Below are 51,370 nucleotides of genomic sequence, written 5' to 3' on the forward strand. Positions count from 1 at the left end.
AGGCTGAGAAAGCTCCTGATGCCAAGCCCCCAGTTGACTCGACCTCGAGCTGATCCTTCTCATTTCCCCTCCTTTTGTAATGACAATTTGTAATCAAACATTAGAAAAAACTAATCTTTTGAATGTGTGTGTTTACCTTTATCTTGTTGTTAGTAGAATGCTAGTAGAATTTGTTGAATGACGAGCCGACCTCTTCTTTAAGGGGTCAGTTCATCGAAGGGTTCCATTTCTTCACTTGAGAAATGACCCCCCGCGACACGATTGTATACCGTTTTCGAATGATGAGCCGACCCCTTCTTTAAGGGATCGGTTCGTCGAAGGAGTTCATATCTGCACATAAGAGATGACCCTTCGTAGTGTAGTGAAGTGACCACATAATAAATTAAGTAGAATAGTAGAAGCGCAGGCAATCTCTCATTAAGAGCCGAAGCGGCTAGCAGATTCGATCTGTACATGATACAAAGCTATCTCCCTTAGGGGTAGTAGATCTTTAAATGCTCAGCATTACAGGGGTGAGGCAACGGATGTCCTTCCAAGTCCTCTAGACGGTAGGACCCTAGTTTAGCCGAGCTGACCACTCGATAGGGTCCATCCCAGTTCAGCCCGAGGGTCCTTGTGCCAGGCTCCACACTGTTTTGAAAGATGCAGCGAAGGACTAGATTTCCTCATTGAAATCGACTCATCCTAACCCTGGAGTTGTAGAACCGAGCCATTTTTTGGTGCCAAGCTGCGACTCGGAGCTTGACAATGTCTCGCAATTCTTCAAGTAGATCTAGGCTTATCGCGATCTGGTCGGCATTCTGCTCTCCTTGATACCTCCTTACTCACACAGTAGGGAGTCCTATCTCAATTGGGATGATGGCCTTTGAGCCGTAAGACAATGAAAAGGGGGTTTCCCTTGTGGATGACTGAGCTGTGGTCCTATAAGCCCAGAGAACGAACGGGAGCTCATCAGCCTAGTTGCCCTTAGCTTTCTCCAACTTCGTCTTAAGATGATGCTTAATGACCTTGTTCACAGCCTCCACTTGTCCATTGGAATGCAAGTGATGAGGCGAAGAGTAAGCGTTGGTAATGTCGGGCACCCGACACATGCCTCGGAACCTATCGTTATCGAACTGTCTCCCATTGTTGGAGATAAGGTGCACATTCCGAACTGACAGATGATGTTCTTCTACATGAAGTCTGTTACCTTTTGATCGATAATTTTCACCACTGGTTTGGCCTTGGCCCACTTGGTAAAGTAGTCGACTACCACAATTGCGAACTTGGTCTGCCCTTTTCTAGGAGGTAGAGGTCGGATAATGCCAATTCCCCACTAGGCGAACGGCCACGGCCTATTCATGGGGGTTAGTTCTTCTGCGGCCTACCTCGACACGGCAATAATTTTTTAACAATTGTCGCGCCTCTAGACAAAGTTCTTAGAATCTTCTCAGATCATCGGCTAAAAGTATCCTTGACGAAGTATCTTATGAGCCAAGGCGCGACTACCGGAATGATTTCCACAAATCCCTTCGTGGACTTCTCGGATCACATAATCCACGGAGACATCTAAGGTATGGCTAAGAGTATCCTTTCTTGTACAACGTATCGTACAGAATCACATACCGCGCTACTCTAACCTTCAGACGCCGAGCCTTTAACCTATCTTGAGGGACTTCACTGGTGGTGAGGTACTTGATGATCGGATCCATCCAGTTTGGAGTTACTTACACTGGATTGACCATCTCCTGGTCAGCTCAGTCAGCTAGGTCGATGCTCAGGCTATCCAAAAATTTCACGGGGACAATCTTTGGGATCTTTCCCTCAGTAGTTGAGGCCAACTTTGCGAGCGTGTAGGTCCAAGAGTTTTCGGTTCTTGGGATCTGGTTGATGACGCAGTCTCTGAACTTCCCCGTCAACTTCCAGGCCTCGACCAAATAAGCTGTCATCCTTGCTTCCTTGGCCTTGTACTCTATTGATATGTGGTTTATGATGAGCTGAGAGTCGCACCATACATCGAGGAGCTAAACTCTCAGGCTAGTAGCTAGTCTGAGTCTAGCCAGTAGAGCTTCGTACTTTACTTCATTATTGGAGGCCTTGAAGCCGAGCCTGATTGTGTACTAGATAGTGGTTGAGTCGGGTGCGACCAGGATGATCCCTGCCCTGGCTCGTTTCGAGTTGGATGACCCGTCCATGAAAAGGGTCCATCTACTATCTCCCCCTTCTAACTCTGCGCCCTTGAGAAGAGGAAGAGCTGGAGGAACCACAGGGGCGGTATCCAAACTTATGTCCTCGATCTCGCCACTCAGAGTGGTAAATTTAGCTATGAAGTCGGCCACGACTTGACCCTTGATCGCAGTCCTCGTTCAATAATGAATGTCGAACTCTCCGAGTTCTATTGCCTACTTGGTCAGACACTCGGATACCTCTGGCCTTTAGAGTACTTGTCGGAGGGGTGAATCCGTGACGACGATTATGGAATGGGCCTGGAAGTATGGGCGCAGCCTTCGAGTAGAGACGACTAGGCTCAGAGCTAGTTTCTTCACGCTCAGGTACCTGGTCTTGGCTGGGGACCATAGCTTTGCTGGTGTAGTAAACAGGGCATTGCTTGCCCTCCACCTCCCGAATGAGTACCGAGCTAACAGCCGAGGTGGAAACCGCCAAGTAGAGAAACAAGGGCTCGCCCTCCTCAGTCTTAGATAGCAAAGGTGGTGATCCTAGGTACTACTTCAACTACTGAAAAGCTTACTCACAGTTTGAGGTCCATTCTACTTTCTTGTGACCCTTCAATTGCTGGAAGAAGGGGAGACACTTATTAGTGGCTCTGGATATGAACTGTCTGAGCGTCGCGACTTGTCTAGTGAGGCACTGGATCTCTTTCATCATTTGAGGTGAGCTCATGTCGAGTAGAGCCTTGATGATCTTGTTGGGGTTTGCCTCAATACCCCTCTGACTGACCTAAAATCCAAAGAACTTGCCTAAGCCCACACCAAAAGCACACTTGGTCGAGTTCAGCTTCATACGGTACTCTCGTAATATTGAGAAGGTTTCTCCGAGGTCTGCAATGTGGTCAGATGCTTTGATGTTCTTGATGAGCATGTTATCCACATAGACCTCCATGGTGTAACTGATTTGCTGAGCAAACATGTGGTTCACCGGCCTTTGGTATATAGCCCCAGCATTCTTCAGGCCAAAGGGCATGACCTAGTAACAGTAGAGTCCTTTGTCCGTGACGAAGGGTGTCTTCTACCTGTCTGGGGGGGGGGGGGGGGTACAGCGCAATTTGATTGTACTCGGAGTATGCGTCCAGGAAGGTGAGCAGCTTATGCCCAGTCGTGCTGTCGACCAGCTAGTCAATCCGAGGCAGGGGGAAGCTGTCTTTGGCGTAAGCTTTGTTCAGATTCGAGTAAACCACACAAAATCGCCACTTCTCGGGCATTTTTTTACAAAGACCACATTAGTGATCCAATCTGAGTAGTGAATTTCTTCAATGAAGCCGGCACTGAGAAGTTTTGACACCTTGTTGGCTATTGCTGCATACCTCTCGGGCTCGAACGCTCTCCTCTTCTGCTTCACTGGCCTGTGGTCTGGGTCCACATTAAGCTTGTGAACCATGATCTTTGGAGAGATGCCCGGCATATCTTCGTGTGACCATGTGAAGGCGTCCTTGTGCTCTTGTAAGAAGATCAGCATCTGAGCTCGTTGCTCGGAATTCAGCGATGACTTGAGCTGAACCGTTCTGCTTAGCTCGGCATCCTCAAGTGGGACAATCACTAGTTCTTCAGTGAGGGAGTCCTCTGCAGGATCCCTGGGGTCGAGCACGTTTATGGTGAGGGCCTGCTTTGCCGAGCCCTTTCTCACCACTATTGAATAGCACCTGCGCACCTCGCGATGGTCTCCTCGGACATATCCAACCCTCTGTTAGTAGGGAACTTCATCATCAGGTGATACGTAGACATGACCACCCTCATTGTATTAAGAGCCGGCCGCCCCAAGATGACATTATGCACTGATGGTACATTCACCACCAGGAAGTCCACTAGCAAGAGTTACTCAATTCTGCCCTTCTCCCACTGTAACTGGGAGGGAAATAGCGCCCTCGGAGATAACCTTATCTCCGGTAAATTCATGTAGCAGAGTCTTCATAGGTCAGAGTCACGACCTGTCTATCACCATCTTATCGAACGCTTCAGAGTAAAGTATATCGGCCGATCTTCCAGTGTCGACCAGAATATGGTAGACCTTACGATTGGCTATTGTCATTGCAATCACCAAGGCATCGTCATGGGGATGCTAAATGCCTCGCGCGTCGTCCTCTGTAAATGTAAGGCTGCAAGGGCTTACTCGAAGCTCTTTCCTCGGCCTTTCGGCTAAATGGATGTAATGCTCGGGGTCGGTGCTCCTACAGTGGGCTTTATGAGCCCTGTTTGAATCTCTGCCACTGGACGGGCCACCATAGATTGTTCGGATCTACGTGGCCTCATCCTTGGCTTTGCGTGGCTAGTCATCCTTCCGGATCCGCCTCTCTTCTTTCACATACTGGCGCAGATGACCTTTGCAGATGAGAGTCTCGATCTCCTCTTTTAAGTCGACGCAGTCGCTAGTGTTGTGGCCGTCGTCACGATGGAAGTGGCAGTAATTGCATTTGTTCCGCTGGTCGACCTGTTTTCATACAACTTGGCCAATGCAGTAGCCTCTGATCTCGGATGTCTAGTAGGATTTGCTCCGGAGATGTGTTGAGAGGAGTGTATAAGCTAAACTTCCTCTCAGGCTTCCAGCTCGGCCTCTTGTCCGGAGAGGCACTGTCATCCGACCTCCTCTTGTCCGCATGCTGCGGTGCTTCGTCCCTCTGCCTCTTGCCCTTAGACAAGGACTCAGAGGTCTGGTTTCTCTTGCGCGAGTTGAAGAACTCCTTAGCATTAGTGTACTTTTGTGCGTGGCTGATAAGCTCGCCAAGAGTTGAAGGTGGGTTCTTCTCGATCGAGAACAGGAATCTGCCCTCCTTGAGCTCGCTGATTATTGTGGACAATGCCATCTTGTCCAAGTAGTCGTCCACCTGCAGGGCCTCCTCGTTGAAGCGAGAGATATAGTCAACGACTCTCCACTCTTCTGTTTGAGGGTCAACAAGTGGGTCGACGGCTTTCGACTCTTCTTGCTGACGATAAACTGAGTCAAGAACGACCTATTGAGCTCGGTGAAGGTGCTGATCGACCTCAGCCTAAGCTATTGATACCAGTTCCTTGCGGCCCCAGTGAGGGTTATCGAGAAGGCTCGGCACATCATTGCGTCTGAGGTGGATTGAATTTGCATCCATCAATGGTAAGACTCCACGTGCTTTGTTGGGTCGCCTAACCCGGAATACTGAGCGATGGAGGGCATCCTAAATGTCGGAGGCATTTCTGCACTCATCACATCGTTGGTGAAGGGAGGATCAGTTTCTTCGATCATCGCTTCCACCACAGTTGAAGCAGGGGTTTGTTGGTTCCTCTGCAGGGTCTTGATCTGATTCTGAAGCTTGCCAAGCTGAGCTTCCCACGGGTTCTGATTCTCTGCTACAGTCTCTTAAGGGACCTCAACCTCAGGTGTTCCGCCCCTTCTTCTCCTCTCCAGTTTGTGGTGGAGGTCAGTCGGGGCTAATGTAGAGGTCGTAGAGATGTAGGTCGGCTCAGCATGCCGCGTTGGCTCTGGGGCCCGAGCAGACAAGTTCTGGGATGCTCTGGCATAGGAGCTTATGAGGAGGGGTTCCTCCTCGGCTACCGGGGCCATCTCTACTGGGTTGAGAGGCTCTTGTCGCTCTTTCATCCTGTTGATCTCATCCCTTAACATCTGCACTTCGTTCTGCAAGGCCCTATATTTACCTCCTCGGCTTTGGGTCCGTTGAGATGGCCCGGTCGAAGCTGACTCGGTATGCAGTAGTGAGGATGAGTAATGTTGCCCACTCTGCTCGGGCTCCGCGGTCGCTATTGGGAGTATTTTTTCCTCTTGCCATTTTTAGTAAAGCTCTCTAGTCCTTTTATATCGGTTTCCCATAGACGGTGCCAAAATGTTGATGTCAAAATCTGGATCACCCTTCGCCGAGCCTTGAATGCTTGGAGCGAACCTTGGTCTTGCGCAAAGCAACAAGCAAAGAAGACCTTGGCTCAAGTAGGGGACCCTCCGATGCCTAAGTCAGGCTACTGAAACAGTCTCTAAGTGGTGTAGAGTAGAGTGTGGGTGCGAGATCTTGCGTACCTGTATCTATATAAATGATCCATATTTATACCTGAGGATTGCGATGAACGTGTCCGATAATCTCGGCACGGTCATCACCACCATGCGAGGACTACGCATGCGCGGTCATCGGCAGTTACCCAGAGATCGTGATATGAGCATTATTTCAATCGTGTGTTACTGCTTTCGCTGACCAAGTTCCCATCCGAGCTGACCTCATGGTTTGGATCTTACTCGATTATCCGAGCCCATGGATAAGTGGATTATCGATACGCTAAGTAGAGAGGCTCGGCTCGGAGGAACACTAGACGGGTAGGTGATGCTCTCCTGCATTCTGAGTTAACATAACCGGGTTGGATGTACTGTTGTAGCTCCGAGATCCAGCTCGTAGAATATGCGATGACTCTTTCTGAGTCTCGAGTCGATGTCATAACTTTGCAAGAGCCCTTAGGTCGGACACTCACCTCAGGTCGAAGGCTTATTAATCCGAGGCCTTACTCATTGGTGCCAAAGTTCATCTTGATGTGGCTCGGTTCGGATTTACCCATAACAGAATGTACTTATCCACATCCTACATCAAGAGAATTCAGATTCCATGAGTTATCATGCATGTTTAAGAAATTCAAATGTATTGTCTTTACTTTCCAGTAACCCATGTGTTACCGATCTTGTTATTAATTTAGAAGGCTGTTGCATTTCTATATGTGTCAATTTGTCTAATATCTACTAACGCCGTGCATGCTTATTAGATAGAGTGTTCCAAAAACAGTGGACAATTATCAAAATAGTCCATAAATAAAAGCCTGGACAAACACCCATGGGTCCAACATATGTGCCAAAAGTTCCTAATGAACAAAACTTTGTTGACAGCCAAACAGGCCCCAGATGATGACATCATTTCGGGAATGAGCTGCCCAAACTTTCTTGGGTGGGCCCCACAATGACAGGTCTCTTGGCACTCTCTTGGGTGGGCCCCACAATGACAGGGTTCTTAGGTGAGCCCTGCAATGATTAATACTGGTGCCCAGGAAATTCCACAGATTGTCTTCGATTGATAAAGTGGACAAATTGAAGCATTTCGTGAAGACAAGGCAACCTGCTTCTCTTTTGGTTTCCTTTGAATTTTTTAAAGCAACGGTTGTAAAATACTCTAATAATCTCCTTCTTGGCCTTACCCTCCAAGAATTGAAATTCTCAGTAATTCATGGGTTCGGTACAGAAGCAAAAAATACAGTTCTTGATACAGAAAAGTCTCCGTGTAGCTTGGATACATCAGGGAACATACCTCAAATCGTAACTTCTCAGTCCTGTAGACTGGTCTTTCACTCCAAATCTGATCAATTAGATAACCCTAACCGGTGATTAGTGGACATTCTTTTGTAGAATTTGGACAGTCCACTGCTTGTCATTTTTATGGTCCATTCCTTTGGATGTTCACCGATTCACCAGTCAAGATCATACTTTCAGTGGGTCACACTACTTTGTTATTTTAGGTATATACTACAGTTTAAACTAAGGAGCCTCCAGGTCCCGTTCCATGACTCAAGTGACCAGGGATGAAGTGCTCATTTGATGTGGGTGGGTGTGTGAGTGAGTAGGGGGTGTGTGTAATTAAAAAAAGAAAAAAAGTAAAGGTCGAGCCTACACCCATGTTGGGAAGCGCTCTAACACCCTCTGGAAGGAAGTTCTTGCTCTCGGAAGCTAAGTGGGGCCCAGAGATCATGAGATAAAAAATGAGATGAATCCAAAACTCAAGTGGACACCGTTGAAACATTCGTAGGGTTTGAGGAGTTTCAACATGAGGTCTTGGGTTCGAGGCCTAGGTGGTGAAATCCCACTGAGTGCGTGGGTGTGTGTTGGGTGCTGTTAAAAAAAAAAAAAAAAAAAAAAACAAAGGAGAAGGGCCATGGAAGTTTTATATCAGGTCAAGTCTTTTTGTGTCTTCTGTTAATCCCATTGCGATGACTTTATGAACAGTTTGGATGGCATATAAACATCAAGTGAACTAAACACTACTTTAGCCAGGAGGTATGAATAACTAAGCCCTTCCAGTTAAAACCATTCATGGGACACCTGATATAAAGATATCGATACAATGCACTTACAATGAACTCTTGAGGGCTAGTATAGGGCCAACCAAGTCCTTGCTACCTCCCAAAATCTTATATAACCGTTAAAAATAAATATCAAGCCAATTCAACCTATGGACTATGAGTATCGACCGTAAAAGGGGTCTGGAACGTGTGGTATAGCCCACCTGGGCCTCGGATCTGCCCTAAGATGGGCTAGTACCCTTTATGGATGCTCCCATGGTAAATGGACAAACTGGATTTATCACAAACACTATGGTGGACCCCACATGGAGTGCATGTACACCCCATGCGTTCATGCACGATGAGCACTAGAACGGCTGGCTCGGTCAAAGTAGCCTTGACCGAACCAAAACGAGAATGGAAGAAATGAAATTCTTCTTGCCATTTAGGATTTCAAATTGTCAATCTTTGGGCTCCAAAGTGGCCCACCCTAGCCACTTTCCGAGCCATTTGAGTCGTTCAATTTCTCGGTAGGACCCGACTTAACAAAACCAAATAGGCTTTTGAGCTCTCGTAAACGGACAAAAAAGATGGGTTACAACCGTCCAACACACCACACGTGTAAGGCATCCATGAGGTTGGACCAATCTGGGATCGGTTGGATGGCTCACGATCGGTTCGATCAGACCATCCCATCCCTCCGTTTTCCAGGGAGTGACGTGCTCTCCTTTTTGCCAAAAATGACCAGGCAGGAACGGTAGGTAGAGAAAGCAAACGGAGACCTTCCTCGCCGGGAAAGCAAAGGAAGGCATGATCTCAGCCATCCCCTGACCCCATGGAGAAAATTCGACCATTGGGAGTTCTCTCCCTCACAGCTATATATAACGCCCTGTAGCTCTTGGGATTCGCACCGAGAAAGAGAGAGAAAGAGGAGAGAGAGTAGAGAGAGAGAGAGTAGGGAGGTGCTGACTGCTCTGGTTCAGCTCGATTCGGTCGGGTTAATGGTTGCCCCACCAAGCTCCGAACCAGGTAAGCCATCTCTCTCTCCCTCATCTTTTTCTTTAATCAGTGTCACCAATGTGGGAATGATGACCGGTCTCCTTCAATCCATGAAGGCAGGCCGTGCTAAGCTTTTATAGACTAGTGAGTCGGGTCCGGGACCTAGCCAATCGATGACCGTGGGTCGGACTATAAGACCGGTCAGGACAGGTGTCTGTTTGGACAGAAACAATGGCCGAGTCTGAGCTGAAAGCAAGCCAACCAGTGGCTGTATTTCAGGCCCAAATAGCGCTAAAACAGTAGCATTCTAAGGGCTGGAATGAAGCCGTTTAATGGTTGCATTACAGGCCGAAACAGGGACCAAGGGACGGCTCGGTTTCAACCCAAAGCCAGGCCGCACGATGGCTGTAGGTCGGGTTGAATCCAGGCCGAGTCATGAACATATTTTTGGATCGAAACCATGCCAGTCCATAGCTGCAGTTCGGACCCAGACTATGCTAGAAGACAAACTCAGTTCAGGCCAAAACTAGACCAATCCATGTCTGTGTTTTGGGCTGAAACACAGCCAAGGACGTGGCTCTGTTTAGGGCTGGAATCGAGCCAATTGATGGACGAGTTCTAGGCCGAAATTGTGGCAAAAATAGGCCCTGTTTAGTGCTGGGTAGCAAAGCTCAGATAGGCTAAACAATGGCCGTATATGGGGCCCAAAATCAAGTCGAGTGGGTGCAGCATCGTGAGCTGAAAATAGGCCCAGAAATGGCTCTGTGTTGGACCGGGATCAGGCCAAATGATGGCTTGATTCTAAGCTTGGATTGTGGCTTGAGGCCGGCTCTTAATCGAGCTCTGTAACACGCTGAGATGGCCAACAAGAGGGCGATGATTTGAACCAGAAATTAGAACCCAATTCCAGCCCTTGTCGTGGCTGTGCAACGGAACTCACTTGCTGTAACGATGGGCCTCACCACAGTAGTTGTGGGTCGCACCATGTTGAGGACAGGTGGGCTGCATTGCTGGTGGCCACACTCCAAAATAGCTGTGGGCCACACCCTGTTTGCAGGCAGGTGAGCCACACCGTATAAAACAGTGGGCCATGCCACACAACGCAGCAGGCCGCACCACGTACGAAGCTTAGGTGGGCCTCGCCATGAGACAGCGGGCCATCGACAATAGGCGTAGGCCCTACACAATTATAGGTGGGCCACACCTTGCATTCAAGATGGTGGGCCGCACCCTGTATGAACAGGTGGGTCATACGGTTTCACCAGGTGGGCCATACAGTATCACCAGGTGGGCCGCACCCTGTATGAACTGGTGGGCTGCACCTTGTATGAACAGGTGGGCCACACCAGGTAAAACTTGGGTGGATCGTACCACACATAACAGTGGGCTTTCCCTCGAGCCTGAACGGCTGTGGGCTGCACCTTGTTTGAATCAAGTGGGCCATACTTGGGTGAAGGCTAGTGGGCCTTGCCATAAGGCGCGGGTGAGCCACTCGCAGCGGGCTGACCTTGGGCCTATGCACGTTTAGGCCCCGCATGCAGCTGGTGGGTCGTACCAAAGATCTGTGGGCCTTACCATATGATAGGTGGGCCTGGTCATCATAAATCAGGCCCATGTTCCCTTAATCACCAAGTCCTCTCTAGTCGTACTCATTTTATAGATGGGAATGCCTTCTAACGCCAGTTATTGTATTGGGAATGACTCCAGGAAGCTACACTCGCGATATTGGAAAGCTAGGTACTCACGATCACTCGGATCAAAGGGCATACTGCTATTTGTCTGGTGATGATTCTCTTCCCCTTGGGCTTTCCATCCCTAACCAGATTAAGAGTAGTCTTTGTGGGAATCTAGAAATGTAGAAGCATACAATGACTATTTAGATTTTTGATAAAATGCTTTTAAGTTAGAGATTGCTTCAAGGAATGATTAAATTGTTTGGAAATAGAATGTGCTTGTTTGGTATATTTGCTTGGTATAGTCAATGATTCTCATGTTTTAGAAATATTTGACTTACTTGACAAGATTACTTTAGTATAATGGAATGCCGGATTGAAAGCATGGCATAGGTTTACATCTATACTTGGTTAGCTCTCTTGAACATGTGTACTAAATCCGTCAAAGTAATTCTACTAGATATCCATTATATGTGCAACGTGTTAACCCATTGAGTATGAATGTCTGAATTGTGAACTTATGATCATGCGACTTGTAGGAATGCCTGTGCTACTATTTGATTCCTTATTCTTGATTTAATTCCATGTTATTGTATGCAATACACACATTATTGAAATCTCTCCATGGGAAACTCTAGCTAAGGAGAGTCCGTGCTTGGGGTGTAACTAGACTAGTTGCGAAGTAAGTAAACCCCTACCACGAAGGTCATGGTTAGTGGCATTTGATTATGGGGTTTACCATCCATGTGTGGTTTCACCTATCTGACTATGGAATGAACCTTGCAATATTTATAATTACCGCTGTTTACTTGTATTTGAATCATACATGCCATCATGTTTTAATCGACGTACTTAACAATTTTGATATTTCATTGCAAGTCAGCATATGGTGGTGACCCCTTTGCATTAGAATTAATTGACCACATGTTAGTGGGTTCTACATACACCCTAAGGTGGTAGCCTCATGGGCCGGGATGGTGGTCATGTGATACTATGCCCGAGCCGTCGGCTTACGCTGGGACATGAGCTCCCCGTAGTGACCGTGAGTTTATTTAAATTGGTTGAGTGAAATTGGACTAATAATGGGTTGGCTAAGCATGTATATATTGCATTCGGGCGGTGACGGATGGCTAATTCTAGATGCTGTAGCACGTGCCCAATAGGATTTAGTTAGGGTATCGTTTCGCTAGCTCCCAGACCATCGACTATCGGCCCACCTTTGGTGAGTCCGGCACTAAGCATGTACTATGTACTTTCACTGGTGACCGGCCACATTACATGAGTTTTGCCCAAAAATCAACTGGATAAGCATCCCCAGTTGATGTGCACTCATACATCCATGCATTTAGTAAGACTGCATCATGTATTGTTTTGTATGCTATATTGCCTTATGTTATATCTTGTCTAGGGTGGAAGTGTGTAATCTTGAGGGAAAATCACACTAAGCTAGCTACTCATTCATTAATGTTTTGTCGTACAGAGAACGCAGGTACAGGAACCGATGAATATACGGCAGATTTAGAAGCGATGGTGGTCGAGGAAGAGCCTTACGACGAGGAGCCGCATCAGGAGGCGGCCACCTATTTTGGCCTAAACCAGTAGATTCTTCATAATTATTTCAGTACATTTAGAACTTGAGATTATGTAATTGGCCCCTAGCTGAGTGGGCCAGAATATTGTTCACATTTTTAGATCACATTTATGCTATGTTCCCGCTATTTGCACTTTGATTTACTTATTAATTACCATTATTAGTAGATAACTCCTGGGTTTTTGGGACGTGACGCATATACTTGGGTTCTGAAAACCAGGGCGTTACAAGAACCCAACCCGTCGAACCCACTATCTCATAAGAGATGGTTTCAAAACTAGATTGGTTGAAAACTCCTAACCTTTGATATATGGGCAATTGTTTATTAAAATAGGACCATTACTTTCCATTCCCAACTGTCTAATAAATATCAACCAATCCGATAGCCAAGATAAGAAAATAAGTAACTTTTTGATAATAATTTGCACGTTAATTTGACTTGTATATCACATGCAATTATTTAATAATTTCTCTCTGTCTGTGTATCATCCATCACTCTCTGCCAGAGTATCAAAGTTTTAATCTATTCTTATCTCCTGAGAAGTATGTCCAACTTGCCAGGGTAGAACAATGGACGCTAATTTCCTACGGCACTTCGTAGGAGTGCATACAACAAAAGCTTCGTAGGCCATGAATGGGCCGCACAAAAGGAAAGAATGGATATGAGGACACTCACCATTAATGCCTTCTTTGGAGTCACCTAAGTTTTGGATCAGGCTGATATTATTTATTTATTTTTCTATTTTTTCAGGTGTCGCCACCTTATGAATGGGTTGGATACTGGTATATAAAAATGGCTGTGGGCCCAGAAAAGTTTCAATTATGGGTGTCTATATCCTATTGGAAGCGGATTGGCTGGTGTACCATACACCAGCTATATAGCTGGTGTAGGTAGTGTCGTGCCAATACGAGCGCCGACGCTCATCGATCTCTCCGAGTTGTACGAACAGTTCAAAGGAGATCAAACTTACATGGCCCCATAATGATGTATTCATTATATCCACACTGTTCATCCATTTTTAGAGAATTATCTGAAAAATGAGTCATATCCAAAGATCGACTGGACCACACTACAAATAACAGTTAAGATAATGATTTTTACTATTAAAAAATTCATAGGGCCCACCATAACATTTATTTTCCATCCAATCTATTTATAAGGTCATAGAGACCTGGATGAAGAGGAAAAACAAATTTCATATTGATCCAAAACTTGGTGACCCTAAACAGGTTTCAATGATAGATGTTTAATCCCCCCACTACTTTTTCAGTGTGGTTGATGTAGAGCGGGTCGCGGACAGTTTCATGGCCAAGATGGATCAGAAAAGGCCCGGTCGACGACAGAAGTGATCCGGACCATCGGACCTTAGATCGGGCGTATCTCGCAATCCGGAATGAGTTAGCTGACGTAAAATATATGATTTTGGGGTAGAACGAGCTACTTTAGCCAACCAACCCGCTATGTCGGGTTGCGCCGCCCGGAATTGCGAAAAACCCCTTGATTGACGGTCGTTTCCCTGTTTTAATTTCGTTTTTACTATAAATAGTAAGTTTTAGTTTGATTATAACTCTTCATCCGTTGGGCTTTAGGAGTTGCGCCCAACGTGAAAAGAGCTTAGAATAATTAGGGGAACGGTTTGATGAAGCCAAATAGGACACTTACTATTTTTGGCCGAAAACCTTGCGCACTAGTAGACATCACGACCGTCTATAAATAGTAAGTTTACTATTTATAGTAAGTCGCGGATTCTAGGAGTTTGAGTTGTAGTTTGATTATGATTTCTTTCCCATTGCTTGATACCCTTATTTAAAGGGTTGTGAACTCGATTTTAATCATTCATCAATCAATTTCGAATTTATTAGAATTTATTTCTATTTTCTGCTTTCTTTCCTCGTGGATTCGAGAAGTCTCTGTGAGGAGTCCAGAGAAGTTCCGTGGATTCGGAATAGTTATCCCCTTGAGGAAGACGGTGCTCGACCTCACGTCCTCCCCTGCGTCAGTGGTCCACTTGATATTTAGACATGTCTTATTTTTCATCTTAAACCTTACTAAAGCTCGCAAAATGGATGGGAAGTTTGGATATAATGCATACCCCATGATGAGACCCACAGAGCTTGCTTATATCAATACACCAGCTATATAGCAGGTGTGTGTAGCACGTCCACTTCCCATTCCGCCGGGTAATAAAGGAAGCGGATTGGCTTGCGTACCCCACACTACCAATTTCATGGAACGGATTAGCTACTCCCCCGACACCAACAAATGGTTGGTGGTCGGTGCTTTATGGGTCCCACCATGATGTATGTGTTTCATCCATGCCGTCCATCTATTTTTACAGATAATTTTATGGTATTGGACCAAAAATGAGAAATATCCCAATCTCAAGTGGACCATATTACTGGAAACAGTGTTAAATGAGAGTTGACCATTAAAAACATTTTAGTGGCCATAAAAGTTTTGGATCAAGCTGATTTTTGTTTTTTTCCCTTTATCCGGGCCTGTATGACCAAATCAACAGATTGGATATCAAATAAACAGTACAGTGAGCATTAGGAGGATTTTAATGGTGGATATCTGATCACTACTGTTTTCATGTGGTGTGGACCACCTGAGATTTATATCAATCTAATTTTTGGGATAAAACTTTAAAATGATCTTTAAAAATGGATAAACGGAATCGATGAAACAAATACATCATGGTAGGACTCACAGAGCACTGACCACCAGCCACGGGGATGGTGGCCGGGGGAGTAGCCAATCCGTTTCCCAATTTGGTGGGCGGTGTTGGCGTCATCAAATTTTATAGGTCCCATCATGAGGTATGAATTATATCTAAACCGTCTATCCACTAGGTGAGCTCTTAGTAATGTTTTAGCCGAAAAAGAAAACAGATCCAAAAATCTAGTGGACCACACTATAAAAAGCACAGGGGATTGAATGCCCACTATTGAAATCTTTTTGTGGGTCACAAAAATTTTGGATCAAAGATATTGGGTTTTTTTTTTTTAATTTTTTTATTCTCTTCATCCAGGTATGTTTGACATTATGAATAGATGAGATATAGAAAGTAAGCGTAACCGTAAGCCCTAAGAATATTTTAACGGTGAGAATCATTGTCCAATTACTATTTGTGGTGTGGTCCACTTAAGCTTGGAAATTACTCATTTTTGGAATCAATATCTAAAATGATCTCTTCAAATGGATGAACGGTGTAGATATGATAAATACATCATTGTGGGACCATGTAACTTTGATATCCTTTTAACCATGTGTACAACTCGGAGCTCGAGGAGCGCCCGCGCTCGTCTTCGCACGACAGGTACTCACACCAGGTCTGTGGTGTTTGCCAATCCGCTTCCATACTAAGGTGTGACCCACCTGAGTTTTGGACCTCCCTGACCTTTTGGCTGACGTCCAACAATGAGTTGGTGCAACTAATGGATGGAGTGGATTTTACATCTATGTCAAAGAGAGCCCACATCTTTTTGTTGCACCGGCTTTTTCCGCACAAAGCGGATTAGCTGGTGTACCACACACCAGCGACATTTACATGGCCCCAAAATGAGGTATTTATTATATCCACACCGTTCATCCATTTTTTCGAAACCATTTTAAAATATGAACCAAAAATTGAATCATTTTTGACACCACAGATAGCAGCAGGGATAATGATTTTCCCCGTTAAAACATTCATAAGGCCCACCATAACGTTTATTTCCATCCAATCTCTTCACAAGTTAAAAAGGACCTGGATGAAGAGGGAAAAAAGTATCATTTTGATCCAAAACTTATATGACACCAAAAGTTTTTTAATGGTAGAAGTTCAATACCCTACTGCTTTTTTGCAGTGTGGACGACTTGATCGTTATATATATCTTATTTTTCTACTCAAGCCTTAATACAATCTTGCAAAATGGATGAACGGTTTGGATATAATACATACCTTATGATGGGACCCACAGAATTGGTGACGTCAACACACTAGGGTGTGTGGTACACCAGCCAATCGGCTTCCGGGAAATGGCGTCCTCTACAGTCAAAAGGGCCCACAGACTCAACCTTGGTTTGACCGTAAAGAAAACCATCACCCGTTAACACCAATGCATGCCTTCTAACTATCCTTTCTATTTAATCTTTCTCCTCATTATCATTCACAGAGAGAGAGAGAGAGAGAGAGAGAGAGAGAGAGAGAGAGATGGGTTGGTGTTTCTTCATCTTTCAAGTCATATCCTTCTTCTTGAAATCATCTGCTGAACTAATAACATCTCTCCCTGGCCAACCTTCCAACGTCTCTTTCAAGCAGTACTCTGGTAACATTGTCACAGACGCCCGCAATGGCAGAGCCCTTTTCTACTACTTTGTCCAAGCTGATGTTTCCGAACCTCTCTCTCGTCCCCTCACCCTCTGGCTCAATGGAGGTTCTAATTCCATTTTCTTTCTTCCATCCCACTTTCTTCATCTTTTCTTCTTGGATTCTTCAATCTAATGCACTCTTTCTCATCCAAACCTCAGGTCCTGGTTGTTCTTCTCTTGGTTTCGGAGCATTCATGGAACACGGCCCTTTCCGGCCTGGCAACAATGGGTTGTTGATTAAGAATCACTACTCTTGGAATTTGGGTACTCTCGATTTCTATGTTTGGATTCAATTCGGAATTTATTCAGTTTAGTAATGAGAAACCATGAAAATGCGAAGTCACTTCATTTTGCAGTTGCATCCCTTTCAACTCCAACTTGAATCCAACCAAATCGCAATTTGGAGTTGAACAAACAAACATCTCATTCCAAACAAAATCTATAGAAAAACCCAAAAATGTAATTTTATTTCAAGTCCTAATTCAATTTTGTAACAGAATCCAATATGTTATACCTCGAGACCCCAATAGGAGTTGGATTTTCCTACTCGAACACAAGTGAAAACTACATCGACTGGAACGATACAAAAACAGGTATGTACGTTCTTTGCTATGCCGCCTCTGAATTCCCATACAAACAACTTCACAACCTCGAGATTTCAGAGACATATCGATTTCTTTTTTCTACTGTCTACAGCCCAAGAGAATCTAAATTTTCTTCTTAGCTGGTTTGAAGAGTTTCCCAGATACAGGGATTCAGACTTATATTTGACTGGGGAGAGCTACGCAGGTAAACCTGCATTTTTCAATCTCCTGTAATCTTGGTACAATAGCCTGACTAGCATTGGCATGTGGACCACACGGGACAAACATACAATAGATCCACCCCGTCCATCAGGGGCACTGTCATATTTTTACCATGGATCCTAAAATTCAGTCAGATCCAAGGCTTACGTGGACCATGATTAGTAACGGTGTAAAATCATGCATAATGTGTTATGGCCTACAAAAGTCCTGGAATGTGCTGATTTTTGGGGAAACCATTCATCTTGGTATGATGCATCAGATGAGTGGATTAGATGGCATATAAACACGATGATGGACCCCACAAACAATTTGAATTAGTTTAATAGTGACACTTCCCATCTCAACCACCTGAGTGTTGAATCGACCTGATTTTTGGGTCTAGTCCAAACACAAACAGAGAGTGGTGACATATTTTAGAATAAGCTAAATTTAAGATTATCTGTATAAATTACAAAATCTAATTATATATCAGATTAGGATCTAATTACAAATAAAAGATGGTAACTACGGATTGTACAATCTAATATGACACACCAAACAGATGGGGTGGATCTCATCTGCATGAAGTGGTTCCATCCCCGTAATGGCCACATATCCGTTCAAAAGTCCTAGAAGTGTTTTCATTGTTGGGCAACCGCGGAAGCACCTATATACGAATCAAGCAAAGTACTGCCAATTGAACAACTAAGTCCAAATTACACATATAATCCTAATTTGACATGGAAAAAGCCTTACGAAAAAAATAAAATCACTTCATAAAATAACGAGTAATACACCATGAAAGCAGAAATTCCAAAAAATAGAGTATTACCAATTCAAACAAGTGTCGAATCCACTTCACAAGCCCAAGCTATAACCTTGAAACTCTTAGGAACAAATTAGAAAACATAGAACTACTGTACCACTTTCCAAATTCCGATTACACCCGATATATATAATATCATATAGTATCGCAATTAGAATAAGAAACAAATCCTATACTTACGCAATTCTGTGCGCGTGCGCTCGATGGCACCTTCGATAGAACTTCGTTAGCATCGACGATCTCTCGATGCCATCGAATACGTTCCATAACATTGAGTAAAACAACAAAACGTTCTAACAATAAAATATGAAATCGAACATCCGTTGATGGCATTGACATCCGCTCGATAGAATCAAGTGGTCTATCAATGGCATCGACAGACACTATTGTTTATAGATTTAAGACATCAACAACATTCATTACAGTTACTGATTGGTGTATGAAATTTTAAGACCGTTGATCATGAAATGTCCATGTCGATGTAGGTCACTACATACCTCAGCTTGCAGCACTCGTGGTGGAGTACAATAAAAAGCCAAACATCAAACCAATCAAGCTCAAGGCCATTGCTGTAACCTCACAAGATATTCTATCTGTGTTGGACGTGTATATATGATGGCTAATGATTTATTTCACTATGTTTGTGATGTTTTTGCTATGGCAGCTTGGGAACCCACTTCTAGATTTGGACATTAGCATCAACGCCGGCGAGTTTTTGTGGTCACATGGAGCCATTTCCGATGAGACGTTAATGCTCGAGCGGACCGTCTGCAACGATTCTAGGTATCTGAGGGAGTATGTCCATGATAAATGGTCCCAAGGGTGTAATGACGTGTTTAACCGAGTTGCAGATGAGATCGGGGATGATATCGACCGTAGTGATTTGCTCTTGTCACGGTGTGTCTCGGCCAGCACTGCGCAGCAATCGATTTCCCAAGGACTGCACCGGAAAATACAGGCCAAGGTATGGATGCATGGGAATATTTGTTGTGGTCTCACCCACAACGAAACTTTCCTTGAAGCTTAATCTTCATATCCAGTGGACCAGTACTGATCAATGTTACATAGTGATGAGAAACGGGATCCTGCTTCCTCTGTCACGATAATGAGAAGAAACACTCACACAGCGAACTTTTCCACCGCATGCTTGCACCGGATTATTTCCCAGACGAGGGGTAGACTCTTTACTACAGCACCATTTGGAAAATGATGGTGAGTAGCTCCTCAACTAGCCAGACCGTCAAATTGCGGGTCCTATTTCCGTGGAGCATATGATTAAAAATCATGCTGGACGGGAACTGTCAAATGGATCGTCTACATGAATAGTGAGCGGTCCAATCTTGAAGGGAAAAATCAGATAGTTATTATAATATTCGGGAAGGGACGTGATGGGGGCAATCACCGTCTTACTCAAGGAGTAACTATTTGGAATTCAGGGAGATCTCTTTAGAGCTTCCACATGAGTTAAAAATAGAAATAATTTTTAATAAATTTGAAATAAATTAATTGATTATAAAAAATAAAATTACAACCTTTTAAATAATGAGCTCAAATTTCCCTAAAATCATGACTTATTATAAACAGTAAACTTACTATTTATAAATGGTCACCGTTTCTACTAGACTTCATGGTTTTTAGCCAAAAATAGGTAAGTGTCCAATTTGGCTTAACCACGCTGTTACGGGGAAAATGGACCAACCGATAAGAAGAGGTTAGGTTAGAACCCTGCGCACTTCGCTAGGTCAGACAAACGACAGATGCGACGAGAAGTTCGACCCTCGGCCCTTGACCGAGTATGAAATGAGATCGAGCTCAGTATCTTATGAGCATGTCGGACCACCAAACTACCCGTTGTCAAAAGGAGCTCGGCTTCACTGCCCTAACGCGAAGTATAAGGGTATGAGGGCAAGTCGGCAAGCTACACAGTACTGAGAGAACGGTCAGGGCTCGCCAGAGAATCCAGGTCGGTATACTACCCCCAAGTCAACTTGGCCACCTAATGCACATATCAGCTGATTCTGAATAATTAGATCTTATTTAATAGAGATTCATCCCAGATCTTCTTCAAAGATCTTGGGGATATCCACGACATGCTCGGGATCCTGAGATCTTTGCCAAAGATATCGGAAGATTCCCCCACGCGTTCAGGATCCGAATCCCTCTATAGTACGTCCTTGCTAAATTGGGAGACCTTCTCTATGTCACCGCCTCTCCTCAACTATAAATATGAGCATCTCTCTAATGGTGAAAGGTATGCATGATCTCTAGTATAAAACCTCTTACTTGATTAGACCTATATTCCCTACCTGACTTAGGCATCGGAGGGTCCCCGGACTAGCTAGGGTCTCCCTTGATCATCCCTTGAGCAAGTACATGAAGGTCTAGGGAAGCCTAACCAGATTTCTGCATCAACACCTGCTATTTTCCTAATTTTTCTAAGCCCTTTTCATGTTGGGCACCACTTTTACAACTCGAAAGATAAAAAGTTATACTCAATCTAAAACTTACTATTTATAGTAAAAACAAAAATAAATTAAACTTTCAATCATTCATATGACGAAATCTCGTAAATTGGATATGGGCAATCCAACGTCGCAAGGTTGGTTAGCTAAACTAGATTCTCCTAGCCCAAAATCATATATGATACATCGGAAAACTCAACCTGTCTTGCGAGATATGATTATTTTAAGGTTCCGCTGGTTTGGATCATTTCCGCCTCCAAGCGGTCCTTCTCTGGTCCATCTTTGCTATGGAAGTGTCTGCAACCCGCTCCACATCATCTTCTCAGTATAATTTTTGGGTTATGCTCCATCCACATCTGGGTCAGTTATTTGGACGGTCTAGATTGCCGTACAACTATGCCACGTGTTCGGTTGGAAAGTCACTGCCAGTTTTTAAATGTTCTTGAACTAACATAATACCTTCGCTTATGAATTTAAAATTTTGAAACGTATATTTATATAATGAGTGCTTTAAGCAGTTACCATTTTTGGTTAACTATCGTTATAAAAATACCAAATGACATATGTTACACTACACCCAACAGCATATGCCAAATGGCATGCATACGCAGGATTGGAACCATTCATCAGGTGGGCCAAACTGCTTAATAAGTTTTCTCCCATTAGTATAAAAAGAAGGCCTTGTCACTAGTCGAACGGCCACGCGTAAGGTACTGAAAATGGACAGCTAAAAAAAGTTATTTTAATTGTCTGTTTGTTCTGGGCCACGTGAGTGAGAATGCTTATCTTTTTATATTTTATTTTCTACTTTAAGCCAAAAGAAAGAACTAGCGTGGACTACCTCATGAGCGGCTTAGATCTAGCACTGTTGTTCCGTGTCATCACGTGCAGTTGCATGTGGATGGGTGGGACTCTATGCATGTGGACCTGGAAAGCCTCAACAAAACTATTCCCTTGTTATTAGTGAAGAGAAATTCTCAAGTCCAACCTAACCTCTTGGACGTATATATAACCACTTTGGTGGGAAAAATGGTTGGAGCTCAGTTAAGCCCTGCTATGGTGTTTACCTGAAATTTACTTTATCCATAAGGTGGTTAGAGCATGGCACGGGACGACCCGAATCGCCTGACTCGACTCGTCCAACTCGTTCGGATCCAATTCGAACCAAACCAAATTGGTGAGTTGGTCCAAACTAAGTAGGCTTTGTCCAATCCGAACTCAAACTGAGTCGAGTCTGAGTTATCCAGTAACTCGATCTGATTCGACCTGAAACTCGATCCGGTCGGACTCAACTCGGATTCGGGTGTGTGTGTGTGTGTGTGTGTGTGTGTGTGTGTGTGTGTGTGTGTGTATCAAACCCTAGTTTCTTTCTAATCTTACCTGTGGACCTGACCACGATCCAAACCCCGAACTCTCTCTCCCTCCCTCATTCTCCTCCTCTTCCATGTCCGGTATCCACCCACCACCATCACCACCCTCCTCCTCCTCATCTCTCTCCTCTCCATCCCTTCTTCCCTTATCTGTGCCAACTAGACTCGACTCAATACTTTTGACCGGTTTAGACTCAGTCCAGATCAATCCATGGCATACTGGACTCGGTTCAGGCATGCTGGACTTGGTACAGAGTCGGGCCAAGTTCAGGTCATGCATATTTTGTAGGCTATTGTAGCATTTTTACTTAGAAAAAATAACTTAGAAGGGAATATGAGAATATTGATTTTTGTTGTATTGCTTCTTCATACTTGAAAATGAAATCCATATACATATTTATAGGCTTTTGGATACATTCAACAAATAAAAGCTATTTAATCGATGCATAAAAAACTAAGGGACATGTGACTCTTCAACAAAGAGACATGAACCTTTTCACAAAATTCTAAGCATGAATACATGCATGCATTGCAACAAATACATGTATTCCAAAAGGTACATGTATCGGAACAAATACATGTATCTCTCTTCAAGTGCATTAATTCAACACTCCCCCTTAATGCACTTTCTGAATCACTCCCAACATCTCTCGAAGATGACAAAAACTTTCTTTAGGGAGTGCCTTGGTGAACATGTCAGCCATTTCAATAACTTCAACTTGATCTCGCCACTTTCAATAACTTCACGGATGAAGTGATGCTTGAATGCAATATGCTTCGTCTTATTATGATATACTGGATTTTTTGCAATTGAAATGGTTGACATGTTATCATAATATATAATAGTTCCTTCATTTTGCTTTTCGCCAATATCTTCAAGATTTTTTCGTAACCATATTGCTTGAGAAACTGCAAGAGATGCCGCCACATACTCTGCCTCTGCTGTAGATTGAGCAATGGTACTTTGTTTCTTTAACGCCCAAGAAAATATCCTGGATCCAAGAGAGAAAGTGTATGCCGCTGTGTTTTTTATATCATCTATGGATCCCGCCCAATCACTCTCTATATATCCTACCAATTTTGAGTTTGGAATAGGAGTATACGTAATTCCATAATCCAACGATCCTTGGATGTATCGTAACACCCTTTTTGCAACTCTCAAGTGAGTTTGCTTTGGACAATTCATAAATCTCGAGAGTAAACTTGCAGCAAATATAATATTAGGCCTAGTAGTAGTGAGATACTAGAGGCTTCCAACGATACTTCTGTACAATGATTCATTGACCTTTTTTGAACCATCGTCTTTTATCAGCTTCTCGTTTACTACAAGAGTAGTAACTGGATTACATCCTTCTATACTGAATTTTGCAAGAATAGATTCAACATACCTTTTTTGAGAAATGAAGATTTCATTTTCGTCATGAGAAACTTCTATTCCCAAAAAATAATGCATCATGCCAAGATCATTCATCTCACATGTCTTCATCATATCGAGTTTGAACTGATGGAGCATACTATGATCATTTCCCATGAGTATCAAATTGTCAACATATAATGATACGATGAGAATAGATGTACCTTCAATCTTAACATATAAGGTAGGCTCACACTTGCTCCGATGAAACTGATTCTTGGCAAAATAACCATCGATTTGGCTATACCAAGCACGCGACGCTTGCTTTAGTCCATATAACGCTTTCTTTAACCGATAGACTTTATCTTCTTTGCCCTCCGCCACAAATCCTTGTGGTTGAGCAACATAAATTTCTTCATCGAGGACACCATTCAAGAAAGCTGATTTGACATCAAGTTGAAAAATGGACCACTTCCTTTGAGCTGCAAGTGCAATGAGGGTTCGTATAGTCTCCAATCAAGCAACTAGTGCAAAGGTTTCATTATAATCGATGCTTGGTTGTTGTGTAAAAGCTTTTGTAACGAGCCTTGCCTTATATTTTTGGATTGGGCCATCTGAATTAAGTTTAGACTTGTAAACCCATTTTACTCCAACAACATCTTTGCCGCTTGGACAATTAACTAACTCCCATGTAGAGTTCTTCTCGATCATGCAAATTTCCTCTTCCATAACTTTCACCCAATTGTCTTCTCGAGCTGCAACTTCAAAGCTTTCCGATTCTACAACCGAAAATTTGTAATGCTTGTAGATGTCTCCCAGATTCTTCATTTTTCTTGGGGGCGATTCGGATGAAATACTCGAAGTTGTTGATGGAGAACTTGATGATGCGGATGGAGTAGCTTCTGGTGAAGAGAATGGAGTTGTGGGTCCATAATCTTCTTCATCATTTTCTGCTTCTGTTTCTTCTTCCACATCTTGAGTGCTTTTCGGCTCATCTTCTTATATAAGAATGACTTGTTCTTGTATATTTTTCTTTTTCCAATCTCATCTTGTACTTTCACTGAACAAAACATCTCGACTAATAATTAGCTTCCTTGTCTCAAGGTTACATACTCGATAGCCTTTCGACGAAGTACTATAACCAATAAAAATACAAATTTCAGATTTTTCATCAAGTTTTTGACGCTTTTGAGATGAAATATGAACATAACAAATGCAACCGAAAATTTTGAGATGTTTTACAGAAGGCTTGTGACCTGACCATGCTTCAATCGGTGTTTTGTCATCCACAGCTTTTGTAGGACTCCGATTAAGCAAGTAAACAGTTGTAGACACAGCTTCAGCCCAAAAAGTATTTGGGATGCCTTTCTCCTTCAACATAGAACGAGCCATTTTGACAATTGTTCTATTCTTCCGTTCTGCAACGCTGTTTTGCTGAGGTGTGTAAGCAACAGTCAGTTGCCTCTTAATTCCTTCTTCTTCACAATATGTCTCAAATTCCTTAGAGACATACTCGCCGCCAAGATCACTTCTCAACATCTTGATTTTGAGACTACTTTGTCTCTCAACTTGTGATTTGAATCCCTTGAAGATTGAAAGAGCTTCTGACTTTTGCTTTATGAAGTACACCCACATCATTCTTGTATAATCATCAACAAAGATGATAAAATACAAGCTTTCACTAAGTGATGGAGTTTGCATTTTTCCACAAATATCAATGTGGATCAACTCCAAGGGCGCCTTTGCTCCATGTGCTTCTTGAGAAAGGTGTACGATGATGATTTCCCAATGTACAACCTGAGCAAATGTCATTTTTAATTTCGACAGATGGTAAACTATCTACCAGATTCTTTTGATCCATCAACTTCAACCCATGAAAGCTTAAATGCCCCAGTCTTTTATGCTAAAGCCAAGATTCATCAAGTGTCTCGGCTTTTCGTGCACAATCGATCGAATATCGCAACTTAATAGGAAAATTACGATTTTTCTCCATATTCGCCTTATCGATCACTTGATTTGTGCCATTCTTGTTATAGATAATGCAAGAATCATTTTTGAATAATATAGAGTGCACATTTTGAACAAGTTGCCCAACACTTGGCAAGTTTTGATCCAAGTTAGGAACAAGTAAAACATTTTTTATATACTTGACCCCTTTCTTGGTTTCAATGGCGATTGTCCCCTTTCCATTTGCTTCTACAATAGCACCATTTCTCATACAGACTTGAGATCTGACGGATGAGTCGATATTTGTGAATATCTGATCATCACCTGTCATATGATAATTGCTGTATCCACTGTCCAAGTACCATATGTCTTTAGTTTGAGTGAGTGAGTAACTGACATGCAAAAAACATGTTTTCTTCAACTTTTTCTTCAGAGAAGTTTGTAGCATGCTGATTGTCCTTGAAATGACAATCCTTCTTTACATGTCTAAACTTTTACAGTTAAAATACTGAGGTTTGCCTTGATTCCAACACTTACTTTCAATATGGCCAGACTTTTTGCAAAAGTCACAGGTAAGATTTGAATTTTTACCTTTGTTTAGATTTTGCCATTTCCCTTGCATCGATCTTCCACATTTCTTGTAATTGTCTTGATTCTTTCCGGGACAAGCTTGTGTCTTCTCGGAAGAACATTGTGAACCAATTGAAAGTTTTGTTTGAAATATACTTTCAACTGATTTTTCTTTACGCCTCAACAATCTTTGCTCATGTGATTCTAAAGATCCCATTAACTCAACCAATGATAAGGTTGAAAGGTCCTTAAATTCCTCTAATGTGGCAACAATAGCATCATATTTTGCAGAGAGGCTTATTAAAAGCTTCTCAACGACCTTTTCATCAAAAATAGAATCTCCATAGATCCTAATCTGATTCACTACTTCAATCACTCGTGAAAGATAATCTTTCATCTTTTCCGAGTCTTTCATTTTCAGATTTTCATACTCCCTCCGTAGAGTTTGTAACTTGATGGCAATCACTTTAGACGTACCTTTGAACTCCTGTTGTAAAGTGTCCCAAGCTTGCTTTGTAGTTTGAGATGGAATGATTCTAGGGAAGATAGAATCAGAGACATTTTGTTGGATGAAGAAGAGGGCCTTCGCATCTTTCTTCTTATTCTCCTTCAGTTGTTGTTGTTGTTGTATGGCTGAGAGAGATGTGAGATCGGTTATAGTTGGATAACCAGTTTCAACAATCTCCCATGGCCCTTGAGATTGGAACAAGGTCTTCATTTTGATGCTCCAATGATCAAAGTTTTCCTCTCCAAAAATGGGAATTGCGGGATGAATCGTTGCACCATTCATTGCCATCGATTCTACTTCTTTAGAAGTTTCTAACACCCAGTTAAGACCCGAAACTAAGCTCTGATACCACTTTGTAGGCTATTGTAGCCTTTTTACTTAGAAACAATAACTTAAAAGGGAATAAGAGAATACCGATTTTTGTTGTATTGCTTCTTCATACTTGAAAATAAAATCCATACACATATTTATAGGCTTTTTGCATACATTCAACAAATAAAAGCTATTTAATAGATGCATAAAAAACTAAGGGACATGTGACTCTTCAACAAAGAGACATGAACCTTTTCACAAAATTCTAAGCATGAATACATGCATGTATTGCAACAAATACATGTATTCCAAAATGTACGTACATGTATCGTAACAACTACATCTATCTCTCTTCAAGTGCATTAATTCAACATATTTCAAAACCAGAATGAGTCCGGTCAACCCTAACTCGGTCTGTCCATGCCCAACTCTACATGTGGGTCACCCCATTCCAAGTCAAGGTTCAAAAATCAGCTCCACTTGTCATTGATTGAAAAGAGTGCACATGTCATTTCTTACCTTCAAAACCGTAGCTTAGTATGACCTACTTGAATCACGGATGGGTTACATTTTTTTTTTCTCCAGGTCTATAGTTTAGTGTGGTGTATAATGGTTGAAGTGACTTTGATCTCGACATCTCTCTTGACTATTTCCCCCAGATGGCCCACTTAAATCATAGGGTAGTTGAAATTTTCACCCTTGGCTCTAAAGTGGGATTAGATATATATGTAATAATAATTGGAGTGGATTTCACAAACACACCATAGAGGGCACCAATCCGGTTAACTGCAAATCTCAACTTGAGACCGGACAAGATGGGCAAAGTCAACAAGTAAAAATATTAACAACCATGAACTGATGGGGTTACAATGTTTGAATGGTGTGTACAGCTGGCGAGGGGAAGCAATGGTGATCCGTGCCTTCAAGATAGAGTATTGGCCTACCTGAACAAGCCCGAAGTCCAGAAAGCCCTTCATGCTAACACCACCGGCCTTCCATTCCGCTGGGACTTTTGTTTAGGGTCAGGCTCTCTCTCTCTTTCACTTACTCACTCTCTTTCTATTCAAGTAAATGCAAAAAAATTGAATAAGTAAGATTCAAACAGTTCAAAACCGAGTGTTGAAGCCCATACTTTCAAGTTTTGATAGAAACATGATGAACTCTTGTGTTGATAAAAAGTTAAAAAGTGACTATACTCCTTTCATATATAGTTGACTGTCATTTCGAAAACTTCGGCAACTCATCCTCCACACGTGGCATTCATGTATAACTATCCAAACAATTCAAGTTGTGGGCCGCAGTGTCAATGGAGAGCATATCTCTCAAGTCATGCTCACCAAGAATTACTAACATACAATCAATGGCTCTATTGAATTAAAGGTTAAAAGTAATTAAACAATCCAAATTCAAAAGCAAAATGAGATGGTAACACCTTAGTGGGTGTTACCCTTACCGTGGGGCCCACCTTGATGATTTGTTGTATTCAAATCTCATGTGTACCACACCACAGAAAATAGTGGTGATTGAACTTCCACCATTAAAAACTACCCAGGGCCCACTGGAAGCAGATCAATAATGTTTAATTTCCATCCAACCCGTTGATAAGATCTGAAAGACCTGGATGAAGGGAAAATAAAATATCAGATTGATCCAAAACTTCTATGGCCTACAATTTTATTTTTTCAAATGGTTATTTACCACTTTTTCCAGTGGTGTAGTCCATTGGAGATTTGGATCTACTTATTTTTTGGCATAACGTCCTAAAAGGATATGAAAAAAAAAAAGATGGGTGGTGTGGATAAAAAAATGTTCATTAAGGTGGGCCTCACACAGTAAGATTAACACCCACTAAGGTGTTACCCAGGCAACACCTAATCTGCTCCCATGTATGGTTAGAGGTGGGCATCAAGTTGAGTCGGACCGGATTGGGTCCAAGTCGGCTCAATCCGATGTTTCAAGAACTTGACCCGAACTCGATTCGATCTGAGACCGAGTCCAGCAGGGTTGACTCGATCTGATCCGAATCTTTGCTGGCCTGACCCGAATCGAGTCTGACTTACTCTGGGGAACCGAATCGAGTCGGATCGAGTTGAGTCTGTCCAGTCGATTCAGACTGGGTTGAATCAAGATAGGGAGAGAGAGGAAGAGAAAGGAGGAGAGAAAGAAGGAGATGTGGGAAACCGGGAGAGAAAGAAGGAGATAAAGGAGGAGAGAAAGAAGGAGAGTAGGGAAATCGGGAGAGAAAGGAGGAGAGATGGGTGGGTGCGGTGCCTCCTTTGGGTAGAGAAAGAGGGGTTAGGGTTTGTTCGGTTTGGGACGGGTAGAGAGATGGGTAGTAAAAAATAAAAAAATATATGTACAAAACTTATATACAGGACTCGACCGGATCGGTTCGGATCTCGAATTCATTTGGACCGGATTTTGGATCGGATCGGTTCGGATTGACCACGATTCGAACTCGATCTGATGTATGATTAGATTTGAGTGGTCCTACTCAATTCGAACCAATTCAGGCCTTCGGTTTGGATTGGGTCGGATTGTACTTAGCTCTACGTACGGTTGCTATTTCCGTGTAATTTCTAGATTATTATTCAGTCTTACCTGGATACTGCTACCTTCTATGATTTTGCTGGCCCACATGTCATCTTGGATCCAACATGACACTTCAAAATTTGTACGGATATAGTGACTTAGTGATGTCATTGAAAAGTGCCCCATGTTGGACATTTTAGGTAAGGTGTGTTTGTTTCACCTTCCTAAAATTTTTTTTTGTGTAAATTTCATTTGTTAAGATAAAAATCTCTCAATGTTACACCTTGAGCTTGCCTCCATTCTCTTGTTCTTGAAGATTACCTATAAGGACTTCTCTCTAAAATTTAGTTCATTTTTTTTTTTTTTTTTTTTTAATATTATAGTTACCATAACTAATAGAACAAAAGATGCACAATTTGTTGTTCTTTTTATTCTTTTGTTTCAGTTTTGATATTTTGATTGAACAAGGTGTGTTTATAAAGTACGGAGTTGCCTTGGATGTTGACATAGATTAGGCTAAGGGATGGACTTCATCTCTTCTATTCTCTTCACTTACACCTTAAATTAACTTCCACTGAGTCTAACAAGGCTAGGTGCGTAGCCAACTATACTATTTTCTAAGATGATTATCTTTATTATTATTTATTTTTTAATATTTTGATAATCAATTATATTTGTTAGTTTTAGCTACCGATTAATTCGTTTAAATTGGAATAATGTGAAAATTCTTTCTATTATTATTTTATTTTATTTTATTTTATTTATTTACGTAAACTTACTGTCCCCATGCATAAATCTTTTAAGTTGGTCATGCAGAAGATTTTAGAACATTATGGCACTTGGCACCCGACACACGTCTAAGCAGCATTGTCGTTATACTACTTTATATGTGACCATTTATTTTAGGGCACTCATTGAAGGGTTGCGATCTTTTGATATGGGGAGCATTACTGTCATAAACATAACAAGACTCACCAAACCAACACTCTATAGTTGACCAAATCTGGGATCCTTTGCACAAATTGGCCCATCATACACTCATTCAAGGGAGCTAGAGAACATAACTAGACTCCATTAATCTTACTGGTGTGTGAAGCACATAAACAATTGTGGAACATCGTGGCCTTCCAATGTTTGCAAATTTCTCTAACTAAATGTGGACCACAGTTCATTTTTTGCTCAAATATTCTTCAGCCATCCATTGGATATGATCAATGCAATGCATAAGACTTAATTGTTTATAATTTATAAATTATAACCCATGTACAAAATAACCAACTAGATTAATTGTCCAGATCATCTTATAGATCATCAACTTGTACGGTTGAGATGCCAAAAATGGGAATGCTAAAATGGTTTTCTAGATCTTAAGTATATTTTTAATTGAAAAAATATTATATTAGAAGCATGTAGCTCTAGCAGTAAGGATTCTTTGCAATATGGTCACTGTTGTATTTGCAAGACCCGGATTATATAGGACTTTTGCTCCTTTTTTATGCCTGCCTATCCAAGTTGACTCAGCTGTGTCAAATGAGTTGACTCGGTTGGCAATAGACAATGTTTATAACTAATTTAAATATATTTTATGCCTCACGTTATGAGGAATAAAATTGGAGGGGAAAGAGGTTTCCCTCAAAATTTATAAGCCAAACAAGGAAAAATACATAAGGAAAGCACTTTAATTTCCTTAACCAATTTCTCTAACAAAACAAACAGCTACAAAGGGTTTGCTTTCCCCAGTACTAATGTCAGTTTACCATCTCCTTGTATCATGAGTTTGCTTTTCTTACATTCTTTATTTCACCCCATTCCAACTAGACCCAAGATATGATAGAGAACACTAGAGCAAAACAAGCTATGAGGATATCTATAACTAACAAAATTGTGTTATGAATTTGCATATTTCAGGTCTCTTGTTTACCAAGAAGATAACATGGACATGAACCTCATACCCCTCGTCTCCTCTCTTCTCAAAGAGGGAATCCCAATCATGTTTTTCAGGTAACGCCACCTTCAGTTTAGGGTGTGTTTGGTTGCACTGAATATCATGAAATTTTGCAGAAAAATAGTTTGATTAATCATGAAATATCATGATATTTATTGAAACCAAACTCACACCTTAGAAGAAAAACACACGCGCGCGCGCGCGCACACACACACTCTCTCTCTCTCTCTCTCTCTCTCTCTCTCTCTCTCTCTCTCTCTCGTGTAACTGGTAATAAATGCAGTGGAGACCAAGATACGAAAATTCCACTGACCCAAACGAGAATAATCGCCAATCAACTAGCCCAGCAGTTAAAGCTCTTTGCCTTAACACCATACGCCCCTTGGTACAACAAGAAGCAGGTGAGTAGCTAGCTCATGTTCCTCCTTATCCTCCTCTATTTTACAGATTCATGGTGTGGACAGTTCTAAAAACTAGCTGACTCAACTGGAAACTCGGCCAAGTCAACTCGACTCAGGAAGGTTTCAAGCTGAGTCGGTAAAAAACTCGGGAAGACTCAGCATGACTTACTTTGAGTCACTCGCCCTCACTGTTGTGTTTTGATTTAACAATTTAAAATAATATTCATTACCAATTCAAATATTCTTCATTTAGAATTTGACCGCACTGGCCTCTATGTATGGTCAAATTCCCTAAAGGGATACAACCTTTCAAATATTCTGAGGGTGGCCTTCTAATAAGCCTTCGAAAATTACTCGGATCAAAATGCCCTTATCCTTGTTTAAGTAGTTGTACAGTTTTTGAGTGAATAAGAAGTTACATCGAATTTAATAGCAAGAAAGTCATGGGTACGGAAGCCTTTTTTGGGCGTGGGCAAGGACCAACTAGTGGGGCCCACATTGATGTATGTGTATAATCCATGCCACCCATCCTCTTTGTCGTGTCATTTTAGGGCTAGGGCCCAAATATTAGCCTGATCCAGAGCTTGTGTCGGCCACATAATAGAAAATAAGGGTGACAATGGCACCCGCTGTTGAAACTTTCCGGGCTCAGTTTGATATTTGTTAAAAGTGGATACTACCCAAGTCAGGACCTTTTGAGCCCACGACAAGCTGGCCGACAAGGTGGATGGAACAAATCACCCCATTGTGGGCCTCAACTCCTATTATTTAAAAATAATCAAGCTATTAATTACATCAACCTGCAACCATGACCCTTACCACATTACAACCACGATCCATAAGGGTTGTGGTTGCCATGATATATGGGTCATAGTTATCATGACGTAAGGGTCGTAGTTGTCATGCTATATAGGTCATGATCTTCATTTTATATGGATCATAGTTGTCATGGCCCTTGGCAAGGACCAATCAGTGGGGTCTACATTGATATATGTGTATAATCCATGCCGCCCATCCTTTTTGCCGTGTCATTTTAGGGCTAGGGCCCAAATATTAGCCTGATCTGGAGCTTGTGCGGGCCACATAATAGAAAATAATTGTGACAATGGCACCCACTGTTGATATTTGTTAGAAGTGGACAATGCCCAAGTCAGGACTTTTTGGGCCCACAACGAGTTGGCCAGCTAGGTGGACAGAACAGAACACCCTATTGTGGGCCTTGACTCCTATTATTTAAAAATAATCAAGTTATTAATTACATCACGTTATAACCACGACCCTTACCACATTACAACCACAACCCTACCATGGGTATGGGTCATGATTACCATGATATATGAGTCGTGGTTGTCATGAGGTAAGGGTCGTGATTGTCATGCTATATAGGTCATGGTCTTCATTTTATATGGGTCGTGGTTGTTATATTATATGAGGTTATGGTTGTCATAGGCCTTGGCAAGGACCAACTAGTGGGGCCTACATTGATGTGTGTGTATAATCCATGCCGCCCATCCTTTTTGCTATGTCATTTTAGGGCTAGGGCCCAAATATCAGCATGATCCAGAGCTCATGTGGACCACATAATAAAAAATAATGGTGATAATAGCACCCACTGTTGAAACTTTCCAAGCTCACTATGATGTTTGGGCCTTAGCCCTAAAATGACACGGCAAAAAGGATAGGCGGCATGTATTATACACATACATCAATGTAGGCTCCACTAGTTGGTTCTTGCCAAGGCCCATGACAACCACGACCCATATAACATGACAACCACGACCTATATAAAATGAAGACCATGACCTATATAGCATGACAACCACGACCCTTACCTCATGACAACTACGACCCATATATCATGACAACCACAACCCATACCCATGGTAAGGGCTGTGGTTGTAATGTGGTATGGGTCGTGGTTGCAGGTGGATGTAATTAATAACTTAATTATTTTTAAACAATATGAGTCGAGGCCCACTATGGGGTGCTCCATTCCATCTACCTTGTCGACAAGCTCACTGTGGGCCCAAAAAGTCCTGACTTGGGCAAAATCCACTTCTAACAAATATCAACAGTCGGTGCCATTGTCACCATTATTTTCTATTATGTGGCCCACACGAGCTCTGGATCAGGCTGATATTTGGGACCTAGCCCTAAAATGACACGGCAAAAAGGATGGACGGCATGGATTATACACATACATTAATGTAGGCCCCACTAGTTGGTCTTTGCCAAGGCCAATGACAACCACGACCCATATAATATGACAACCACGACTTATATAAAATGAAGACCACGACCTATATAGCATGACAATCACGACCCTTACCTCATGACAACCACGACTAATATATCATGGCAACCACGACCCATACCCATGGTAAAGGTCGTGGTTATAATGTGGTAAGAGTCCTAGTTGTATTGTGGTAAGGGTCGTGGTTGCAGGTTGATGTAATTAATAACATGATTATTTTTAAATAATAGGAGTCGAGGCCCACAATGGGATGATTCATTCCATCCACCTTGTCTGCCAGCTCGCCGTGGGTCCGAAAAGTCTTGACTTGGGCAGTGTCCACTTTTAATAAATATCAATAGTGGGTGCCATCATCACCATTATTTTCTATTATGTGGCCCACACAAGCTCTTGATCAGGTTGATATTTGGGCCCTAGCCCTAAAATGATACAATAAAAAGGATGGGCGGCATGGATTATGCACATACATCAAGGTAGGCCCCACTAGTTGGTCCTTACCAAGGCCCATGACAACCACGACCCATATAACATGACAACCACGACTCGTATAAAATAAAAACCACGACCTATATATCATGACAACCACGGCCATTACCTCATGACAACCACAACCCATATATCATGGCAACCACGACCCATACCCATAGTAAGGGTCGTGGTTGTAATGTGGTAAGGGTCGTGATTGCAAGTTGATATAATTAATAACTTGATTATTTTTAAATAATAAGAGTCGAGGCCTACAATGGGGTGATCCGTTCCGTCCACCTTGTCAGCCAGCTCGCCGTGAGCCCAAAAAGTCTTGACTTGAGCAGTGTCAACTTCTAATAAATATCAACAGTGGGTGTCATTGTCACCATTATTTTCTATTATGTGGCCCACACGAGCTTTGAATTAAGCTAATATTTGGGTCCTAGCCCTAAAATGACATGACAAAAAAGATGGGCGGCATGGATTATACACATACATTAATGTGGGCTCCACTAGTTTGGTCCTTGCCCATGCTCAAAAAAGGCTTTCGTACGCATCACTTTCTTACCATTAAATACTATGTAACTTCTTATTCATTAAAAAACCGTACAACTACTAAAACAAGGATAAGGGCATTTTGGTCCGAGTAATGTTCGAAGGCTTGTCAGAAGACCACCCTCGGAATATTTAAAAGGTTGAATCCCTTTAGGGAATTTGACCATACATTTTGGCCAATATGGTCAAATTCTCTTTATACACTATATAATATTGACTCGAGTCAACTTGATTCCCATTGAAGTCTTCTAATTTATCTGACTAGATTGGATGCTAAGTCGAGTCAGGTTTTTGAACTAAGTTGTTGCCTGCACAAAGAGTTATTGCACATTTATTTTTCATTCCATTAGATATCTTTCCAAGTACACATTTGAGCTTCGCTGACCATCCTGCTGTTTTGATAGTGGGCAGTGATAGGTAGGCATTGTATCCTAGTGTGTCATATCATATTTATGATATCGATTATGTTGCAGATTGGAGGATGGGCTCAATTATTTGGTGGGCCAAGAGAAGGCAAGAACGTGACATATATCACATTTGCGACGGTCAGGGGTGCTGCACATGAAGTCCCATTCACATCTCCATCACAAGCGCTCACGTTGTTCAGAGCTCTTCTGGGAGTAAACCCTCTAAGGATCCACCCTGGTGACCTCTAGGTTAAGAAACTGAGTCTAAAGAATTCCTAAGTTCTCTTGTTTGACATATTTATTTTTATTCAAAATATAATTTTTAAATATTATCTTCTTATTGTATTGTCTTGTGTATGAGGTTCTAACCCATGGCTCATAGAGTGTGTTTCAATATTGAGGTCATGGATTTGAGTGTTTTGGTTTCGAATTTGGTCACACGTATTACGTATGTGTGTTTTTAATATTTATTTTTGCTTTTAAAATAAAGATTTTAATTTTGATTAAATGTATATGATTCACTTTACACCATTCAATAATATAAGAATATAGTTAAAAAGAATAAATCGAGTTGAAAGTTGAAACCAATCAATTAAATGAGTTTTAACTACACTTGGCTGGTAAAAGAATGTAAAATAAAAAGGAAAAAGGATAAGTAACGATAATCTATTCATATTTATGTTGGGATTTGTGCTGGGGAATCACACAAATATGGATTTAGGATAACAATCCAAGAGCACCAAGCAATCACAAGTGAACACAAAGATTTAACGTGGAAAACTCTTCCGAGAAAAAATCACGGCATAAAGCGACAGATCTTCACTATGAAAATAGAAATTACAAAGAGAAAAGACTTACCTGATTCGAACAACCTCGAATCTCACCCTTACTACACCCTTTGCAAACTCTAAAACCCTTTTAGAAACACTTGGAATATCGTTAGAAAGCCTTAGCATACCTTAGAATGGCCCTAAGGACTCCTATTTATAGATGAGAAATTTCCACTTACGCATATCCCTAGAAACTGCCTCAAATTTAGGCAGTCCGCGCATAAACAGCACACCATCTACGTAACCCTCGACTAGTCGAGTTAGTGCTTCGACCAGTTGAAGGGACCTTTAACTAGTCGAGCCAATCCCTCGATTGGTTGAGCATATCAGACACTCAAGATTTAAGACATCTGTTTAACAATAATTTTGACGGTCATTAGGAACAAGTCATGACAAGAAAGTTGTCAGGCACGAAAGCTAGATTGCTTGCTCAACTGGCTTTGTGTTTGGATGGTCATTAAAAATGACAATATATTCATCATGGGTTGAAATTCATTATGCAAAACACTCATGGTTCACAGGCAAGTGGATGTTTGTTCATCCTTCAATTGGCTTCGTGGCTAGACAATCATTGTGATAATTATTTGTTCGTTGTGCGGAGCTAAATTTCATGGCAAGATGGCCAATGATGGGCCAATCTTTGACATCCTGTTTGGCATACAATCGGGTTCTTGGTAAGATGGTAGTTAGAAAATAACAATCCGTTCGTTACTTCACATGATTGAGCTTCGTGGGAAAGTCAATCAATTTTTAAATGATTGAGCATGACATCTCTTCGGGTCCTCACTTCGTTATGAGACTATCGTGGGAAAATGACTATCCATTCATTATTTAGATCCTAACTTTGTGAGCGAGGCTGTTAGAAGAAAACCACCTTTTCATTGCTTGACTGGGCTTTATGGTGAGGCAACCGTAGTTAAACGATGACATGTTCATAGCTTGGTCGCATTCTGTGACAAAATGGTTGAGCAAAATCACTAGACATGTCGCATGAAGACTTCGCTAGCCATTAGTTCAAGATATAAAGATCTTATAGGTCTGATGACGCAGTCGCACACATAACCTACTCAATCTAGACTGATTTTACAGCATGGCATTGGCTTTAAGAGTAGAGGAGTTAGATTGAAGGATAATAATAAAAAATGTGCATGGTGAATGAAGAATAGGCAGTGTGAAGCAGAAAGTAATATCGTGTTGTATTGGAGTGGCATGAGGCCCCGAGCTTTTCATCTCTGTTGAATTTATAGATTTATAAGGCACCTTGTTAGAGATGCGTATTGGAATCAACCTCTTGAATTATCTCTTAATTGATTGACCAATTAGCAAACGTGACTAATTATACTTCTAACTTAAGACGAGTTTGCGAGATTTTTTCAAATCGATCAGTCGTTAAGCATGCACAACTGATCATATTTCTATCTTAAGAGATGTCATTATAATTTTAAGTAATCAAATTGCTTCCAGATGTGCTTGATCAATTACTCATGCCATGTATTCTTCTTGACCACCGCCTTAATTAGCTAATATTGTAGATCAGATCTCTTCGCTTCATGTGTGTTCAGCATCTCGCCTTCTACCATATGTTATGAGAAGTATCATTGTCAGCAGAAACAATTGCTATGACTTCTTTTCTAAGCCAATATAGAATATATGGCCTCTCTCACATCATCACTTGTCACACAGTAGCTTTTCTTGGGCACAATCACACGTGTCCTGCGGCAGCAATATTCCTCGCATTTCTTGACCTCTCTTTTACTCGTATTGTTTGTGAAGATCGATCTCAACTTGATCTTCCATATGCTAGTGCTGCCACAGAGTGGCTTATTAAGTATCAGATAAGTGCTGTCACATGTCAGCTTTCTAGCTATCAGATCAGCTGCAAAGAGAATGCTCACGTAGTGTATTAAAAAAGTATCATCTCTAGTCTAGGATATAATGTGACTGTACTTGTACGGGCACGTCAGAAACTGATGTTCCCAATAGTATGTATCTTAATTTCGTCATCTTATCGCGTCAACTCCCAACTTAACTTGATGAAATTGCATTTTGATCCCGACTCAGTTTCCATCCAGATCTTTCTACTTCTATCTGGTTATTTCAAGTGCAAAACTGAGCCACTTGAGTTTTCCTTTGGCTTTCACGTACTTTTTTTAAATTATTATTAATCTATGCATTTTATTATATATTTTTATATTTAAAGTAATTATTAATTATTAAAAAAGTATTTAAATTTAAGTTTTGGGCAAGTATTCCAGTTGAGTCAACTCAACATGATGGGAAATCGAGTTGAGTCTGATTTTTCAGATTCCAGTTAAGATAAAAACATGTGGAAGTTGGCAACTTTTTTTTTTCTTTTCTTTTCTTTTCTTTTTAAAAAAAAAATATATATATATATATATATTTATAACGATACTCATCTGACCATGGTATGATGCTTAAAGAGCTGGATGGTCAAAACCTCAGAGAATTTGTAATGGGGTTTTCAGTTTGTAGTAGTGGGGCCCAATTTTTTATGATCACGACATGGATATGTTAGCCCCACTGTGGATGGACGATGCAAATCCTCCTCCACACAAATCTCAGGGCTTTTTCCAGTTGAATTTTGACCATGTATTTTCCAAATATCTGCATAACAGTAGCTTATGCCATTTGGGGTGCATGTGTGAGTGGGTAGGGGTGTGTGTAGAGAGAGAGAGAGAGAGAGAGAGAGAGCTTATGCAAGCCAAAAAACTACCGGAAATTTTGAAGTGTGTAGTGTGTAATTTTAGTAAATCAGGTTTGGTAAACCTGATTTTGAGCAGATTTCTGATTGGATGGGTCACAAAATATACACTGAATCTATGAAAATCAAACCCAGACCAAATCGCTGTGAGTGCAAGTCCATTACCAACAACCCCACAAGCTTCCGTTAGGTTTTATTTTAGCTATTTAAAATAGGGAGTTCTACGCAAAATTCCCCATACCGTCAGATTTTACCAAATAATGTCTCTACCAACCGAACTCCCCAACAATGATGGCTTTTTTTTTCTTCTTTTTTTTTAAAAATAATTATTGTGAAAGGTTGACTCACTGCGCCAATTGAGGATAGAAATTACCTAAACATACTCATTTTGTTTTATTTTTTAAGTGGGGAATAAAAAATTTTGAGGGTAAAAGTCTATTTAATATATGTGGTTTCTAATTAATGATTTAAAATATTCATTACTAATTCAAATATTTTTCATTTATATAATAATATATAGAACCCATGCAACTTAAGACTGGTTCGAGTGTTTGAATTGACCGGACCCAATTGGATGTCAAGCTGGATTATCAGGTTTTTAAACTATTTTCACATCCATCTCAATGGACGTCAGAGTTACCATCTATTGAGTACGTGCAGACAATGGATGACTGAATGCACATGTTGTTTACACCCCATTTGGCGGCACTGGATTTGGCAACTACTAAGCCAACATATGGTGATACCATTGTTTGGGAGATCAAGACGAGATCTACGTAGCTATGTGTTCAACAACGCACGGGAGTTCGTGAAACGCAGAGAAAGTTGCTACCACAGGACATATGTCAAGAAAAGTAACAGCATGATACATGGAAATACGAGAGAGGCCATACATTATGCGGTAACTTAGAATAGAAGCTACGGCGCTATTTTAGTTGGTAATTATGCTTCTTACCACATAGTGAAAGACGATTGATTGCACACATGTGAAGCCATAAAAAAAGAGCTCCAACAGGCATGATAAACTAAGGAGCTATGACAGGAGCAATTGGCATGACATGATTGTCCAAGCATATCCGCAAATCATGGGAGATCATCTCAAGTTAGAAACTTGATTAGCTATGCTTACCCCACGGTTGGTTGATTAGAAGAAAATCTTATAAACTCGTCTTGACTTAGAAGTACAACACGTCTACTAATTGGCTAACAATTAGCCTCAATTCAGATCATGCTCCACTACTCCTCTCCTTCCCACCTCTACACCCAGCAGCTCCTAAACCCTTTAGATTCCAACGGATGTGGACTACCCATGATTCCTTCCAGCAGCTAGTCAAGAATGCTTGGGTCTCAGACTCCGCGGGGGACCCAATGTATAGTCTCCTCGGAAAGATGAGAAGAGTAAAATTAGCCCCGAAAAGCTGGAATTGGGAAATCTTCGGGAAAATTTTCCTGAAACTACAATTAGTCGTGGAAGATCTGGTGTCGGCAGAACTCACCTTCCAAAACTCCTTTGACCCCAGTTTACAGCAAGTTCTCCAATCAGCTAAGAAAAAAGTATCGAAATTGGAGCTTTTCGTGGAGATCCTCTGGAGACGGAAATTCAGGATCCAATGACTTACTGAAGGGGATAAAAGCACGAAGTTGTACCATGCCTTGGCGATAGGGAGAGCGCAGAAAACTAGAATTCTGGAATTAAGGCTGCAAGATGGGTCGCACACAGATGACGAGAATATTATCAAGCGAGAGGCCGTTGCCTTCTATGAGGAACTTCTGCGGGCTGAGCCCAATGCCATTTCGAACTCTTTCCTTAGCAGCATTGGCCCTACCGTGTGCCCTCATGACAATCACGCCCTTTTAGTTGCCCCTTCCATCGAAGAAGTACGTGGCATAGTTATGGCCCTCCCAGTGGATGGGGCCACTGGTCTCAACGGATTCACCGGGGCTTTTTCCCAATCTTGTTGGGAGATTGTGGGCTAAGATATTCTACGGGCTGTCACCTCCTTTTTTAAAGGGGGGAGACTCCCCAGAGTATACTCGACCACTCTTCTTTGCCTCATCCCTAAATCCGCCTTCCCAGCTAAATTCTTTGATTTTAGGCCCATCAGCCTTTGTAATTGCATCTATAAGGTCTTTTCTAAAATTCTTGCTGATAGGTTAGGGTGCATTCTGCCTAAAATCATTTCGTTGGAGCAAGGATCTTTTATCAAAGGGAGATCCATTGTAAAGAATTGCACGCTGGCCTACGAAATCTTCAGGGACATCAACAAAAAATTAAGGGGCAGTAATATCACGTTAAAGTTGGATATGGAGAAGGCCTATGATAGGCTCAATTGAGATTTTCTGTTCAAAGTCCTCTTTAAGTTTGGATTCGATTAAAATTGGATCAATCTGCTTTAGAATTGCTACTTTTCTGTCCTAATCAATGGTGAGGCTACTGGATTTTTCAAATCTTTAAGAGGTCTCCGTCACGGAGACCCCATCTCTCCAGGCCTATTCATCTTGGTAGCGGAAGCTCTCAGCAGGGGATTTGCTCAACTCATTTCCAGTGGTTAGTGTCAGCCCTTCAAAACCCATAGGAACTGCCTGGTAGTCTCCCATCTATTGTTCGCTGATGACATGATTCTATTCGCTAATGGCAGCATCACCTCCCTCAGGATTATTGCCGCCTTGATAAAAAACTACAAAAGGGTGTCAGGTTAGTGCGTTAATGTTTAGAAAAGTTTCTTCATCATGGCAGCAAACCAATCAGATGCACGACTATCAGCCTCTGCTATTTTGGGTTTCAGCAATGTTCTTCTCCCTTCACTTACCTGGGCCTCCCCAATTTCAATGGCAGACCTCGGCGAGCCTACTTTCTGCCACTCTTGGACAAAACTTCTGTCACGTCCCAAACTCGCAAACCAGGCTCACAAAATTTTCTATCGCCGAATCCAGCGCCGACAGCCTCCATAGTGCCCCATTCTCGGATTCCGGCACTCATATGCCAGATTTCGATCCTGGGATCCTACAAGGAGAATTTTCAGTATGATTTTTTTTGTATGGAGCATAACCACAAGTTTATCCAAATCACAAAGGGCAACATCATCATCACATATCCACTAATATAAATATTTGAAAAAAATGTTGAAAGGGAAATACATATATCGAAATCAAAGCTCCAGAGGACAGTTGCACACTCCAGACTCAACGTTGCTGCAACCTAGCGCCACCTGCACGCATCTATCATGCATAAGCTTATAAAAGCTTAGAGGGTGGTGAAAGTGTGTGTAAGGTAAGTGCCAAGTATATAATAGAGCCCATAAATCATACACCATCGGAATAAGCGGAAATATTGACAAGATCATGAATCATACAATATCAGAGTAATGCGGAAATATGCGGTAAGTCCATGAATGCTATCAGCTGTACTAAAGCTGTGTGATGCAAGGCATGAATGCTATCAGCCATACCAAGGTCATGCGATACGAAACATAAAAAGACAATAACAGATGCTGAGGATGCAATGCAATATACAAATCCTGACGAGTCATGAATACCATCAACCTCATCTAGGCTATAAGTGCAAAAACATAGTAACCCAAAATGCTAAGTACTGCGGATGCAATGTGATATGCGGTGCGAATGAAATGACCATGCTGGAAGGTGAAGTTGGGATGATAGTACGAAGTATCACAGGCTATGGGGTCCATCACAAGGGACTTCTATCCAAACCAGTCTCATACCTAAATTTAGATAGTTAGACACAATGTGGTAAACTCCTGATCTCAGGTTAGTCGCGCGCCCAACCGAAATCCTGGCCATGCAATGGTACACATAACAAATAGTTACGCACCACCAGCCCGAGTGGATAGTGAATGAATGAATGAATGGATATGCAATTCCTACTCAATAAGTCCACATATCAGTACGGTTGCTCTCTGGGGAAATCACCGGGCTCTATTACACTCCACTCCGACTACCTCCTCCCTGGCTGCACAGCCCAGCGAGCGGAATAGACCTCACTATCCGCTTGACTAGCAGTCTGCCTATACCTACCCGGCTCGTTGATAGCGGACCCATTTATGAGCTGATCATACTCAACCTAGCTTATAGCCCCCTCACTCGAGCGGATAAGGCCACACCCCCTCCCAATCGACCACGAAACAGTGGGAGACGCGGCCTATTGGTATTCGGCACTCGGGCTCTCATGTTCCACTCGGTCTAGACGTTGGGGCTACTCTTGGCCTCGGAGGTTCTGTGATTTTCACCCAAGGACATCCTAAGTGCCCATAGTGCTAGAACTAAATATTTTCGGTGTCCCTTATGACCATCCACGAGGTGCCTGTGGAGGTCATGACCCCGATGTCGCTAGGGCGTGCAGTGAATCACGACATAATACAAAATGCATGAGTCACACCGTCAATCATGCAGCAATCTCGCGCGTACCACACGCTCATGTGGAGCACTCCGTCTCATAAGGAGTCCCGTAAATGTCTCAGCCCAATGGCTTATGCTATGATCAAACATCCCTCATATCAAGCATACATATGATGCGTATGCGCATGAATCATGGAAGTGTACTAAGCATGTTATAAAGTAATGAACTATCCTTACACCGAAGATAGGCCTAGATGGCCTATACGTAATCAGTATGGGCCTATCAATGGGCCTTAGGGGGAGTTATAATGCGGACATTTAACCAGCATTATTCTTACAATGTGGACGTCAAATCAACATTTGCTCCCAAGGCATGGCCCGCCATAAATATCATTACACAAACCATGGTGGAATCACACAATACAATAGACCTTGTATACAGCCCATTGGGCCTCAACCCATGGGCCTCAAATACATCAAATGGGTCGCATCATATGGGCCCTAATACATCATAATAGGCCTTAACCCAATGGGTTCTAAATACAGCATAATGGGCCTCAACCCACAGGCTCTTATACATCACAATGGGCCTCAACCCATGGGCCCTAATACACCACAATGGGCCTCGACCCATGGGCCCCAAATACATCACAATGGGCCTCAATACACGGGCCTCAAATACATAATAGGTGGGCCCTGCACCTGGGCCTCAAAACACACAACAGGTGGGCCCTGCTCATGGGTCAAAGATACATCCTGATGAGTCACATGTATATCAAAGTGGGCCTCTTGATTAGGCCACGAAATACATCAAAGTGGGCCTAACGGATGGGCCACAAAGTACATCAAGGTGGGCCTCAATAATGGCTATAAATATGGCAAGATGAGCCTAATCACTTGGGCCTTATATATACACCAAGGTGGGCCTTAACGGACGGCCACAAATAAATCAAAAAGGGCCTCATACATATACCAAGGTGGGCCTCAATGGGTGGCCACAAATAAATCAATATGGGCCCCATACATATACTAAGGTGGGATCCACTTGAACCATAGATCTGTCTAATTTTTAGTCTCAAGCCTATAATACAAGCTTGCCAAATGGTAAATGGTTTGGATGCAACCCATGCATCATGGTGGGGGTCCACATGAACTATGGACCTGACTCATTCTTTAGCTCATGTCATAAGATGAGCTTTTAAAATGGATGGACAGATTGGATGCAACACATGCATCATGGTGGGTCCCACTGTCTAGGTGTGGATGGTGTGGCTAGAACACATACACCATGGGTCCCATCGTCCTAGTATGGATGATGTGGCTAGAACACATACACCATGGGGTACCATGTTGGGCCCACCATAATGTTTATATGTCATCCAATCTGTTCATACAGTCATACAGGTCGGGATGAAAGGAAAAACAATTTCATGTTGGCCCAAATTTTCTAAACCACAAAAGGGTCACAATGGTAGACGTTTAATCAACACTGTTTCCTTGATGTGGGCCCACTAGATAAATGGTTGGACGACATGAATAGGACACGTACATCACGGTGGGTTCCACCGTCCACAGCAGTGGACGGTGTGAGCAAGACACATACATTACACACATATATCATTGTGGGTCCCATGTGGGGCCCACCATAATGTTTATTTGTCATCCAATCCATTGGTAAGGTCACACAGACCCATATGAAGGGGAAAAACAAATTTCATATCAATCCAAAACTTCTGGGACACCCAAAAGAGGTTTCAATGGAAGACGTTCAATCACACTATTGCATGCTGTGTGGGCCATCTGAGCTCCTCATAGGGATGATTTTTGGGGGACCCACTGCCCTATGGGGCTTCATCAAAACGCACGGTGTTGATGTTCACAAACATCACAGTGGGGCCCACAGCTGGGACCCCTGCCTCCAGCGCCAAACGCAGCAGGAGGCTACTGCATGTCCTCTGGATGTCAGCAGCACCTGCTGCTTATATATAAAAAAATTTTTTTGAAGAAAATGTATTTTTCTGGGGTTTTTCCTGTGTAGGGCCCGCATCGGCAAAATCCACCCTAGCCATTGGTTTTCACGGCTCGAGACAAACCAAACGAGTCCAATATTGAGTATATTTTTGGCGCATCAAAACAACATGGTGGATTTCAATGGTAGATACACTGTTTGCTATGCTATGGCCCGCCTGAGAGTCAGATTAACCTCATTTTTCGACTCAATGCCTAAAATGGTATGGGGAAAAGGATGGACAACGCGGATTGAATTTTTACATTGAGGTGGGGCCTTCATGGACGACCCTCTCCAAAGATTGAGAATCAAGCTAGTATGTGTGTGTATATATATATATATATTTCCTTTCATGTCCAGCGTCCTATATATATATTTCCTTTCATGTCCAGCGTCCCAGGACGCTGGACGGTTTGAGCATAATACATATAAAAAGGTGGGCCTTGCTTAGGTGGACCACCACATAGCTGGGTGGTGTGGAACAACATATATACAAGTGGGCCCCACCTACAAATCACTTGGATCAAATACATGCTTTATGGTGGGGTCCATTCGGGTGGGCCACATGGACATCATCACATAAAAAGAAAAAGAGAGAGAGAGACGGGACACGTGTGATGGAGGGCTCCGCCACTATGAGCCTTCCCTTGCAAGCAATCATACATCAAGTGGGTCCCATTACTCATGGGCCCATCAAATCGAAGATTAATGGTGGAGATCCTTCTCCACCCAAAATGGATAGTTTAGATGACCTCTTATAATGCAAGGAAAAATAAACATCATGATGGGGTCCATGGAGAATGGCCCCATCATGAAATGATCATGAGAATCAAAGTAGTCCATCGGCCACATCAAGGGTCCAAAGTAAGATCCATACTATCAATCGGTAGGCCTCACTCGGCCCATCATCAAAACAATGAAATCTAGCCTATGGGAGCACTCACTGTTCAATCTTCTCGGTCCGTTGGAACGTCGGTCTCCTTGTGCTTCACTTTGATGGTGGAAGATGAGAGTTGAATGGCTAGGATGATGGATTTGGGATGGGAAGTGGGCCATACACATGTACTTTCTCTCTCTTAGAAAACCATGGACGTTCACTCTTTTACTTGAGATTTTTTGTTGCTTGGAATTTGTGTTGAGAAAGAGAGAGAGAATGGGTGGTTGAAAGAGAAGTGATGGGAGATGGGTGATGGATGTGAGTGATGGGTGAGGTGATGGATTGGTTGACTTTGGGTTTGCTTGACTTGTGGAGAAAGAAAGCATGGGTTGCTTTGTACTTGACATGAGGTGATTGATGGGATTGATTTGACATGTTGTAAAGATTCTCTTGGGATTGTAAACGCGCGGCGTTTCTTTGAAATAAATGTCGGCCCGCATCTTCCTGTCAGGGTATAGGATCGGTGCATAAGACGCGGTGTTGGAACCACGGCGACGGTGCGGTCGCAATGGTACAAGTCTTAAGTCGAGCTGACTCTGATATACGGGACACGACTCAAGATCACGCACAACTACTGTCTATGCATCGCAGGTCGCCGGAATTCGACTGGGAGGACCACGAAAGCCTACGGAACAGTATGGACTAGGATACGGATCTTACAACTATCACCAAAATAGCCACTTAGAAAGCAAGAATCCTCACATAGGTTGGAAGGCTAACGCTTCTTAACCACATTCTATCCGGGATGCCCATCCACATGCTATTTGCCACGGATGTCCCATCTAGTATCTTAAAGGACCTTCAAAGATCCTTTATAGGCTTCCTATGGGGCTGGGAGGGGACCAGAAAAAGATGCCACTAGTGAAGCTGATAAGCAATTGTGCTCCCAAAAGTGGAAGGCAGTCTGGGGATCAAAATCTTCTCAATAGTAATGAAAGCCTTCCAGCTCAAAATGGCATGGACGATCTAGCACCATGGAGAATCCAACTATTGGGCTAAGTTCATTAGAGCCAAATATGAGACAGACGTGCAAAGGCAAGGGCCGGGCCCTACGTCTGTTACTGCATCTCCTCTTTGGAAATGAATTCACAATCTAATCCCGCTACTATCTCCCCACTCTCGATGGTTGGTAGGTAGGGGTGACTGCAGCTTCTGCAGGACCAACTGGTCCAGCCTTGGCCCCTTCCTCGAATGGGCGACCAATTCAATCCCTGCGCCCCTACTGCAGGCCTCAGTTAAGGATCTGTTCGGGCCTGCTGGCTGGGGTAATCTTTTTTTCTTACGCAACTTACTGCCCTAGTTCGTCTTCGACCACATTAGTGACGAAGGGATTTGCACTTCCCTCACGATTAACAAATGTATTTTGATGCCCTCCTCTTCCAGGGAATTCTCTATCAGCCTAACTACCCAGATTCTTCATCTTCAGGCAGAGAAGAAGACTTGGTCGAGATGGGTTTGGCACGCCAAATTGCCTCCCAAGCTCTCCTTGCTGGCCTAGAAACTCATCCACAAGGCCATCCTAGTAGACGACCGAGTCTAGAGTAAGGGTATCTCATTCGCGTCAAAATGTAACTACTGCCCCGCTCCATCGACCCCTCAAACAGAATCCACTGACTACTTATTTTTGCTAAGGACCAAATCCAAGGCATTTTGGATGCACTACATCAAGGCCGTGGGCATGGGCAGTCCCTCCCTTGCATCGACTATTGGTATGGCTTCTCTCTGGTGGACTGCGGCCACCTCCTCCCCTAAAAAATGGCCCATAGTGGGCCTTATTCCAGCCTTCATCTTCTGGGAGCTCCTGAGGGCTAGGAACACGGCTCGTTTTGACGGGTGTGACACTTTTATCACTGTCATTCTGGCCAACATTCAACATTGGATCAACTAACTAGGCTCGCTTCTCCCTGCTCATATCTTCGCCAACCGTAGCCCATCAGCATCCCACCTTGTCTTAGGCATGCCCGTTCCCCCTTGTTAGCCCACCGCTCCTTGCATTATCAAATGGGCCAGGCTGCAGCTGGGCTGGATCAAACTAAATGTTAATGGATCAGCACAGGGTAACCCGGGCTCCTCAGGTGGGGGGGCCTAGCTAGAGATGTTGCCACAATACCCTCTTCACGTTCTCCCATTCCTATGGATTCGAATCCAATAGTTGTGCTGAAATCCGAGTGATCCTGGATGAGCTCAGCCTTTGCGCAAACCATAGCTTCGCGCATGTGGAGGTCGGTACTGATTCTTTATCAGTTATCTCTACCCGCGTCTCAGGTGTTTCCCTATCCTAGTCTATGTGGTATTGGTGTAAAAGGATCGAGGCCCTCTCTCGTTCCTTCAAGGTCCACTTCTCGCACTGCCCTAGAGAAGCTAATTCCCTAGTAGATGAGCTGGCTCATATGAGGAGTGCGGGCAGGGAGAACCACATTTTCTAAGAGGTTATTGCCCTCGCCAAAAAAATTAGTATCCTCACCTTCTTAGATAAAACTGGGTTGGGTAGAATTCGTACTGCCTAACCCGCGTCCACGTCAACTTCTTCTGCCCCTTCTTGTCCTTTTGCTCTTACAATAGGAGGGCCCTCTCAGGGGTCTCTCTCGAATCAAGTTGTATAGTATTTTACGATGATATATGAATGATGTTTGTCTTCAAAAAATTAATTAAAAGAAGATCTTGGAGCCCAATTCCAATATGAACCTCCAGTAATTTGCCTTACACATTTATAATTCAACAAGGAATGAAGAGCTCAATGCCCACGTAACTCTAATTCAACACAACACTACTTTTTAGATCTACACTGCCCATCCTTGTCTGCCATGGACACTTATCATCATTGTTCAATCTAACTCCTCCATTGCCAAAGCCAGTGCTATTTCACAGAACTAATCTGGATTGAGTAGGTTAAAATCAATTAGATTAGGCACCCTATGTCTGCAACCAAGTTGTAAGACCTAAGAAGATCCCTAGGTTTCAAACAGATTGCCAATGGAGTCATCTTGCCATGTGCCTAGTGATTTTGCTTAACCATCTCACCACAAAATTTGAACAAGTTATGAACAGGTTGTCGTTTAATTACGATTTCCTTGCCATAGAGTCAAATTGAATGACGAACAGGTGGTCGTTCCATGGTAGCCTTGCCCACAAAGACAAGATCTAAGCAATGCACAAACAGTCATTTCCTCGACTGTCTCACCACGAAGGACCTGAAGCGATGATTAGGTTATCACCCCACTGACTTTCTTGCCATGAAGTACTGTAGCTAAGTGCTAAACGGTTAATCATCTAAACAATGACTGACTTGCCTACAAAAATTAGACATGCGAAGTAACAAATGGATCATCATTTTCTAACAATTGCCTCACCACGAAACTCCACCACTTGACAAATAGACTATTGAAGATTCACCAACCATCAGTAATCTACCCACAAAGCCTAGTCTTATGTGACAAACAGATAGTTACCATAATAACTATCCAGCCATGAAGTCACCTGAGGGACAGACAAACGTCCACCCTCCTGCAAATTGTGAGTGTCTCAATAATGAAGTATTCCTCATAACGAAGAGATTGTCATACCCAACAACCATCTAACTATGAAGCAAGTTGAGTAGGCGATCCAGCTCTATGATTCAATGACCTTCTTGCCATAAGCAGACAATTGTTCCTAATGATCGTTTCGCTACAAAAAGATTGTCGTATTTTGTCACACCTTAAAAACATAGCTCGAGTCCTTGATTCCTCTTTTGGGATGTGACTGGGAAATTTTGTGTGGATTTTTTTGTACGATTGACAGTTTAATACTCTGAACAAATCTTAGTGTAATACTCTGAACAAATTTTAGAGGTATAAATTATTTTTTTTCAAAAATTGAGATAAAATTTGACCATTGAGTAGATTATAGGACTCTTGACTATAAATATAAGTCAAAATATCCAATGAAACACTAACCCGAATATGGATCAAATGTCCATGGCATATTACATGTAAACCTACCTTTGGATCGCCAGTTCAAATGCTATAAATGGTCTGATCGATGGACGGATGGCTTAAATCTTCCAATTTGATCATCTTAGAAAATGATCCATCCAACGTGTCAATCATCTTGTTAACCATGCTATAACCTTCAGAATGGTACAAATATAATAAACTTTTTCTGGGAAGAAGTCTAGATATGAGGCCAAATGAATGGATGATCACGGTTTATTGAAGATATTGACCAAGCTAGTAATTTGATTTCTATCAAACTGCTTTCATATGATTCATCCTGAGTAAATCTATCATGTTATCTGATTTGGTCACATCACATATGTTAAGATCTTGTTAGATCATGCGCATGTGTATAAGACATCATCATGACCATCCATTATTTCATGTATCATGCATATCTGAAAATTGACACTACTTTTTCCTATACAAGTACATAATGGTATATGATTTTATATGGTTAGAGTGCATTATTTCGTAGCCATTTGTGACATACATTCATGGAATGTACACACACATATGTTCACCCTCATCTTGCATAATTGTGGAGTACCTAACCTAGATACACCCTCAAACCTATAAAGGGCCAAGATTAATTTAATGTAATATTATCTTTCCCTGACTGAAAGATTAATTTTAGGAACAATATAACTAACCTGTAAAGAGAATGGACGAAATGGATTGCATGATCTATGAATGTGAGGCTCATGATGGTGGTGCATGTTCACACCCAAAAAAACAACCTAGTAGAGACATCTTTTCTCTCCTTGTTGTAGCGATGGAAGAAAGATGAAATGCTAGGTGCATTTCAAATATGGAAACCTTTAAAAAGAGATGGGAGTACCTCTCTTAAGCTTGCACTGACTATCTCTTTGCAAATAAAACTAAATTTAGGTGGACCCCACATCCCAACTTCAAATCCAGACCATTCAATCACTCTCTTTCCATCCAGTAGAGCTATGTTCCAAATTCTAAAATTTTTGATCAAGTAGTATAATCTTAATATTAATA

The 51,370-nt window shown here is 42.3% G+C and overlaps 1 protein-coding gene across 1 annotated transcript; it reads left to right on the plus strand.

Annotated features, from left to right (window-relative positions):
* The first annotated feature begins 16,681 nt into the window (after positions 1-16,681).
* Positions 16,682-35,876, plus strand: LOC131226600 (serine carboxypeptidase-like 46). The gene is made up of 10 exons (XM_058222174.1): positions 16,682-16,904; positions 16,999-17,103; positions 17,337-17,432; positions 17,536-17,628; positions 18,936-19,021; positions 19,115-19,414; positions 27,864-27,994; positions 31,414-31,506; positions 31,734-31,851; positions 35,602-35,876. The coding sequence occupies exons 1-10, from the start codon at positions 16,682-16,684 to the stop codon at positions 35,782-35,784; spliced, it is 1,428 nt and encodes a 475-aa protein (XP_058078157.1). The 3' UTR covers positions 35,785-35,876.
* Positions 35,877-51,370: the final 15,494 nt, after the last annotated feature.

Source organism: Magnolia sinica, chromosome 2, assembly GCF_029962835.1.
Source record: "Magnolia sinica isolate HGM2019 chromosome 2, MsV1, whole genome shotgun sequence".
NCBI lineage: Eukaryota > Viridiplantae > Streptophyta > Magnoliopsida > Magnoliales > Magnoliaceae > Magnolia > Magnolia sinica.

Coding starts and splice junctions, on each gene's coding strand:
- LOC131226600 (XM_058222174.1), top strand. CDS start 16,682: ATGGGTTGGTGTTTCTTCATCTTTCAAGTCATATCCTTCTTCTTGAAA. Junction 17,629..18,935: donor GACTGGGGAGAGCTACGCAG/GTAAACCTGCAT, acceptor ATGTCGATGTAG/GTCACTACATACCTCAGCTT. Junction 19,022..19,114: donor TCAAGCTCAAGGCCATTGCT/GTAACCTCACAA, acceptor TTGCTATGGCAG/CTTGGGAACCCACTTCTAGA.